This window comes from Gymnoscopelus microlampas (genome assembly GCF_963454915.1).
Source record: "Gymnoscopelus microlampas genome assembly, chromosome: 8".
Lineage (NCBI taxonomy): Eukaryota > Metazoa > Chordata > Actinopteri > Myctophiformes > Myctophidae > Gymnoscopelus > Gymnoscopelus microlampas.
Genome location: NC_139945.1, coordinates 50072592 through 50144680, shown reverse-complemented (window position 1 = coordinate 50144680; position 72089 = coordinate 50072592). Strand labels below are relative to the sequence as shown.

The window sequence follows — 72089 nt, the reverse complement described above, 5'->3', positions numbered from 1 at the left end:
TTGCCCCAGACTATCTACTGAAATTCATCAGCTGTGTTACGTTCCACGTAGTTTTGTCTGGGATTCTGTATTCCTTCCTTGTCTGTCTCTCCTTCCCTCTGTCACTCACTACAGGTCTCATCAGCTGTCAACCATCCTGTTACCTGGCCCCACCCTCATCCAATCACCACCATCTGCTGTCTATAAAATGCTGGGTCCCATTTTGGCTCATTCTCTCTCAACCATTTCCTGTTTGTAGTCCTGTCTGTGTAGCCTTGTTTGTAGCCCTCCATTTATGTTCCCAGAGCAAACTTTTGTCATTTAGTGTCTGTTCTCCTACCTGTAATCTACTTAGTATATGGCTGCCTTGGGACAGTGCTTAAGAGTAAAAGCACACAGCACCTTTTGCTCAAGACCTTGTGTAGTTTCCTTTATTTGCACCTCATGCTCAACAGCCCGAAAATTCCATCTTCACATTTTTATGTTGCAAACTCTACCCTAGACCTTTAAAAGGGTTTCGTAACAGCTGCAACTGTGAGGGAAACTGTAGTACACACAGGTGCTGCTGTAAAAAGCAGGGGGTCAAGTGTATACAGTATCTGCTTGTGGCAAGTGTAATGGAGAATGCAAGAACATCAACCAGGCAGATGAGAAAAGGAGTGAGGAAGATGAGGAGTTGGCTGAGTAAGACTAACACCAGGTTTCATCAATACTGCACATTTCTTACTTTACATTTTTCTTGCAATATGTAATAATAAAATGTTCTTATGGCAAATTAGTTGTTTTTGTATTCAAAACTAATGGTTGGAATAGATTCAGCACCCCTGAAAACCCCTAGTTAGACACCTCACAAGTTAATTTTAGACTTTTCCTTTTTTTTTTTTCACCCAAGGCTCCTTAGGTCCCCACATGCAGACAGTGTATCCCACTGAGCTTGTGCACAGTAGGTGTACACTCTTATCAAGTGTTTAGCAATATTTTCTTATTTTGTTTTTCAGAATAGAATCAATTCAACAACACCCCAATCCCCTGCCATTGATTAGCCTATACACTGTGCTGTACATTACAGCTTAAAAATAACCAATATACCAATATTAGATGGCCAGGAAGACATTTTTACTCAAAAAGAATGGTTGGAATGGATTCAGCACCCCTGAAAACCCCTAGTTAGACACCTCACAAGTTAATTTTTTAGACTTTTTTTTACATGTTTCACCCAAGCCCTCTGGGCTCCTTAACTTTGATTGGCTCTCCAGGATTTTCCACGGGGATTTGGGTTTAAATTAATTGAGAGGTGATTCTAGACACCTATAAGAACACATTGGTGAAGAAAGCTATTGGTAGTACATTTTTTCACACATGGTCTAAACATCTTGCTAAAATTCCCTAACTATCAGGCTTAACTGGCTTGTCTGTTTCCACCTCTGGGGCAGGCTTTTCACTGGAGATCATATCTGTGTGTGGGCTCACTAGAATTTAAGGATAGAGCCCCTTATCTCTCTCCTCCACACAGATCTTCCAGCTGCCTTTGTAGAGTAGTCCACACCTTCAAAAAAACACATTTTGAAAAACAAAAACAAAAATATATATTATGTATTATTTTTTTTAAACATACATGGGGTGAGTAGAGGTGAATAGTGTGGCATCAGAAACAGAAGGCAGCAGAAGGCAGTAGAAACAATGACCATTTTGCCACAGCTTGCCGTGATTTCTCTGAACTATAACTTTCCATCGAAGACCTAACTGCAAAAAAAGAGTAAAAACGCCAACATGTTTTCTACCTGGCCTATGCCCTGATGAATACTGTCTAGGTAGAAACATATGGGCATTTTTACTTGCCCCTTTTGCAGTTTGCTCTTTTTCCCAAAGTCTTCTAGTGCGTCACTGATCTTTGATGCCCTATTGTGCTCACTTGAGCACCAAACTGAATTCTGTGCTGCAAAATAAGGCCTCTTTATAAAAGGCCTGATTAGCCGTTTGATCACCAGAAGCACTGCCTTCAGCAGAGCCAGTGCCATCTTTGCTAGACAAAGTCTTAGAACATTTTGATCAGCCCTTGTGTGTGTATACCATAGTCATGTAAAATCCCATATGACAACAAAAACACTTCTCCCAGTGTGGTGATACTGCACGTCCACATGAAGCACTGACTGTACATTGATAATGTACATGCACATGTAGCACTATCACCGCAACCGCATTCTCATGCCATTCCATGCTGAACGGTCATGCAGTACGTGACCCGTGCTAAAAGCGACACTGACAACATGGCAGTGCATGGTACAATCCATCACACTTGAACCCTATTCTGTGTCCCTTATACGTACCTCACATCCTTCAAGCTGTGACCTGAGCTGATCTTGACTCTGACCTCTCCGTGGACATGATGCGGTGGTGAGTGTGTGGCTGTGCGTGCGTGTGTTCGTGCATGCGTGTGAGAGAGTGAAGAGTAAGGTTTAAGCTACACTTGTTAAGTCGTAAAACGTAATTAAGGAATGCGATGGAGTAGTTAAAGGAGAGGGGCCGCCAGGGACAAGCATGGAAAAGTGACAGAGAGAAGTAAGTGTGTGTGTGTGTGTGTGTGTGTGTGTGTGTGTGCGTGCGTGCGTGCGTGCGTGCGTGCGTGCGTGCGTGCGTGCGTGCGTGCGTGTGCGTGTGTGTGTGTGTGTGCGTGTGCCAGCCTGTGTGTACATGCCAGGTCTTGGAGGGTCTGCAGCTAGTTTGGACCTGCAGAACAAACACTACGGCTCCAGGGCCAATGACTCCAATCTCACCTTTCACTTACTGGCTGTCTCACTCTCTCTCTCTGTCTGTCTCTCTCTTTATCTCTCTTTCTCCATCTCTCTTGATTTCCCAGTCTTGCAATCCTTCTTGTTTCCTTCTGATTATTTTGTCCTCCTTCTCTCTTTTCCTTCAAAAACGCCCTAAAAGAGCACCTACAGATATCTGCAATTTGTAACTTGCCCCTGTAAAAAGTCTAAGCTGTCAAACTAAAAGTAATACCTCAACTCCTACAATTCCAAGTGCTTGTCAGGGTGGAGGGTCCCCTGTTCAAATATTATTATTTTGGGGGGTCGCGGCGTGAGAAGGTTGAGAATGAGAACCACTGCCTTATACGACACATGTGCACACACGCACATGCAAACACACACACACACACACACACACACACACACACACACACTTGCTATATACGATGAATAGAAAAAATACAGCTTGCCACATCTCCACCAAAATAGTCGACCCACTGTACAAGCTCACTTAAGGCCTTGCAACTGCAATGCATTGTGAGCTTATCTGCCATGTTTGGCGCATGTTCAAAATAGGTATGCTAGCGTTCAAGTGGTTAATGTGCAGGGTGATTTAAAGTCATGAAACGTCAATCTGTCCAGTTAGAGTTCAGTTTAAAGGCATTATAATAATGCCTTTGAAGGTTCATATTGGCAGATAATGTGAAAGATTGGAAATTCCCTTCCTTCATCAGAAGCCTTTCTGCAGATTAATGTTTACTCATGCTGACGTCAAATCTACAAATCATTTCTGGACCAAGGTTATTTTGTTTTGATCAAGGTTCTATTGTCACATGTTTGCTGTTGCAACATTGCAGGCAATGAAATCTGTGTGCTTACAGCTTCTTCAACATTGTGGATAAAGGAATATACAGTACAATGTATAATTATGATAAAATACAATAAGAATATTAACATGCATTCAGAATAACTTTAAATAGCAAATATTTAAATTAGGGATGGCCAAATGGAGACATTTTATTAACCGTTACCGTTAGGCCTTAACGGTTAATTAATCGATAACCGTTAAAAGAAAATAGTGTATATATTTTTTTTTATTATGGCCAAAATACATTTTATTTCAAAGGGCCAAGTCTACACAGTTTGTTTTGTGTCTCCAGCAGAGTTTCTAGTGTCTCTATCTCTCTCTGGAAGAGGTTGCACATGAACTCTGCAGCCGCGCTGAGGCGCTCCAACACAAACGAGGAAGAAGAAGAATAAAGTGGAAGTTACGTGTGGTTGCAGGTGTAGACTTGGCCAAAAAACAATTAGAAACATTTTTTACCCTTAAAAAAAAAACGGTTAACCATTAGCCGTTAGTGTTAACTGGTGGCCAATTTCTTAACGGTTAACGGTTTAAATATAAATAGCATACATCAACAATGACATACAAATAACATCCCCTGTAGGCCTATATCCATTTATAGCTATGTAGTAAAGCAAATTAAAAAAAAAAAGAATACCATTTGTAAAACCGGAGATTTCTGATATAAATCAGATCTTGTGTGTGTGTGTGTGTGTGTGTGTGTGTGTGTGTGTGTGTGTGTGTGTGTGTGTGTGTGTGTGTGTGTGTGTGTGTGTGTGTGTGTGTGTGTGTGTGTGTGTGTGTGCGTGTGCGTGTGCGTGCTACAACTATAGTTAGTTACTTACTATTGTAACAAAACACATACTGTAAGTCGTGCAAGTGTGAAGACATACTGTAATTCAGAATGACAATCTTATTCAGGAACTTATGACACTTCCTCATTTTGTAGCTGAACTTTAACATTGATAACAGTGCCAGGTGCATTCATTACAGTTCATCTTAGTTCAAGTCTCTCCTGGTTGGTTATAGGTGAGTGGGGCAGACAGACAGACAGACAGACAGACAGACAGACAGACAGACAGACAGACAGACAGACAGACAGACAAGACAAGACAAGACAAGACAAGACAAGACAAGACAAGAGAACTCTTCCTACTGTATGAAACCAATGCTGGCCCTTCATGCAACCCACAGTTGTGAGCCAGTAGGCCTACCAGAACCAGCACCAGTATCACAATAAAGGTAAAGAATGCAGGGAAACTCTTTGAAATAGAAAATTGCCACACTGTGATAACTCAGTGCTAAAGTCGATGTTTAACAGGCCACCCAGGATGCAGCATAGTTTAGAGATGACGAGCAGCTAATCAGAAATGGATCAGGATACGGCCAGTTGGATCCAGTTCCCATGCACAACATACTCATCATGACCTGCAGGCAATTTCGACTGAGTCAAGTCGAGTTAAATAGATAGATAGATCTTCATTGATCTCGCGAGGGGAATTCAGTTGCCAGAGGCAGCACAGCAGTTAAGTTACAGATACAGAGTTCGAAAATGTACTGTAAGATACAGCAGATCCAGGAATAACATCACAAAATCAATATTGAAGCAACAGTATACAGTAGTATATCATGAACATGGTGGTATATCAGTAGTATAACAGTATGTCTGTTAGTAAATGGGTGGCGAGGTCAGGGAATACAGATAGATATCGATTTAGATTCATATTAAACAGACTGTCTACTCACAGTTTGAGCTTTAATATGACTCAATGCAACAAAAACATATTGTTTAACAGGAGATCTAGATGCCATCATCAGAAGGCACTTTTCTTTTCATTCTTTTGTTGTAGAGAAAAAGAAAACCCAGGCTTGAACATTTTGGATTAAAATCAAAGAAACCAGAGAGTAATACTAATACGAGTTAAGAATAAGCATAAGCCAACAAATGGCATCAAAGAAAGCAGATCATTGTGGCTTCACTTAGGATTCAGGCTGAGTGAAAGTATGCACATGCTACAGTATACTGAAACTCTTAATGGGTATTCTACTCCCTCACGGCTGACACAAGTGGGGGCATGCACAGTTTCAGTGTGTGAGCATTGAGCAATGAGCATCAGCGTAAAAACCATGAATTGATACACATACGCTGTGCCCTGCAGTACTGTATGTATCATTTGAGTCAACAATGATTCATGGGCCGTGTTAGCAATGAAAGTGGTTCACAGCTATAATCCACACGCTCTATCATTGTGGTTTGGATTAATAGCACGTTGTTAAATTTGACTTAATGCCAGGGCAGCTCAAGCTGTCGGTCAGTGCAGTGGTGTAAAGTAACTAAGTACTTGTACTCAAGTACTGTACTTAAGTAAAATGTTGAGGTATTTTTTACTTTACTGGAGTATTTCCAGTTTTCAGTACTTTTACTTACACCACTACAATTATTGGAAAACTTTAGTTACTAGATACTTTGTAGATATAAATGATTACATTATAAAACATATACATTAACCACTTCAGCACTGTTTTATACCTAGGCTATTTGAAAATAGCCGATCTACAAGCTCACAACGCGTCGCATCGCGACGCGCTGTGAGCTTGTAGATCTGCTATTTTCAAACATTTAGTACTTACTTTTAGTACTTTAAGTACTTTTTGATACCAATACTTTTGTACTTTTACTCAAGTACATTTTCCTGACTACATTGCAGTATCGTACAACATTTGAGTACTTTTTCCACCACTGGGTCAGCGTATTCTGTACAGGGACTGTCTAATCACCACACACGGGTAACATAGAGGGTGATTGTAATGTACTGTGCTGTCAGGGGCCCTCATATAGGTACCAGGATTTATGGATCCTATTGATTAGATATGTTATCATCAAAGGAAGACTGACACGGTCAGCATTTTGGTAATCACAGACAGTTACTGGAACATGGATTAATATAATGCTAAATGCATGCACTGATGGGACATGAACCACACAATCAAGGGGAAGAGAAGAAGAGAGAATCAAGATGGACAGGAGAAGGAGATGGGGGGAGAGAGGGTGGAAAGCGGCGACTCCCTCTTCCTTTGGTGTGTCACTGCAGGTGGCGCCTAAACCCTAACCTTTAACTTCACAAAAACTAAGCCTAAACCTAATCTTAACCCTAACATCACAAACGCAGTAAACACTATAGCCTCACAGAAGCTATGCCTAAACCAATCACATTCACCTGGGCAAAACACAGGGAAAAGAGAAAGGGGGGGGGGGGGGGGGGCTGAGCCCTAGATAGTCCCCAGGGGGGGGGGGGGGGGGGGGGGCTGAGCCCTAGATAGTCCCCAGCAATATATACGTAAAGCTATTGTAGCCCTAACTGTTGGCTTTATCAAAAAGAATGTTTTTTTTTTATTATAGTCTTAATTATTGAAAGTGGGTCTACCTCATGGACCAAAACTGGGAGAAGGTTCCACAGTTGAGGTGCCTGATACAGAGTAGTACTTAAATGCTCTACCTCCTGTTCTTAGATTATTGTTGTGAGGTGTTGTGAGCTTGTAGATCGGCTATTTTCACAATATTTATCTGTTGAACCGAGTCAAACTAATTGTATGCCTCAACTCCTACAATTCCAAGTGCTAAATTGTCAGGGTGGGGGGGGGACCAGTTCAAATATGATTATTTTGGGGGGTCGCGGCCTAAAAAGGTTGAGAACCACTGTTCTAGCAGGCTTATAAGGCACAATGAGCTCTTTAAGATACAGCACAGTGGTGCCTGACCATTGAGAGCTGTGTAGGCGAATGATAAGCATTTTGGAGCCACTGACTCCCCCATGAGTGCTAGAATGCGTTTGTGATACACTACAGCCACCTAGTGGTGAAGTTTTAGATCTACAGTAGGCTACACTGTAATCCTCCACTACCCAATCCCATTATAATTCCCCCAATCCCTTATATTACGCACGCACACCATGAAAACAAAATGCAAATAGCAAGCACTAAAATCTATGTAGCCTATATGGATCAGGTAGGTCCATACAGTATATGTAGATACCAATATGTCCTTTTTATTCCATGGTACCAGAGGAGTAGGCCTACAGTTGAGCTACGCCATAGAGCCTCCTGGTGGGTTCATTTAGTACCACATAAATACTGACCTTGCTCCACTGTGATAAAAAAAAAAGAGAAGCAGAAATGCATTAAAATGTATAACTTTGGTTGTATGAACATAGTTTCATATTTTTGTATTTTTGGAGCGTGGATGTGGAAACTCTGTGGTCTGTCTGGCTCATAACTGTTTTCATCTGGAGCCAAATAATCCAAGTGAGTTGGCTCAGAGCTGTTTAGCTAATTTGAGTTGATTGGCTGAAAGACAGGTGGGCACTAGGGACATCTGAGCACCACATTTTTGGGATGACAGGGCACCTGGACGAGTGGAGAGGTGGAGCACGGATAACTGGGCACTAGGGACATGTGGGCACCTGGACGAGTGGGCACTTAATTAGGGGTGGAAATACTGGGCCTGGACGAGTGGGCACCTGAATTGGGATTCTGTCCATGAGTGTTTTTTAACTTTACATAGCATGCTGCTTTGTTGTTGCTAAGCGATATGAAACCCATTGTTCTTTAAACCCCCAAACACAACACAGCAAGAGGTCAAAAGTACAACATAAGAGTTTATTTGCCAAAATAGTACTGAGGTCAAAAAAAGAGTTTCAAAGTAGGCCTACAATATAAGAGCGCAACAACTGGACTGATGGCCGGTGGATTATGGCATCTATTCGCTTCCAGGTGGAAGCCAGAGCATTGGAGCATTTGCAAACGTACCATCAGGACCAACAACGATGTTGAAGTTTGACATAACCGTCTGAACCGAAAGGCACAGCATGGAAACGTGCAGCTGTATCTCCTGGTGCAACTGCTGAAAAATGATGCAAGCCTAATCCCCATCCAGCTCCAGTTTACTTTTTCAGGGCAAACTGGCCAATTTGAGGTCTGTCTATGAGACGGAACAGCTGACTGTCTGGCAGGTGCTTAAATTGACTGGCCCTGTGCACACATAGTGATGGGGGGGGGGGTTCCTATATCATTGTGTACTGTTTAGCTATGTTTTCTCTATCCTAGCATTCAGTTAAGCAAATATTTTAGTTCAGCTATTTCCCTGTGTTTTTTAACAGAATATGCTACTATTTATCTCCATTTTTCTATAATTTTATAGTGTACTGTTCTATTTTAGTAGCAGTAGGCTACTATTTTTTTTCTATAATTTTATAATGTACTGCCACGTGAGGCCTTTAAAGAGGGCCATTCAAGCAAGCCGCAAGTGGAGCTTGGCCGTGGTGGTACTGCAAGCCTTGCAGTACCACCACGGCCCAAGAAAACATCACACCAGAATGAAGTGTTTGGAGCGGGGGAGTCTGGTGCAACGCTCAGGTCACCAGGACCTGGTGAGACGGAGGAGGAGCCCGGCCAGGAGGACATCCACAGAGCCTAGTCCCTCCACGTGCCAGAGCCTCTCCTCTCCCCCAGTCCTGGCAGAGTAGTTCCGGAGAAGCGGATTGAGTGGCCCTGTCTTACCCTAAGAGGACTGACCGTGGGTAGCTACTAGAGCGTAAGTCAGGGCTTGATCAACCCCGGCTGGGTCACCTGGGCGAGGGTGTATGTTGCAAGACCCGAAACACCCGTTGACCCCAGGCTACATCACTGATGATACGACCCGGTCGACGCAGCCGTGGGGGGATATGCGCACATGATCTGGCAACCCGGGAGGCGACATTGTTTCACTGTTTGACACATAAACGCTAATAAGAAGCTGAGATTGGATGAAATTGAAAAACAGGCTTCACAGTTGCGTTCAGATGGTAATGGTCAATGGCTGTGTGCAAAATCAGAGCAATTGCTCCAGCCAGTGAGGAGAACCGGGTTGTGACACCACTTGTTTGACACATAAACGCTAATAAGAAGCTGAGATTTGATGAAATTGAAAAACGGGTGGTAATGGTCAATGGCTGTGTGCAAAATCAGAGCAATTGCTCCAGCCAGTGAGGAGAACCGGGTTGTGACACCACTTGTTTGACACATAAACGCTAATAAGAAGCTGAGATTTGATGAAATTGAAAAACGGGCTTCACAGTTGCGTTCAGATGGTAATGGTCAATGGCTGTGTGCAAAATCAGAGCAATTGGTCCAGCCAGTGAGGAGAACCGGGTAGCTTCACCTACCACTACAGAGGTTACTAGAATTATAGTAGGATAGTAGGATAGTAGGATGGGGAAATTACACTAGGTGGGAGGGAGAGAAGGAGGGCTGGAGGAACAGGGAGAGACACACCAACAGGTGTCGCCACCCAGCCAATCATGTGAGCCAAGTCAACAGCAGGTCAACATCCAACGATTCAAACCTTCAACATCAGCCACAACACCAAAATCACAGTGACTGAACATGGTTCATTGGAGCAATACATCACCTAGCCTGGTTCCAAACCATAGATCCTGCCCACTCTCTGAGTGAAGCTCCACGCAGCTTCAGGCTGATAATCAGGCTAATACATCACCGCCAATGCAGCAGCACATAGAAACAACAATTACTATACTGTGGCAACCACACTCATAAACTCTCTTAATGTATGATGACCGTGGTGATCTTAAATCTTAAGGCATCTGACATTGTGGAGCAGTATAGTATCAAGCACTTGGAATGTAGGAGTTTAGGCATTACATTTAGTTTGACGCGGTTCCACAGATAAATATTGTGACAATCTACAAGCTCACAACGCCTCGCGTGAGCTTGTAGATTGATTATTTTCACAATATTTGCCTCTTTCTTTGCCTCCTTCTTATTGATTCGATTGTAAAGCAAATGCTTGCAATCGATTCAGAATCATGAAAAACCCCTAGTCTGACCTCTCACAGGCAACATTAAATATTTTCACATTTTCCCAGATACGGTTGTGGGTACCCCAACTTTCAGCTGCTGTCATGCTGTCACACTGTCACAGCAGTGACAGCAGTCTCAGCTGTCAACCCCCTATATGGGAGTTGACTTTCAACTTTTTGAAATGTGTTTGTGTAGACACCTTTAAAAACACATTGGTGAAGAAATGTCTTGGTATGGAATTTGTTCCCAGATTTGCCAGATATCTGATAATATTCCCTGACTATGTCAATGTTGCTGTGTTTCAATATAGCGGTTACCAGAGAGAGTATTTTTCAAGAACACAAGCTATTGATTGAGGGCATTACGTACTGAGGATGGAACAAACTGAGTGTTTGGGGGGTTTCAGACATTCTGCAGCACTATTTAAGAGAAAGGAAATGAGATAAGATGTACTGAAGCAGGTGTGGGGAAGATGGCCGTAGCCAAAAGACGTATAAGTTAAGGAAGGAGAAAGTGCTTTCAATGTGGTGGAGCTCATGAGGCAGATTCTATATGCGAACGTTCAAATAATAAACGAGGAGGTGAAAAGATTCAAGTGAAAACAATCGAGACAGTTATGTTTGAGGAAGTAGGACATAGTAGGGGGACAGACTCCAGGAGAGATAGAGTTGACAGAGATAGAGTTGACACATGTCATGGTCAGATGATGGCAGTGAACTGTGTGATAGGCTCAGATATATCAAAGAAAATCAGATAGGGGGGTCCCTATTGATGTAGGTACACAGTAAAATTAGTCAGGGGGCCAAAGCTGCTATTGACACCTAAGATAACACCTCTGGGTAAAAGCAGACAACGTATCCAGTATTAATCTTTAACCCCATGATGTGTTCTAGCCTGGTTGTCATTTAGTTCATTTTATCATTATATACTTAAAGTGGTCAAATCTAACTTTTTCCATAATACTGACAAGTTATTTTAACTTTGCTGCTATAATGTTGAGCAAATTGGTCAAAACTGCTTATGTGGTAATGTAGCAAGTAGCAAAGCTAATATTAGTTGCTGCTGGCTAGAGTGATGATGCATATTATTTCAAGAGCATGATGCCCTGGTTTGCTGCTTATGATCACACCCATTATACAAGATGGGGTGCTGTATTCATAGCAGACATGGAACATCTGGCACAGACAGCACCAGAGGTCTATCAGCTGGGCTTCCTATAAGGTGATTTTGTAGCCAAGGAGAGTAAACACAGCTTCAATTAAGTTCCCTTTGACCTTCGCCTTGAGCATATCAACAAAACTGGAAAGGTTGCTGCACTTGCTGGAGGGCTGATAGGCATCACTAGAAATGAGACGGCTTGAAACTGTTCACCTACAATGAACGTGCAACCTTGGCAGAGGATACCAGATCATTGTTTAGACTGACACATGAGAATGATGAAGACACCCACAAAGACTGTCTTCCATCAAGAATTAAAAGAGATCATACTGATGTCATTCAACTTGTTGAACAGTTCCAGAGATACCACGTCTTCCAACAGGAGAATGTGTATGATCTAGTGTCTCTGACAACTAGTGAAATTGCTTCAGAACTTATCAGATGATATATTGAAGAACCTTGGATATACTGCAGAGCAAAGGATCACTGAGTTAAAAACCGACGAGTATCACAAAGAACACAAAACCAAAAACGTTCTCAAGGCTCTACAGTGCAGAGCTTGAAAAACTCAGAACCAAGTGTGTGAAGCCAGACAGGGATATTTTGCGTCATCGTCTCCATGGAGAGTGGCAGAGAGGTCAACATGGATGAGCTTCTACAAAAGGAACTGTGTCTAGTCCCCCTGTCACTTGCCACAACTGATGCAATGATCAGACCTACCAACAAACCTGACTTAGCTATACCATACTACAAGAAGGTTCAAAGGAAACAGAGCTTAGTTCTGCAACAAGTGATGCCTTGACTCTGCTCATCATGAGGACCCACTATCAAACAACGTTTTGGAAACTGTCACGAGACCCATCCACAGCTACCCTCACCAATCAATTGTGGTTGGTTTCATGTATGAGAAGCAGAAGTCATTAGAGCAGGGGTGGGCAACTTTGATGATGGAGAGGGCCACTATATTTCCACACTCACTCCAGAGGGCCACATTGCATATACTGTCAGGCCATTCTATGTCACACAAAAGTAGCAAAAATAGCCGATCTACAAGCTCAAAACGCATCGCTTTGCGACGCGTTTTGAGCTTGTAGATCTGCTATTTTTGCTATTTTTGAATTGGAATCCTGATATGTTTTTGCTATTTTTGAATTGGAATCCTTAAAAGTATTTTTTTTATTTAAATCAAATGCATTTAGTTATACTTATGTTAACTTTAAGAACTTAAATACAAATTTGGACATAAAAAAGAAAATTGAATTTTAATAGTCATTACGCTGCTAATATAGACTGAAGTAATTAAAGAGGGTCATGTTTGGAATTCTAACAGCTGAAATTAAAAAGATATCAATATTCCGATATTAACCTGCGGGCCGCATAAAGTGAAGGTGGGGGCCGCATGTGGCCCCCGGGCCGCCAGTTGCCCATGTATGCATTAGAGAATGTGTTATGAATGCATAATGTTATGTAATTATAGAAACAAAGATATTACATGTTTGAATGAATGTCTTATAGGCTTAGAGGCCAGAGGAATGATGTGTTGTGTAAAAACTAATTTACAGTACACCTCTTCAGACTCCACCTTAGACTTGACGACATTGCAGGCTTATGAAAAGGTTGCAATGTAATTTAGATAGCATGTTATGTAGACAGATACCAGGTTCTTTTGTTTACCTGGCATCCTGTTTGTCAGAGCCAGCACATGGCGTCATGGTCGACAGCAGCGATGGAAAAAGTACAACATTCTTTTTACTTAAGTAAAAATGTACTAAAACCTAGCTCTTGCTATAGCCTCGCAAGCCTTGGTTAAAAAAAATATTTTTCGTTTATTGAACTTTATTATTTACTGTGTTCAGATCATTCTGGATTTTAACATTTGTTTATATCTATTCTATTCTACTATTTTGTAGAAATAGTCTGTTACAAGTACAAGTTCGGTATTCATAATTTACTTGAGTAAAAGTACAAAAGTATTGGCATCGAAATACACCAAAAAGTAAAAGTACTCATTATGCAAGTTTTCAAAATGTATAAAATTCCTTTGAAAATAGCAGATCTACAAGCTCAGACATGTCCTATAACAATAGGAGCCATACCGTACGTACAGCCATTGTGCAGCTATGCGCCTTGGGCCAGTGTTGGAATTAAGTCCCTAACATGCACGTGTTTTGGGTGGGGGACTTGGGAGGAAACCCACGTGAACACGCAGAAGAACATGCAACCGGCACACAGAAAGGCCCCGGGGTGGTTTTGAACCCAGGGCCGCCTTTTTGTGAGGTGACATTGCTAACCTCTGACTGACAGTACTAGCTCCAAATAACCAGCCTAAATCCTGCACACTCAGTATTCGACATCAGCAAAGAAGTGGCTACCACTGTGCCACCCTGCCCCTGAAAGTGTCTGTGCTAGTGCCACTGTCTCTGCATTGTGAATAGAGTGGAATAGGCTCTATGCACAGCAGCCATATTGGAAAGAAATTGGGCCTCTTCCTTACTTCCTTCACAGGTGTTACCAATGATACTAATGAAGGCTCTGTTCCATTTAGTGTAGCACAGTGGTTCTCAAACATTTTAATTTCAAGGACCCCCATAACTCTGAGAGTGTACAATAACTCTGAGAGTGTACAAATGGAACCAAATGGACCCTTACGGGTCCATTTGGTTCCATTTGTACACTCTCAGAGTTTTTGGATTTGGATCCCCTCAAGGGACCATGAGGGTCCCTGGACCACACTTTGAAACCCACTGGTGCAGCAGAGTGTTTCCAGTGAGTCAACATGCACAATATCAGCACCCTGATTGTCTGACCAGAATGGAACAGTGCCTTCATTAGTATCATTGGTAACACCTGTGAAGGAAGTAAGAAGAGGCCCAATTTCTTTCCAATATGGCTGCTGTGCATAGAGCCTATAGCACCACCAGTAACGATCGTCTAATCCAGTGGTTCTCAACCTGTGGGCGGGGATCCCCAGGTGGGTCCCCACATGATTTTGGGCAGGGTCCCCAGATGACAGTGAAGTGACAATTTAAGGTCTTTCAAGACTTTTTTAATACCTCAACAAAAAAAGAAAGAAAAGAAAAAGACCATTACTGCATCAAAAGTAATCAACACACTGTACTATACAAACTGGCCAAACATTGGCCAAATTGTTAAATATAGTATAAGAAAGAGGCAAACATTTTGAAAATACCTGATCTACAAGCTCACAACGTGTCGCAACACGAAGCGTTGTGAACTTGTAGATCGGCTATTTTCACAATATTTATCTGTGGAACCGAGTCAAACTAAATACTGCCTCAACTCCTACTGTACAAGTGCGTATCAGGGTCCCCAGTTCAAATATGATTCTTTTGGGGGGTCAAGTCTGAAAAGGTTGAGAACCACTGGTCTAGTCTATATGTTTTCCCATCACAAAGAACTTGAAAGAGGATTGATAGGTAGGCAGACATACAAACATAGTATGTTTGTATGTCTGTCTGCCTATCAATCCTCTTTCTTTTTTCTCTATGGTATGTTCACTACATGCATGCACCATGTCTACATATTGTCAGTGACAATATGATGACATGGTGACATGTGACTATTATTTTGTCACATGTCACCATGTCACATATCAACTGCACTTGAGGCAATTGCAGTTGGGGTAGGGTTTGGGGCTTGGGTTTCGGGTTAGAGTTAGCCACCTGAACCCTAGCATCCCTATTCTGGGGTGAGGGGAAGCAGGGGGGTCAAAAAAATATGTTTGGGCTTGTAGATCTGCTGTTTTCAGAGATCTGGTGTAGAGTGGACCAAGTAGCCTAGCCCAGTGGTTCTCAACCTTTTCAGGCCGTGACCCCCCAAAATAATCATACGTGAACTGGGTACCCCCCACCCTGACAAACACTTGTACAGTGGGAGTTGAGGCATTACATTTAGTTTGACACGGTTCCACAGATAAATATTGTGAAAATAGCAGATCTACAAGCTCACAACATTGTGAGCTTGATCGTCTATTTTCACAATTTTTGCCTCTTTCTTATTTTGACTATTTGGCCAATGTTTGACCAGTTTGTATAGTATAGTTTGTTGATTACTTTTGATATAGTAGTATAGTTTGTTGATTACTTTTGGTATAGTAATGGTCTTTTTCTTTTGTTGTTGAGGTATTAAAAGAAATAAGTCTTAAAAGTCCTTGAATTTTCACTTCACTGTCATCTGGGGACTCCCCTCAAAAAATCATGTGGGGGAGAGACCCCTGTGACCGAACAAACGCTCTGTAGCAATGATTACTATCGGAATACAGTTTGAAGCTTTTTAACAAAAAATATATCTACCAAAATATATCACTTATCCTACGTTTAAGTAGTACTGTAAGGTTGGGGGTTAGGGTAGGAGCGTCTATAAATGCAGTTCTAGCAGTCTTATCTCCCGCTCTGCAAGAAACCCCTCTGGGCATGGAAGACAGCCTGCCGCCCACTGAGCATTTTTTGGGCTATTAGACATCTAAAATATGTCTAACGGAGGGGCTAAAACCGGGTTAAAACTGGTCTAACAGTGAAAACAATTTCAATGTCTATTCTTAGGCTAGGCTTTTAAGTGTCTATATATAGACCGTCTATATTATAGCCGTTGAAATTACGTTTATATATAGACGCTTAAAGGGATTTTTTTAAAAAGGTTATTTTATCGTCTACTCAGGCTTTTGTGAGCACCCCGGACAGTTTTTAAGTTTCTTGATTGAGTATTTAGATATTTGATATTAATTTTATCAGACACTTCCTATACAAACCCATTGTAACTTCAAACTCCTTTTTAACCATGTTAGATTAATCGGAAACACCCATCCTTGGTTCTGGTGACTGATATTGTCCTTCTAATACATGAGGAGACCGTGTTTTTTCAATTACTTGTTTCATTTATTTTTTATATTTTTTGGGGAAAATGAAATACAACTAGAAAAAGTGCTCCTCGGAGCACAACTCTCCGCCAGAAGACTTGTGTTGGTTCGAAGGTCACGAAGGTCGCTATCCCTCTTGTATATGTAAGTGTCCTATCCATCCTGTCTGGGTAAGTGTCCTCTTCCGTCCTGTCTGTGTAAGTGTCCTATCCCTCCTGTCCTATCCGTCCTGTCTATGTAAGTGTCATATCCCTCCTGTCTATATAAGTGTCCTATCTGTCCAATAAGACAGATAGGAACAATTGGACCGCGACTACCTGACTACTTCCGGTTCGAAGGTCTGGGAGTGAGCTAGTGGCCGGATTTTCGGTATTGGAATCTGGCTTATCACAGTGACACATGTATTTATAGGTCGCTATCCCTCTTGTATATGTAAGTGTCCTATCCAACCTGTCTGGGTAAGTGTCCTCTTCCGTTCTGTCTGTGTGAGTGTCCTATGCTATCCCTCCTGTCTGTATAAGTGTCCTATGTCATATCCCTCCTGTCTATATAAATGTCCTATCTGTCCTATCTGCCAATTATGTATCAGCCATGCAGCCATTTCATGGTTCCCGTCTTACCTCACTCTGACAGTGTCAGTGGCGGAGACACTGTCAGAGTGATGCCATGTATATATAGGCCCGGTGGCGTCACTAGCCAATCAGATCACAGTATTTCACGTGTCACGTGAGGCTTGACCAATCGGTGTGTCATGTTTAGAAAGTGAAAACGCAGTGATAACAATACTCTCCTGGCGGAGAGTAATAAATACAATTAAAAATCACACCCAGTGTGAAGTGGGCGGTGTGTGGTCATCACAACATGACTCACTTTTAAAAAAGGATAAATGACTTTCCACTTTCCATACTGCTATTCATAGGGCTGCACATGTGTCATGTGTTTCGCTAGCCAATCACAGTCCTGAATTTGCAAAGTCAGCCAATCACATTACAGTTAGTGGTGATGACACTAGCTGTAATGTGATTGGCTGATATGAAAAAAGTATCGATTTGCATTAACAATGGAAGGGTTAGGGGGTACACAAATTATTTGGTCGGTGTCCAAAACTCACTTATAGGGGGCGGCTACACCGCCCCAAAAAATATATATAATAAATGAAAAATTAATCAAAAAAACATGGCCCCTCACGTAGTAGGGGGGCAGGATGAGTCACCAGAACCAAGGATGGGTGTTTATGATGAATCTAACATGTTAAAAAGGGAGTTTGAAGTTACAATGGGTTTGTATAGGAAGGGGGCGTGTCTAATAAAATTAATATCAAATATCGAAATACTTTTTCAAGCAACTTAAAAACTGTGCTCACAAAAGCCTGAGTAGACGATAAAATTACCAAAAGTTGTTTTGATAGTGAAAAATCCCTTTAAAAAACAGCTAATTCATGTCTAGGATAAGAATTGACGTTTGATTGATTGATTGATGTACTTTATTTAGTAAGACATGAGAACAACAGTACATGGAAGTACAAATTCACAACACAAGGTCCACTAAACTGGAAGACTCATAAAGCACTAAGCTTGTTTAAAATGAGATCCCCATGCACACAATATATGAGACAGACAGATCATTTGTCTGAGACTTAGACAGCCTCCTGAAGGTGTATCTTTAGGGCAGTTTTGAAAGTGAGTAGGGTTTTACACTCCTTTACTTCTTTTGGTAGGGCATTCCATTGTTGAATAGCATGAGAACGAGTTAATTCCCTTTGTTGAGACAAATCTGGGTTGAACATGATTCGTGGAGCTGCCTCTGGTGTTATGATCGTGGACTTCATTAACGTTTTGGAAGTATTTTGACAAATACAGGGGGATCCCTCAGGCGCTGATATCGAAAGAGAGGAAAGATGGAGGCTCCTCGCCACTGCGCGTTCACGGGATGTGATTTCCTGTTCGCAGCGGAGGACGAGCACAGCCTCTGCATCTTGTGCCTGGGCTTCAGCCACGCGGGCCCGAACTGCGGCTGCGGACCATGCGAGGTGCTCTCCGAGGCCCAACTGGAGCGGCGCTTGGAAAGGGCCGCGGACCTGGCGGCCTCGTCGAGCGGCGGTGCTAGCCCTGTCGCTCCCCCAGCTAAGGCGCCGAGGAGGCCGCAAGCTGGCACCAGCCTGGGGGCCATGGGCCCTCCACTCGGCCCCACGCGCCAGTGGAGCCATCAGCAAGGTCCGGGATGAGCGGGCGAATGGAACCGCCGCTTCATCCTCCGACCAGGAGGTCGCTGCAGGGGCTGTCGGGCCCTCTCAGGTTAGCGGCCTTCCGGACCTCTCCTGCATCACCCCCACCGCCGCTGACGACACTGCTACCGACCGCAGCGACTCAGACGGCGAGGAAGTGGAGTTCATCGTGGTGCAGGACGAGGAGGACAAGTTGGGCCCAACATCCTACCGACGGCCTCGATCGGTACCGAAGTCCAACCCGGGCCATCGATCAAGACCTATTCCGGTTCCAGCTGCGGCTCCAGCGGTTGCCCAACGGACGTCGGAACCGCTGGAGCCCGTGGCTGCCGTGCTCAGGCGAGCCATCGCCAGATGCAAGCTCGAGCAGCCGGCGGAGCAGGCAAGGTCATCCGTCGTAAACCCCATTGAAGGCTTCCAAGGCCTGACCCCCCTCCCCCCTTGTTCCATGGAATCCAGGCTCGTCCCGGAGGCTAATGGTGTGCGGAACGCCATTCAGTTCTCCTGGGCCGAGCGGAAGGAGCCAGGGGGCCTTAGATTCCCGATCGACATCACGACCGGGGCCGCGGCGGGAGTCCTGGGTATCCCTCCGATGGACAGACGGCTCGCCTCAACCATCGCGGGGGCCAACGCTGGTGCGGTGGATCTCGGCCACAGGGGCGGGCCCATCTTCACCGACCACGCCAGAAGGCCCAGAGCGGCGGCGCATACTGCGCTCTACAAAGCCTCCGCGAAGGCGGCCAAGGCGCTGAACGTGGGGTCAATCTTCCAGGGCTCCGTGGCCGAGAATTGATTGATTGATGTACTTTATTTAGTAAGACATGAGAACAACAGTACATGGAAGTACAAATTCACAATACAAGGTCTACTAAACTGGAAGACTCATAAAAGCACTGAGCTTGTTTCAAATGAGTTCCCCATGCACACAAATCATGATGACATATAAGAGACAGACAGATATACACAACTACTATAGAATGTCATACAATCAGTTTACAGGTTACTGGTATGAAGAGTGAGAAATATGTACAAAAGCTGTTTTGAAAGAGAGTAGGGTTTTACACTCCTTTACTCCTTTTGGTAGGGCGTTCCACATTTTTGATGAATAGCATGAGAACGAGTTACTTCCCTTTGTTGAGCCAAAAAAGGGTTGGACAAGGTTTGTGGAGCTGCCTCTGGTATTGTGATCGTGGACATCATTAACATTTTGGAAGTATTTTGACAAATACAGGGGGATCCCAATGTTGTGATATATCTTGAAGACCAGGCCCATAGCAAGTTGCTGTACTCTGTCCGCAACCCTAAGCCATCCAATCCTATCAAAATGATCAGGGGTTAGATGGATTTTGTAGTTGAGGCCAAGAAGTAGCCTTACAAGTTTGTTTTGGGATGTTTGGAGCCTTGTTTTTAAGGCCTTGGTGGTGTTGTGATACCATGAAGTACATGCATAATCGTAATGACCTTGTATGAGGGCCACTGCAAGAGTCTTCAGAGTCTTCTTACTGACTTTACGATCAATACTCCGCAAATAGCGTGTTTTTTTGTGGACCGTTTTGATCGTTTTTTCAGCATTTTTGTCACCAGAGAGGTCAGCCTCCAAGATAGAGCCCAGGTAGGTAATTTCGTTTTTTCTTTTGATGATATCATCACCCGCTTTGATCGTGAAGCTCTCTGCCTTTCTGAGGTTAGGAGTGGACCCAAAGAGGATGCATTCCGTTTTGCCCAGGTGTAATGAGAGCTTGTTGTCGGAGAGCCAGATGCAGATCTTGTTGAGTTCAGAGCTGAGAGTTTTCTCAACCTGCAGCCTGTCTCTGTCCGAGACTAGCAGGGCCGAGTCATCTGCGAACAGGAACAGGTTGCAGTCACAGGCTGACGACATGTCATTCACATATATCAGGAACAGTAAGGGTCCTAGTATACTTCCTTGGGGAACACCACAAGTCACTGGGAGGGGGGGGGACTGGGTGCCGTTTACTTCCACCACTTGCTCCCTCCCTTCCAGGTAGGATCTCATCCAGTTCACTGACGTGTCATCAAAACCTATTGCTTTGAGCTTATTGATCATAATCGGGTGATTAACGGTGTCAAAAGCCTTCTGGAGGTCCAGCATGACCATGCCGCAATATTTGCCCTTTTCAATCTCTTGTTTGATAGAGTCGTTCAAATAGAGAAGGCATGTGTCAGTGGAGTGGTTTGTTCTGAAGCCAGATTGGAATTTGTAGATTAGATTTTTCTCGGCAAGATACTTGTCGACCTGTTCATAGACTATTTTTTCCATGACTTTCGAGATGGAGCTTAGAATAGAAATAGGGCGGTAGTTGCCAGGGTCTAATTGGTTTCCTTTTTTGAACAGAGGGGTCACCCTTGCTTTTTTGAAGTCGTTGGGGACCTGTCCCTGTGTGGTGGAGAGGTTGAATATGTGGGTAATGATTGGAGCAATGGAGGCGGCTGAGTCTTTTAGAAATTTGGGGGGGATATTGTCGAGGCCTGTGGCTCTGTGTTGATGAAGAGCACTCAATTTTTTAAACACCTCTTCTGTTTTCACAGGGGAGAGTTTAAAGTCATCTTTGTAAACACCCTGTTTTTCGTAAAATGAGACAACATACTCCTCACCATATCTCCCAGAGTGTGGAGGAAGTTTTTCAACCAAATCTGAGGCTACGGTCGTGAAGAATATGTTGAGGATTTTACTCACTTCGTGTTTGGATGAAATGAGAGTGTCATTCACCTTGAGGCTTAAGTTTGAAAGCCTGGTTTTCAATTTTTTGCTGCAGCCTAGGAGGTTCTTGAGTAGCCTCCAAAGCTCTCGTGTTTTTTTTTGATTTTCCTCAATCTTGTCATCGAGGTAGCTTTTTTCTGCTAACAGGAGCATGCTATTTACCTTGTTTCTTAGCTTGTTTTTTTCCTTTTCAAGTTTAGCTACGTGGGATTCGAGACCTTTGTTAAAACATTTGGCTAGTTTGATCCTACTTTTATGAAGCTCAGAACACTTTTTGTCTCTGACTTTCATGGCAGTAAGGATGTCCGAATTCATCCATGGTACCGAGCGGGTTTTGACCCTGATGGTTTTCATGGGAGCCACACTGTCCAAAATTTGAATGAATTTTGTTTTGAAACTAAGCCAGGATTCGTCTACCTGTGTGCTGTTTAGAACGTCGGACCAATCCTGTTCCTCCAGTCTGTGATCTAAGTCCTCACTCTTATAATTTTTGAGGTCTCTGATTGTGACTGTTTTGTGGTAACCGGTCTTAGGTTTACGTTTCTTTCTGGTGCAGAAGATCATGTTGTGATCAGATATGCCACAGGTGGAAACACCACTATTTAGGATTTTTTCCTTGTCCGTTGTTAGAATGAGATCTATGGTAGTTTGAGAGGAAACACACAGCCTTGTGGGCTGAGTGATCAGCTGGTGGAGTGAATGCCGATCACAACACGCCTTGAATGACTTATACACTGACGCTTCCTTGCGGAGTATGTCAGTGTTAAAATCACCAAGAAGAATCGTCTCCGCATGGTCCACTTTAGCTAAGCATTCATCAAGTCTATCATAGAAATCAGTCTGGTTAGGAGGTCTGTATATGGTACCGACTAGCACAGGTTTGGCATGTTTAAAAATGATCTCGACCCACACAGCTTCAATGTTTTCATCCATCAGGTCTTCCCGAAGGATGCAGACATTGTCAGTATGAACATACATGCAAACACCACCCCCGTTTCTGTTCCTATCTTTCCTGAAGAGTTTGTAGTTTTCAATCTCAATCACAGAATCAGTTATCGCTTGATCAAGTTTTGTTTCAGAGAAAGTTAAAATGTCAACCTTACCATCATAAAACATCTGCTTGATTTGTGTTAGCTTGTCTCCTGCTAGAGAATTCACATTAAGATGTATCATGTGCAAGCCAACGCCAAACGATTTGATCATTTTTTCAATGGATAGGTGTTTATCCACTGAGAGATGTTTAGGAGCAGTCTCGGGGGGGGAGGGGGGTGTAGTGTCCATCAAAGCCATTGTTCCGTCGTGGGCAGCCAGCAGTGGGGGTTGGGGGGGGTTGGGGGATTGGGGAGGGTTGGGGGGTTGTGGGGGGATGGGGCGCGGAGGTCCCAGCACGGCCTCTGCTAATGGTCCCATCACGGTCTCTGCTGGTACCCTGGCCGTGGAACGAACCGTAGGTTTGTAGCGGTGCATCAAGGTCTCTGCTCCGGTGAAAACAGCTAGGTGACTCCTTGGTTCCACGTTCTCGGCTACGCTGCATCTCCCGGTTGATCGCCGTTGTGCGTCGGTGCAAGCGTCCTCGTCGACGGCTGCGGTGGATACGACGTCGGTGTTTAGGTTGATCATTTGGGTTGATTCGCCTAGTCGAGTTGGTGGGAAGCCATTGGTGTTGTCGTCGAGGCTAGCTTCGGTAGCAACGTTGGCTAGGCTAGCTCCGGTGCTCCGGAAGTTCTTTGTTCCAGCATGGCTTTGTTGTTGTTTTGCCCCGTTGCTTGTGGCAACGTTTGCCGCTAGCCTGTTGGATTCAGCTGTGAGCCGAGCAGCTTGCCTTGTGGTTACAGGGCCAGGGTTAACTTCAACGTCTCCGGAAAGTAGTAGAATTAAACAGAAGTACGTCTTCCGATTACATCTACCATTCAGGGGTTTGTTTCTTCGCTTCGGGTTGGCTGTGAGAGTCGAGTGGATCGCCGTGGTTCCATAACCTGGGTGTTTTTTCTCGGTTCCAGTAGTTAGGTAGAAGTCATTGTGTGATTCTACCTTTTCTGTCTCGTATAATTCCATATCCTTCTGGTGTATGATCCATGCGGAGTTGAGGTGTAAATCCATAATCCACAGGATGAGGATAAGGAAAGGTATGCGAGGACGCAGGACGCGAGAGCGATCATCGATGCGACCACCCATGTCGACTGCCGGAAGCAAGGAGCTACTGTACTTTATCCAACTGGAAATGTTGTCAGCAGCTGAATACAAGAAGCTCGCGGAGATGCAGGCACGGCGGCTCAGGTACACGAGACCTTCGTCGCGGACGCGGCAGAGCTGGCGAGGCTGACACAGCTCGCCATACTCTGCTCATGCTCCGCCCTGATGTGGACGGGCCGAGCCATGGCTCTCACAGCCGATCTGGAGAGACAGCAGTGGCTCGAGCTTGCCTCCAGCTGCAGGGCTGTCTTGGCCTCGGGCCTAAAGGGCCTCCCGCTTACGCCGGACAACCTGTTCGACAACGCTGCCGGATGGATCGTCGGGGCCAGCGCAGCAGAGGATCGAGAGGATGACCTCCTCTCAAATCCTGCAACCCTGGCCTCAGCTAGGCCTCAACAGGTGGCGAGTGGCAGACGCTCCACTGGACGACGGCACGGCGCATCCGGGGCATCCTCCACGAGAGCCAACTCCTGGGAGCGGCACGACAGCTCTCTTGGTGCCCAGGACGTGCGACGTAAGGACAACAAGACAGCTCCCCAACGCCCCCCCCCCCCCCCCCCCCCCGTCACCTCGGTCCCGGAACAAGAAAAGCGAGCCTTGGTACGGGGAGTGGGAGGGTGAATGACCCAAACTTCAGCGCCTGAGGGCGCTGATATCCCATAGGGCATTGGTAAAACCACCAATTTTTTTACTAGTTTCTTTGTAGATTTTGATTATTATTACAAAACGTACCCACTTCATACACATTCGGCCATTTGAAAATAGCAGATCTACCCCCCCCCCCCCCCCAACAACAACACTACACTGACTACAAAACTGAAAAACGTTAATAAAAACAATATGCAAGTATAATCAATCAATCAATCAATTATTCAGCGTGGTCTCTTCATGTTGTAGTTTAATGGCTCAAGCTGCTCTCAGACTCAGAGCCCCTTTTTATGCCAGGTGAGTACAGAGGTGATGGCCCAGACCCCCACACCTGGCACTCCTGGCACCCCATGAAGATAAAAGCACATTTGCATCACTATAGGCGACGTCGCTCTGCTGAATAGATACGGTAGTGATTGGCAGCCTGCCTGCGTGAATGGACGAGGAGGTCCTACGGCCACCACTCTTTGGATTTTTTTCACTGCCTGTTTTTCAGTCTTTCACTTTATTTTCTAGAGGAGGCTAGATTTTAGTTGGATGGTGGGCACGCTACTGATACCATTAGGCTACTTTTGTATTTTTACTCAAGTACATTTTGAATTCCAGACTTTTACTTGTACTTGTTACTTGTCATTTCTACATTGCAGTATTGATACTGAAAGTCTTAAAGTCTAATATAACCTGGAAAAACAGGTGTTGCGAGTTATAGCAAATGAGCTCTGAGCCTCTGCCTTGAGCGGAGATTCGTTTACGCCCAGTTGAAAATAACTGGCGTTGCACGACATAGCTTTAATATAACTGATTGTTTGCAGGTTTATGGACTCCCAGGTTTGCCTCTAGAGAGCATATACGTTTTCACCTTCAACTTCTTGTTTTTTTTCCACTACAAAGCGTGGGTGCACTAAGTCTAAGATGAGGGGACGTTATGAACCGAGAGACGTTAAACCTGGTGAAATTGCGGAGAGTGGAACGGAGTGGAGCGGAGTGTCTTCCAACGGCTGCTCGCCTCTTCCAGGGGAACCTGACTCACCTGTACCGACCAGCCTGATGGGCATGGATGTGGACGTGGACGTGGAGCGCGCCTTAGGTTAGTTCAGTGCTTCTCAAACCTTTTCACGTCAAGGACCCCCAAATTGACACGTGTTAGCCCGCGGCCCCCCTTTTGAAAAGATATGCCAAGGACCCCCATTTGAAAAGATTTGTATGGCTCTAGCAGTGCTTTTCAACCATTTGAATTTCAAGGACCCCCAGTTTGACATGCATTAGGCTACGGACGGACCCCCATTTAAAGGCATTTTTTATCTCTGGGACCCCAATTTATATTGTAAAATCAACGTTAATTTAACTCTGAGAGTGTACAAGTGGAACCAAATGGACCCTAACGGGTCCATTTGGTTTCATTTGTACACTCTCAGAGTTATAGACCCATAAGGGTCCATTTGGTTCCTAACTAGCTATCATAGCTGGGGACCCCCTGGAACTCCCTCAAGGACCCCTGGGGGTCCCCGGACCCCACTTTGAGAACCAATTGTTGCACAGTGTAACCAGCAGTGGTGGAAAAAGTACTCAATTGCTTTACGTAAGTAAAATGATAGGCTACTGCAATGTACAAATACTCTGTTACAAGTAAAAGTCCGGAGTTAAACATTTACTTGAGTAAAAGTACAAAAGTATTGGTATCAAAATGTACTTAGAGTACCAAAAGTAAAATAGCCCCATTTCACAAGTTCAAAATGTATACAAATCTTTTGAAAATACGGCTGAAGTGGTTACTGTATGTTTTTTTTTAAAGTTATAATCAAAATCTACAAAGTTACTAGTAACTAACGTTTTCAAATAATTGTAGTAGGGTAAAGTACATTTGCCTCTGAGATGTAGTGGAGTAGAAGTAAAAGTACTGAAATTGGAAATACTCCAGTACAGTACTTATACAGTACTTGAGTGAATGTGCTTGCTATAGTTTCTTAACACTACACCACTGACTGTTGACTGATGGCTAATCAAATGGTGGTGCTGAGATTATAGGCTAGATTGTCATATTTAATCAGTGGTGGTAAAAGTACTCAATTTGATCAATTAATACTATCAATATGTATCAATACTGCGATGTAGAAATACTCATAAGTCCGGAATTTCAAAATTGACTTGAGTAAAAGTACAAAAGTATTTGGTACCAAAATGTACTTAAAGTACCAAAAGTAGAAAGTACTCTTTATGCAGAATGTCCCATTTCGCTTTCGCATGTTTTAAAATGTATACAAATCTTTTGAAAATATCAGATCGCGACACATTGTGAGCTTGTAGATCTGCTTTTTTCAAATGGCCAAAATGTGTATAGGGCTGAAGTGGTTAATGTATGTTTTCATGAAAATTGTAAATGCTCCAGTAAAGTAAAAGTACCTCAAAATTGTACTTACTTGAGTACATCCTACTTAGTTACTTTCCACCACTGTATTTAATCTGTGTCGTTGTTCACTGTCTGTCTGTCTGTCTTTCTGTCGAGCAGTTGGGTCTATCAACTTCTCCTTTTGTGTCGGGGTACGTAGCTCAGTCGGTAAAGCTCTTGCCTTTAAACCATAAGGTCATGGGTTCGATCCCGGGCACCGTCATCTCAGCGTATGAGTAGCATGGCTTTGGTGCGGTAAGTACTGGGAGCTATAGCATTAGGCTCTATTCACAGCAGCAATATTATGAAGACATTCACAGGTGTTACCAATGATACTAATGAAGGCTCTGTTCCATTCTGGTCAAACAGAGTCAGGGTGCTGATGTTGTGCATGTTGGCCCACTGGAAACACTCTGTTACACCAGTGGAACCAAATGGACCCGTAAGGGTCCATTTGCTTCCATTTGTACACTCAGAGTTATGGGGGTCGTGGAAACCACTATGCTACACTACAAATGGAACAGAGCCTTCATTAGTATCATTGGTAACACCTGTGAAGGAAGTGATAATATGGCTGCTGAGCATAGAGCCAATCCTTCTCCCAGGGGTCGCATTGTAACGGGGACAGACTCCCGCGTGTCACCGGCTGAGCCACTCCCCACCTATACTTATATATAGCTAAAGATCTAAAGCTAAGACTCCTAGTTGTCTAAAAGACACCCGTCTTTAACCTTCTCCTTCTGCGAACACGTATTCAGTGTTACTTTAGTATCAAAATGTACACCAGGTGATTTCACTAAATAGTTTAACCTGAAAAGGAAAATAAATAAATAATTGGTGAAGTAACCTGATGCAATGTTGGATTGGAAAATATAAATCAGCACATCATGCACCCATCTGGCCATCATTGGCACACACATTGTTTATTATATTTGTATTAACCACTTTCAATCTGGTGTGCAACCTATTTTGTGTGTATTTCATTAAAGCCTAATTAAAATAATTTCAAAAATGTTTCACATTTCCCCCAAATTCCCCAAAGTTTTCGAAAATGGTACATGGCAAGTCAAGTTCACAACACATGGCAATGTGAGTCGTGACGCATTGTGAGCCTGTTGATTAGCTATTTTCACTACTTATAGTAGGACAATGAAGTACAGAGCTGCTAATCGTAACCTACATAATTTTTCTTCAAGATGCAAAAGGCTCCATGCACAATGATGGGAAGAGGTACCTGGGAGTCCGTGTCAAAATGCCTGTAAAGGACATGCTGAGAAACATCCGACTGGCTAAAGGATGGGACCTTCAGGACTTGAAGGTAAAGAAGAAACCCTACGCCTAATCCTGTCTTTGCATGAATATCACTGTTAATCTTAATCAGAAGTGATATACAGTAGTGGACTGATATATCATACGTATGATGCCCAGTATGCTTTTATTTTCTTTCAAAGAAGTTGCTGATGACTTCAAAACATCAATTTGATGTAGAGCAAGACACTTAACCCTAGTACTGTATCTTGGTGGTCAGCAACTGTGTGTGTGTGTGTGTGTGTGTGTGTGTGTGTGTGTGTGTGTGTGTGTGTGTGTGTGTGTGTGTGTGTGTGTGTGTGTGTGTGTGTGTGTGTGTGTGTGTGTGTGTGTGTGTGTGTGTGCGTGTGTGCGCGCGCGTGCGTGTGAGTGTGTTTCTATTATATATTTTTTATTTTCAAAATGAAGCAACGAAAAAAGAAACAAAGACAAATAAAAAAAACAATTAAAAACAACCCCCCCCAAAGAAAACCCCTTCCAAAACAAACACAACCCTGTTAACAGTTACCACCCTCCCCACCCCAGAGCGCTACTATATTCAATTGCAAAAGATCAGGAGACCCACTCCCGTTCCAGGAAGGAAATCAGTGGTCGCCAGATCTTTTAAAATGTTCAGGTTTGTCCTTTATGGTATAGGGTGAAGAGTGACTGTCAACTCAGAATCAGAATCAGCTTTATTGTCACATCACAGGTTTACAGAAGTAAAGCAGTGGGTGAAATTCGTTTTCGTTCACAGTTCTCATCGTATCGTTATTTCATAGAAGAAAGAAAGGGAAGAAGAAAAAAGGGGGGGGGGGCACGGGGGGAAAGGAGGGCAAACAAGAAATAAAAACAAATAACAAATGATCTACAGTACATATTTACACATGATGCCTGAGAAGAGATAAGATAAAGGTGCGTGAGCATAGCAGCAGATGTACAGTATACTGTGCATGATATACTTGGACGTTAGTTAAGATGCTAGAAAAAAACAAAACAGACACGTCAGTGCGTTGTACATGGGATTAAGGTGCAAAATGTCAGTGCGTGTCGACCGCATAATCCACATAAAGTATACTGACACTGGTATAATCCGCAAGTAGGTCCATGAGGAAGAGCAAAGAAAAAAGTCAAGTCACTTGTCGGTATAATCCAGTTAGGTCCAAGGAAAAGCTAAATCCATCCAAATCACTTGTCCCTGTCTCTGTCAGCCATCTTTTCATTGTGGGCACCACTTCAGTCCATATGACAAGAGATGTTGCTGCATCACTCTTAAAGATCTCATTACATCCGATATTACCAAGATTATTAAGACTGGCTCAGGTTGTATCTGTACTTCAAATACTCTTGAAAAGAAAATATCACCCAGAAATCTTGTAGTTTAGTACACAGTGCAAAGCTGTGCAGCAGGTCAGCTTCAACCGGCTCACATTTTTACATATGGGAGAGATTTCAGGGAAGATACTATGTATGTAACCTCACTTTCGTATAGGGGATCCTATGTATGACTTTAAATTGAATTAGACAATGTCTAGCATTTAAAGAGCAAGTAGATGCTCCAGAGGTTAGAAACACCAGAGGTTATCAGGAATGTGTAGCCCTAATTCACTCTCCCATTTAGAATTTATCCTAGACATACTTGGGTGACATAGACCTTGCAGTCTATCATACAATAGGGATAATATATGGTCTGAACCTGCACACAGCTTTAAACACCCATGTATGTGTGTGTGTGTGTGTGTGTGTGTGTGTGTGTGTGTGTGTGTGTGTGTGTGTGTGTGTGTGTGTGTGTGTGTGTGTGTGTGTGTGTGTGTGTGTGTGTGTGTGTGTGTGTGTGTGTGTGTGTGTGTGTGATAAATAAAGGCAGACATAAAATATCTACCCAGAAATAACGTTATGTTATTTTCCTTTCATGACATCATCAACTCTGAACACAGGAGAACTCTGGTAAAAGCTCCAAAGGTAGGTGAAACCAAAACATACCAAATTCACTCATTGATAACACTGTACTGTATAGAGTTATCAATGCTGAAATGCTGGTGCTTCAGACTTGTCTAGATCAGTAATTCTCAGCCTTTTTCATTTCAAGGACCTTGATTGAGTTTGACCCCAATCTGTAAAATCCCCAGTGTTATTACCAGCTTGTGGAGCAAGCTGGTCTAAATTCAGTCCCTGCGCTAGTAGTGACTTTTTTTATGACTTTCTCCTCATTGGCTGTCCTTTAAGCCAATGGGGAGTCTGCAATCCCTTCCCAAACTCTGAACGGGCGCAAATGCTCCGGAATTGTATGCGTCGTCACCTATGGTCGTCACTGACTGAGTGACTGACTGAATCAGCCAGCGCAACACGTGTCGTTCACCCTTACGTCCTCTCAGGCTATGGGATCATAACTGCCGACGCTACAAGAGAGAAATGTGCATCAGTTGGTTTAATAATCTACCTACCATGTTTTATTTGATTGATGAATGGTCCAAACAACACAGTGTACCGAGAGCACCCCTCCCCCATCTGACGACGCTTGGGTCAGGTCACTATGTCTCTGAAACAGCTCAGGAGTTGAATATGTTATTTAATATACTGCAGTTTTTATAAGAAGACTAGTTGTTGTAAGTGATTTTTGTTTATGTTTCCATTTAGATGTTGGATTGTTTGTGCCTGTAGGAGTATATGAATAAATCCACTTAATTTAACTTAATTTAACCTGAGTTTAATGTATATATATTTTTTTGGTAATGTTTAGTAAGATGCAAGAGTCACAGTAGCCTATACCTTTCAAGGGTTTTAGCTTGGCACAAGCTGATATAATATGACTGTGTCATTCTTGTTTTAACTCTGAGAGTGTACACATTTGTACACTCTGAGTTACAGCCCCTTAACTCGTCAAGGACCCCTGAGGGTCCCAGGACACCACGTTGAGAACCTGCTCTAGAATGCAGTCTAGGGAAGACGATTAAAACAGAACACAAAGTAGAAACCTAATTTTCCATTTGTCTTTCACTTCATGCTAGCCTTGAAAAGAGACTAGATAAATTATGAATCTATAGACCGCAATACACAAAAATAGACAGTACAACAGCCCTTCCTGTACATATTCCAGTTCATGAAAGCTCTTTTGCTATAGTGTTAGTTGGCTTATTGGTTGGTAGTCTTTATCCAGAATTATAAATTAATGCAAGCACAACTCCAACTGATCATTTGGACTGTTTTTATTTATGTTTATTGTTTTATGTAATTGTATGTTTTTCTATGGACCATAAGTCTGCAATAGAGACATTCATTCATTCATTCAATACCAGAATGTCCATCAGGCACTTTTATTCAGTTGATATAGGTAAACATACAGTACATAACACTGCAAGCGTTTTGACTCTAAGCCTTCATCAGCGCTACTCTTTATCCAGGGCTAATGTCTCTCTCTCACAGGTGAGAAGAAACGAGTGAAAACATGTGGGGAACGCCGAACCAACAAGGTGAGTTTCCAAAACCACATCAGTAATGTCACAATTTTAACACATTGATTGCCAAGATCGCATATATGCGTTCTTTCAAATCCATCGCTTGATTGCCGCAATTCTAAAGATCGCATATATGCGTTCTTTGGAATTTTCATTGTTTAATCTGTGATCGCTGTGTTCTGTGAATTTTTCATCATCAGTTTCGTTTTCTGTTTACATCACACTCACCGGGTTCCGGATTCATGACGCAGATTCCGTTTCCGGTTCTCGGAAGGCCTTTTTTAGGCATTTTAGGCGAGAATAGGGAAAAACACGTTTTTTTCACACGGTATAAAAAACGAACGGAGAGCTCTAGTTCTATTTTCTTTAGTCTGGATGACGAACAGCCGTCGTCGTGTATCACATCGAACTGAAGCCCGATCGCCGATCTGCGAAAACGTCACATGACGTCAGGTTATGACGTATGGACTGTTTGAGCCTGTTTGGGGGGGGTCGAGCGAGTGAGCGAGTGATCAAGGTGTCGATTTGCCGCTCTCTGCTGGTCAATCTGTCGCATGTGTTTAAAACCGCAGCCAGACAAACTATTTGAATGAAAAATTACAAATTAACAACAACAAAAAACACGCAAATTCCTGGCACAGGGGTGAGTACATTATGAATAAACTCTGGCAGTCAATGTGTTAATAAACTGTGGTTGTGGTAATACATTTGATGGACTTTTATGGATTTAGATACTTAATGTGACGCACCCCATGCAACAATCTCACCCCCAGGTCGTTTTGCTAAACACTGTAAATCACGTGTCAGCAAATTAATCATCAACAAAACAAGAACTAACACTATGCTTTTTGGGACTAATCAGAATCTTGCATCTAAAACCAACCAACTGCATAGAGTTGATCACATAAAATATCTTGGCCTATGGCTTGATTTAGAACTCTCATTAAGATAGCATTGTTAGGAAAATAAACTTTAGTACTGGTGTTCTCTACTTTGTTCTTGGCAGTCCATATATGACTCATCATTGCACCATGTATGAAAACCTTAACTTGCCACCTCCAACAGTTAGCATAGCAGCACTGGTTACAGTTCATTTTTAAATGTAGTCATTTTAATTATCCACAGTATCTCAAACAGTATATGGATAATTTCACTTCTAAACATCAACTGAGACATTGCGCACAGGTTTTCTTTGATGTTCCAACATCTAAATCAGTTTCCAAAAAATCTTTTAGGTTTAAAGCTCCTTCTGACTGGAATCTAACTTTTCATATTCGGTCAATAACATCTCTTCAATTGTTTAAAACTGCACTGTCCTCTCACCTTGAGATAACCTGTTACCTATTACTTTACTAAGCTAAAGAAAGCATGTTCCAATTTCATCTGGGGCAATAGACGACACAAGTTACGTTTGATTTTTTTACCATATGATATAGGGGGACTTCCAAACTTTCAGTGGTATTACTGGGCTGCGCAATTGCGTACTATAATGTACTATTTATCCACAGAGCCAACTCCAGCATGGGTAGACATTGAAACCGAAAATGGCTCACATCGAGTGCCAGAGGCTTTTTAAAACGGGGTACATCCAGTGCCATCATTTCTTACCGTTTACGCCGATCGTTTTAGAGCTGTAGAAGTCACCACGAGGACCCAGATGTAAACAAAGGGTGTCTGGGCGATGGCAGAGGGTCCCGTCTAACGACTGGAACAATAATATTTCTAGAGCGATCCGCCATTGCAGAGTGATGGCGCCCGTCGAAAATGGCTTATTTTGGCCACTGTAAAAAAGTATGGAGATATGGACCTTTTTCTCCAAATCCTGTCTGTTGCGAACGTTCAGGGCATACTTGCCAGCACTGGCCTATATATGGAGATCCCCATAAATGGAGACGATTGACCTACAAAGTCGTCATATAGACCTAAGACGTGTCATAGATACGGAGTCTGACATCAGCGAATCCCTCCTGGAAACTCCATATGTGGAGATAACGAAACATCCAGGACTGACATCATAGTCCCAGCTTTGGGCATACAGCCCACTCCGTATATGGATATGCCTGACACCACCTGACATCACCGTAGTGACATCAGGGGGCACAGCTAGCCGTATGAAGGACCCTGGATGCCATGGTTAATCCAGTGTCCTCAGCGACGCTCGAAGATCATCTTAACTCTCTCCAGAGTACCAGGACGACTAGCTGGCCGTACAACCCAGCTAGGCCTCACAGTGGCTCTTGAGTCCGGTTCTAAACAACCAGCCGATTATCAGTCTTACACTATCATTGGAGCGGACGGAATTGAATTGATGTTTTTTGGACTGACGTCACATCCGTCCATTTCATTTTAAAGGGTCCTAGGATCATTCCTAAGTTGCGTTAGAGCGTCCCCAGTGGAAAAAAATAAATTTGAAAAAACGAAGATTCTCGTTTATGGCACTGACTCAACGGGTGTATTTGCAAACACGAAGATTCTTGTGTTTGGCACTCAATGTGTTAATATATATTTATACTCAAATAGAAAAAAGCTCAGGAAACAAACAAATAACCCATGTGTATTAAATATGATGAATGTGGGGCACACACAGGAATGGTGAAAGAAACCAATGTGTCATTGTCACATTTTAGCCAAATCTGGGGAAATGACCTATTTAAACCAGGAGTATACTGTAAGACCAGGGTTCCCATCTCTGGGCTTTTAAAGGTCTAACTAAAATAGGAGATATTTTCCAAGTACACACTAAATTTGATCTCCCAAATAGCCACTTCTTCAAATATTTACAGATAAGAAGCTTTATAACAGCATCTGGTAATCAATCATTGACTACTCCGTCTTTTTCTGAAATGGAGAAACATTTTTCTTTTTTAAACAAAAACGTCGGAATAACGTGTTCCTTCCACGCGCTACGTCCAACCAGGGAAACTCTCCCCTGTCAGGTGACAAGAAGGTCAGTTGGCTCTCATGCATTGAAGGAGGCATGAGCTCGGCCATGGCCTCCCTAGGTTGGCAGAGGGAAGGTAGTGCCCAGGATTACATAGACAGTTGGCACTGGGTGTAAAAAATAGGGTTACAAAATCGTACGATAAAATAAAAAATAAAAAAAGAAATGGAGAAACTCATTATGTGCTGAAATACTAGAACTGCAAATACTAGATTAAGATTGCTACAATATAACTGGTTGATGCGAACTTATATAACACCAGCTAAATTACATCAGTTTAATAAAGATATTCCAGACATTTGCGTTAAATGTGAGACTCCCACACAACCCACAGACACTTTTTCACTGTCTGTGGGAATGGAGAGAGATTGTGACATTTTGGAGTGAGATCTCAGAAATCATTTATAAAATGCTGGCTGTTAGGGTACCGTTCGATCCAAAACTTTTCATTTTGGGCTTATACCCTGAAACCCTAGTCATACCAAGGTATAAACAAATACTTTTGGACATGTCGTTACTCCAAGCAAAGAATTTCTTTATCATGGAAGAACATTCAAACACCATGGGCGAGCCTATGGCTCAGGGAAATGAGCAGTTGCTGTGCTATGGAAAGGATAACTTATATTCTGAAGAGGAAAAGTGAAATATATGATAGGGTTTGGGGGCCTTTTACCCAACTCTTAAGGGCTGTTGACGTGTCGGACATGCTTCGAAAGGATGATAATGGAAATACCTCATAAACTGTTGTGACTTTATGCACTTTAAGGGTCGCTGTTGCATTTGCCCTCTGTGTTGATCTGATTTATTTGCATTTTTATTTTATTGATTTCTGTTAGGTGTCTGGTCTTTTTTTTCCTTTTATTTATTTCTGCTTCTGTGTAAAATATGTCTAAAGATTGTGTAAAGTTTGTCTTGTCATGTAAAGTTTGTCTTTCCATTTCTTATCATTTTGTTTAAAAACAATAAACATATATATTTTTAAATAGAAACAAGGGGTAATTCCCAATAAAGAATTTCAACACACACACATTCCATAGCTGTCTTTTTTATGCTTTTTTTTTTTTTTTTCCAGAGGAAACAGCCCCCAAAAAGCTTGGAGGAGTTGGCCATCATCGTTGAGGTTCTGGAGGAGGATCTCAGAACCAGCAGTATCAGCCCTCAGCCCCACAACTCTCCCGACCTGCCCGTCTCCCCCAGCTGCTCCCTTGAGCCTGCTGACAATCCTTGGGGGCCTGAACCTCATTTATACACCTACTCCATCAAGTATGAGGCTGAGATGCCCAGAACGACAAGCTACAACCTCACTGATGTCAACAGTCCGTCCGATGAATATAACAGCTGCTACTCAGACCTGCAGGTGACGTCTTTGTCACACCAAGGGTCAGGGTGCAGCAGTGATGAATCTGAAGACATGGTTCCCAGCCCCCAGTCCTTCATCTGCTGCTCACCAGAGTCCTACCAGGTAGGGCTGCAACTAACCATTCATTATGAAATCATTTGTTAGATAATTCTTTAGAGTATTCAATTAATCCAGGGGATTAATTTTAAACCCCATCGCACAGTTAAGAAGTCATGGACATTTGAATTCTGATGTAAACCTTTTTTCCAGGGCGAATTTTCAGTTAGACTTTTCAAGTCAATCTGCGCTTTAAATGCATTAACAAAAGATGGCCTTTATTAAAGCGCAAAAATATGGTAACTTGGACAAACAAGATAATAGCATCTAATAATGCATGGCCTCCCTCCCCTCCCCAATCTTTAGCTATGTGTAGCAATTTATCATGTGGGGTTTAGAAATACACAAATCACAATGCGGTGATCAGTGGCAAAGCCACACTATACAGAAAGAAGCACAGAATTTTGCAATAAGCTTCAACCAGCTGTCAGTTTGCACATGAACATTTTGGCTTCTACTAGCTGCATGATCTGTAGAGTCCATTCTCCTATGGCTGTTAATACTGGACCCTGAATCTGCCCTACAGAAGTCCATGGATGGGTGCTACATAGGGGTGTGCCGACTAATTTCACGATACGATATGGCACTTTTTTATTATGAAAATATATGGGGGGGGGGGAAGCTTATGAAAATATATGGGGGTGAAAAGAATCAAATGCAAACAAATACTTCTGTTTTTGCACTATTATTATTATTATAAAAAAAAAAAAAACGTTTTCAAATACACCAAAACGATACCAATCGTCACGAAAACGTATCGCGATATATCGCGGGACGATATATCGGCACACCCCTAGTGCTACACCAGAACTACATGCAGTACTAAACATCAGCATTGACAAACTAGCTGCTTACAGTATGGGCAGCAGAATCTGTCGGCGCTACAGCCTTAAACATGTAATGTTATTGTTTGTAGGAATAAACACAGGAGCACATGTATAGAGCGGACTGAAAAGGGGAGGAGCCAAACCTTTTTATTTTTCATTTTTTACCGAAGGGGTTCCCATATTGGGAACAAAGTACCAAAAAAAACAAACACGGGACATTTAGGGTTTTGCTTGGCCCTCTGCACTTGACTGCCTGGGATTTGCATGTTGCATGAGCTATTAACAGGTGTAAATATAAAAGTTGTCAAAGTGCAATGACAGTATATCAATATTAACAATAGTATTAACATGTATAAATATAAATAGTAGTCAAAGTGTACAATCTGGTATATTAGAAACAGTAGCTACTGTAGCTTTTGAATTATAATTTTTCTGTTGATATATTATTCTATTAATCCTTTCACCCCTACTATCAGGCCTTGTCTCCTTGTGAACTGCTGTACGCCAGCTGTGACCTGCAGCAAGACGGACATGTGGAAAGAGACAACAGGAAAAGGGAAAACCTGAAGGAGGAGTGGTTGGATCCCCAGAGTCCCAAGTGGAATCAGGACAGCACTGTGTTCTTCTGGACCCAACTGCAACGAGAGGAGAGGCAGCTGAGAGACTTCCCTGACTCAATGCTGCTGTCCACGGACGTCAATGGGAGAACGTAAGTGTGTTTGGTCTGAATTACTTTTACTGGCCAGCAAAATGATAAAACCTTGTTTTCTTTTAAGTAAAAGAAAGAAATGATGTAGAATTGGTGGGTAAAAGAATCACAAAATAATGCATAATTGGTGCATATACTGTAAAACAACTAAATAGATGGGTGATTATAAATGTATGTTTGCCAATGTATGTACGCAATACAAGGTTCATACAATTGCATGGTCACTCTCATGCCACACAGGCTTGATATCATAACCTGTTCAGCAGGAACACAATGGCAGTAGACAGGAAGGAAGAGGGTAATGCATTCAGGGAAATTCAGGAAGATACCCTTGTTCTTCATTTACTGTATTGTGAAAGGCTCATTCAGCTCATTTCATCACTCTGCAGTGGGGTTTAATTTCATTGCCATTTTCATGAGCATCTTTGACGTTTTAAACCATTCATGGTAACACCTGAATGACTGACAACGCAGCAGATATGTTGCAGTTAATATTGCACATCCATCATCACTAGCTGTGGTACTTTAAGAAGCATGGTGAGAAAATCACCCATTGAACAAACAAGAGCATACAGTATAGTACGTGACAAACTTGTCATGTTTGCCTACTCCAACGTGTTGTTTGCTTTATAAACATACCATAAGGAGGACACTATACATTTACGTGGATATTCCTTTTCTTGTTTGATAATGCAGCCTTTCAACCTAATTGTTTATAATGATTATAATAACATTTCAAATTCATGTGTTTTGTTTTCCAGTAATCTCCAACTAATATTTATTGGACTTTCTGTTCATGAGAATATGAGCAGAGGATGTATATGACATGCTAAGTTCTTTCTCTCTCACAGTGGCTCTTCAGCTTGCGCTGATTTGTCAGCTACAGTTATATCAGTTATGACCCCCCCCTCTATATTTTCATCATTCCCCTCACTCAAGATAAATAAAAGCTGGGGATGTGACCAATAACGATTTAGAGACCAGAAACTCTTACTTGATTTTGGTTTTGAATTATTTATATACAGTATAACAGAAATAAGTGCAGGTGAGAAAGGGAACCCATATAGGGCTTATACAAGGTTCTCACCTAAAATAATAAACAAGTAGTAAGTTAAACATTGACTTTTAACATTTACTTAGTTTAGGTTAAAATAATGCAACTGCATGCCTCTTCTTTGTGCCAAGAGGTGAGGTCATTATCATGTTGAATTATTGTCATCCTCTTTGGTTTCTGCTTCAATGTCCAGAGCTCTTCATAGGGTGGTGTGTCTGGGGAAGAGAGCTCAGGGTTATGTCCTCGCTAAGAGGATGGCAGCACTCAACAGCCTGGACCTCAAAGACGGAGAGGGAATGGTAAGGATCTACTCACAAATGTATGACTATTTTCCTGTTTAGAGTATTAAAGTACAGGAAGTTAGCTAATGTAGCTTGCTGAAATCCTACTGTATACCTACAAGCTCACAACATGTCGCAAGGCTTGTAGATCTGCTAGTTTCGCCGACCCAGAGAAGCAACGCTAGTGTTTAACCCATAAGAGCCTTGTATTCCGTGTTCATTTCTTCCTTGGCCTAGTGGGGATGTGCGTACAAAGTTTCACGGAAATCGGAGGCTGCGTTCATGACTATTTACCAATGGATCGAATGCCCCCGCCCCCCAGTTAAAAATCACTAAATCATTAAAAAGCGATAGAAAGCAATACATGATTTTTTTTAACAGTCATCTTTAAATTAGTATCATTACAAACTAATAAAATAACCCTTGTTGTAAAAAAACAAAGTTGTCCTTTAAAGGGATATTTCACTTTCAAAAAAACTTTTGGTCATTGTATCATCTACTCAGGCCTTTGTGAGCCCCCCAGACAGTTTCTAAGTTGCTCGATTCAGTATTTAGATATTTGATATTCATTTTATCAGACACGCCCCCATCCTATACAAACCCATTGTAACTTCAAACTCTATTTTAACCATGTTAGAATCATCAAAAACACCCGTCCTTGGTTCTGGTGACTCATACCGCCACCCTAATACGCGAGGGGGCTGTGTTTTTTCAATTACTTTTTTCATTTATTTTTTATATATTTTTTTGGGGAAAAAAATCAATAAAAAAATACAATAAAATAAATGAAAAATGTAATCGAAAAAACACGGCCCCCTCACGCATTAGGAGGGCAGGGTGAGTCACCAGAACAAACGATGGGTGTTTTCGATGATTCTACCATGGTTAAAATGGAGTTTGAAGTTACAATGGGTTTGTATAGGAAGGGGGCGTGTCTGATAAAATGAATATCAAATGTCTAAATATTGAATCGAGCAACTTAGAAACTGTCTGGGGGGCTCACAAAGGCCTGAGTAGACGACAAAAATACCAAAAGTTTTTTTGAAAGTGAAATATCCCTTAAGGCTAAAGACGGTGAACAGACAAACATTTCTGTTAAAAACCCGCTGGACTGGTTTTGTCTCCTGACTGAGGTGGTGTTTTGCACTATATCATTTTGTACTGGGTCCTTTTTGTCATTTTCAAATATTTCATGCATGCATCATGCACAATACTCAAACATACTCAAACATTTTCATGGCAAGGATCCCAACATTTTCATGGCAAGGATCCCAAAATTAATATGTATTTATCCGTACACCAAGCTCACAACGCGACGCGGTGTGAACCTGTAGATCGCCTATTTTCAAATAGCTGTAGCCTAGTCGCTTCTTTTGGGCTTGTTTCATAGACCTGGTTGTTTATTCCTCTCACAAAATCTGGCAATGCTGCTTGTGTTCCCAGACTGCCTTGCACCTGGCAGCTAAACAGAATCAGCATCTGATGGTGGAGGACCTCATCCACCTGGGTGCCAGCATCAACAAGAGAGATGACTCAGGAAAGACCTGCCTCCACCTGAGCGCTGAGAATGGCTACATCCGTGTCTTGGAGGTAAGCGTAAACCTCTGCTCAACCACGTGTCTACCCGTGTTGAGTAAGCACCCTCTCAATCCAGGCGGCCTCCACCACTTATAGAGCGAGTTTACACGTGTTTTCATTCTACTGGTGACTTGTTTCTGCATGCTGCACTGAGGAATGATATCAGATGAAATGTCATACCATTCTACACCGAGGAATGACATCATATCAAATGTCATACTTTGGTTTGGACATCATTTAGGCTGTTTTGTCTGTATTCTTTGGCACTTAGACTTCAAGTGCAGACAGGTTAGAGCGAAAGTGAAGTTTAATGAATTTGACTAGGTTCATTAAATTAAACTAGCAAAATTTGCCTTCATTGTGTTGGATTTAGATCAGTCAAGGTACAGCTCCACAAGAAGTTAGGACAACCAAATCTATGAATATAGTTTTCCTTCCATATTCCAGTTGATTCAAAGGAGAGTAGAAGTAACGTAACGTTACTGGTGCAGAAAATGTTAAATATTAAAAATGAATCATATGGTGAGTGGCATTTCAGATATAAGCCACAAAGGTTTAAAGGACAACTACGTTTTTTTTTACAGCAAGGTTTATTTTATTAGTTTGTAATGATAATAATTAAAAGATGAGTGTTTAAAAAAAATCATGAATTGCATTCTATCGCTTTCTTTTTATAATTTAGCCTTTTTAACAGGCAGATTCCAAAACGTGAATCTGCCTGTTACAGCGTCAGGCTGAATTGAAAAATGTAGGGTGGCATTTCCTCCTAGTGGGGATGTGCGTACAAAATTTCACAGAAATTGGAGGCTGCGTTCATGACTATTATTTACCAATGGATCGAATGCCCCCGTCCCCCAGTTAAAAATCACTAAAACGATAGAAAGCAATACATGATTTTTGTCTCCGCCAGGCATGGCGAGAGAGTATGTTTTACCCTCCGTCCGTCCGTCCGTCTGTCCGTCCTGTCCGTCTGTTAGCAGCTAATCTCTGGCACTGTTGGCCCGGCCGCTGCGAAACTGTGCACGCACACTCCCTGGATGCCAATTCAGAACCTCTAGCCCAAATTTTTCAGATTGGCCTGTTATAGCGCCACCAGGAGGCCGATATGTGCAAAACACATTTATTGATTCTACTCCTACAGATTTTGTCCAAACATCACACAAATCGGTAAACAGTATATCTATAGTCATGTGATCAACACGGATTTATCCGATTTCCCATATTCCATCCTGATTGCCTAAGATTGGCTTCCAAAGTTTGCAGGATTGGTCCGTTTTGAACAAAATGCCTCAAATCATGAACGCAGCATGCAATTTCCGTGAAATTAAGCATGCACATTCCCATTAGGCCGAGGAAGAAATGGCATTTGAAAATGTTCAAATCAGCCTCATGGTGGCGCTATTACAGGCCGATTTGTGTTTTTAACTATAACTGCACCGATCTGTGTAAAACTTTGTATGGGCACTCCTTAGAGGTCAAGGAAAAACCTTTGCCCTGCATTTTTCACATCTGCCTTTTTTAGCGCCACCAGGAGGCTGACTTATGTAAAACACATTTTTTATACTACTCCTTCCCATTTTATCCAAATTTCACGCGAATTGGTACACATGATCTCTATAGTCATGTGATGAAGACGGATGTGTTTGATTTTTCATATTCCATCCTGATTGGCTAAGATTGACATCTAAAGTTTGCATTAGTGGCATGTTTTGAACAAAATTCCGCAAATCATAAACGCACCGTCCGATTGCGGTCAAACTGTCGTGTCCACGCACATTCACACTATGTTGAGGAACAAATGCCACCCTTTTGACATTGGCCTGTTAAAGCGCCACCAGCAGGTCTAATTTAGCAAAACAAATGTTTTTAACAAAATGCTTCAAATCATGAATGCAGTCAGTGTCCGATTGCCGTGCAAGGCCTAAGAAGAAATGGCACCCTTTTCACATTGGCCTATTATAGCGCCACCAGGAGGCCACTATAACCTACCTGACCTGGCGGAGACCTGTGCTCCGAGGAGCACTTTTTCTAGTTTTTAACACATCTTTTAATTATTATCATTACAAACTAATAAAATAACCCTTGTTGTAAAAAAACAAAGTTGTCCTTTAAGGGTAAAGACGGTGAACAGACAAACATTTCTGTTAAAAACCCACTGGACTGATTTTGTCTCCTGAAGTGGTGTTTTGCACTATATAATTATGTATTGGGTCCTTTTTGTCATTTTCAAATATTTCATGCATGCATCATGCCCCTCATGATCACTTAGGACTAGTGGGATCACATTATGGAACTCGGTACATTGTATATTTTTCTCACAACATTGTCTGTGTGTTCTTCACTCTCACGTTACAACTCAATGACACCCAACCCATCCTATCTGAAATCAAGGGAATAAAGGACATGTACAGTTTACAATTTAGGCATTTAGCCTTATTGCCAGGTCATTGTTGACCTGGCAAAAAATAATAATTTAGATAGCATGTTATGTAGACTCTACATAACATGCTATCTAAATTACATTTTTGCCTTTGCACAAGCCTGCAGGGTCATCGAGGCTAGGGCAAGTGCTACGGGCTAAGGTGGAGTCTGAAGAGGTGAGTCTTCAGATTACGGCGGAAGATTGGAATGTACACTTCTGCTTTCTTTTTGCTTTTGTAAGTGATTGTTTTGTCAGGCCTGTTCAGTATGTACCACCTACTGTACACCGTAAGGAACACCTAACGTGTACAATGTTACTGCTTAAAGGACGACTTCACCGATTTTCAACCTATCTTCATATAATTGGTCCTCACTAATACTCATGATAAAATGGTACAAATTTTTTCTACTCGGTCTGTGTCTCAGAGGAGGGCTGTGGACAGTTCAGAGTCCCGTCTACCAGTGACATCATCAATGGGGAATCCAAGCTAATAGAAACTGCAGGCTTTCTATTCCTGGAAAGTTGCAATGCAATAAAAGAAGCCATTGTTCTCGTGTTAATAAAAATCTAAATAAAAAATGTGAAATCTTGTTGGAAAAAAAAATCATGCCTAACGATGATGTCAGTGGTAGACGGGTTTCTGGACTGTCCACAGCCCTCCTATGAGACACAGACCAAGTAGAAAAAAATGGTACCATTTTATCATGAGTATTAGTGAGGACCAATTATATGAAGATAGGTTGAAAATCGGTGAAGTCGTCCTTTAACATGCAGTCTGTGGCAGTGGCTCTCAAATGGATTGTACTGACCGTGAAGTCAGGTCACAAAGTCTAACAAGTAGATCAGATTACCCAATATACCTGGTGGTAAATAATCGTCCATAATCCCATCAGAATATCTTGAGACCCACTTTTAGTTCTGACCCTGTGGTGGAGACGAACGTGGCAACTGTTTGAAATATGAGTTATTGTTCAACCTGATGTTTATTTACTCTAGGTTCTGAAACGCATGATGGAAGATGGTGTCCATGTAGATGTGGAAGCTACGGATAACTCTGGTATGTACTGTACTGTAACCTTATTTTATGATTTGCTTGAACCTCAAGGCTTGTCAAAATCCTTATTCCAGACCTTAGTCCTATATACTGTAATTGAGGTATTTGTATTCTGTTGGTCTGTATTCAATGTATTTGTGTGTCTGAAGCCTTGGTTACAGTAAAGGTTTATTGTCTCCGCCAGGCCGAAAGGCGTGGCGAGAGAGTATGTTTTGCACCCCGTCCGTCCGTCCGTCCGTGTGTGTCCATCTGTCTGTGAGCGGCTAATCTCCGGCACCGTTGGCCCGGTCGCTGCGAAACTGTGCACACACACTCCCTGGATGCCAATTCAGAACCTCTGGCCCAAGTTTTTGACATGGGCCTGTTATAGCGCCACCAGGAGGCCGATTTGTGCAAAACCCATTTTTTAATATTACTCCTACAGATTTTATCCAAACATCACGCAAATCAGTACACAGTATCTCTATAGTCATGTGATCAACACGGATCTGTCTGATTTTCCATATTCCATCCTGATTGGCTAAGGTTGGCTTCCAAAGTTTGCAGAACTGGTCCATTTTGAACTAAATGCCTCAAATCATGAACGCGGCTTGTGATTTCCGTGAAATTTCACACGCATTTCCACTAGGCCGAGGAAGAAATGTCACTTGGAAATTTTCCAATCAGCCTCATGGTGGCGCTATAAAAGGCCAAATTGCGTTTTTAACTGTAACTGCACTGATCTTCAGATTTTATCCAAATTTCACGCAAATCGGTACACAATACACATGATCTCTATAGTCATGTGATCAAGATGGATCTGTTTGATTTTTCATATTCCATCCTGATTGGCTAACATTGACATCTAAGGTTTGCAGGAGTGGCCCGTTTTGAAATGGCGCAAATCATATACGCAGCGTCCGATTGCGGTGGAACTTTGCACGTACATTCGCACTACGTTGAAGAACAAACACCACCCTTTTAACATTGCCCTATTATAGCGCCACCAGGAGGCCGATTTTTCTTTTTTATATTACTCCTACAAATTTTGTCCAAACATCATGCAAATCAGTACACATTATCTCAAGTGATCAAGATGTTTTTTTTATATTCCATCCTGATTGGCAAATTCTGAACATTGCTGGCCCACAATAACCTACCTGACCTGGCGGAGACCTGTGCTCTGAGGAGCACTTTTTCTAGTTGTACCTATGTTGTGGGACATTGACTCTCTGCCATTTGGCATAACAAAACCTGAACCATAACACTTTTCATTTCAATGTGTTTTTTATGAGATTGTCCAGACTTCAGGTCGTCATGGGATGATAAAACTTCTCATGAAAATGACAGATGAAGATGTCTGCCTGCCTGCCTGCCGGCCTGTTTTCGTGTTTACATGTTTACAGTGTGTAAATGTGATTGCAGGGCTGAGCGTGTTGCAGTGTGCTGCGCTGGCTCAGAATGCGATTGTTCACGACCTGGAGAGGAGCTCATGTCCCAGCCAGTCCAGGCTCCTCCATCTCCGCAAAGAGCAGATGATGGAGACCCTAGAGTGTCTGCTGCACATGGGCAGCTACCTGCACACACTGGTCAGTGGTTATGATCATGTGATAATATAACCTCACTCGTTACCCAAGAACAACGTCAAAACATGCTACATTCTCTCTGTAAATGGGTTCATAATGTAATAAGCACTGAAAACTTACAGTCATTATAGCTTCTCCAGAAAATGTCCAGGGAAGGACAGGAGGCTATATACACTTAACTGTAAATAGCCTGTTTGATTATGCGAGGGCCATTGTCTGGGTAGGGGCACATGTTATCTACTCCCGCTTAACAACGTGAGGATCAAATGACAGACAGATTAATTGAACTGCATGACATAATAATAATACACTTTATTTATATAGCACCTTTTTAAACAAAGTGCTTAACAACATAAAATCAAACAGTAAATCATAAACAATTTGGATAAAAATAGGATGACAAGACAACAACACAATGGCAGTATCAATGAGAATAGATGCATCAATATCTGCCATTAGGGGGTTAAAAAGGCTTTTTTTCATATAAAATTTGTTTTTTAATTTAGATATAGAAATGGTTATGGGGCTAGCAAGCCTGAGGTCCAATGGGAGGCTGTTCCAGAGTCTAGGGGCCCTGATGGCAAAGGCCCGGTCCCCCTTTGTCACCAGCCTAGACGAATCAGACGACCTCAGGCTACGGACAGGCACATAGGGTTCCAGCAGCTCAGCTAGATATTGGGATGCCAGGCCGTTAAGAGCTTTAAGGGTTAACAATAAAATCTTAAAATCAATTCTAAAGGTGACTGGCAGTCAGTGCAGTGCAGCTAGTACATGCAGTTGACACACCCACACACAGCAAACCTTATAAGGACTGCAAAGTTCAATCAAACATTATTTAAGTTCACACACAAATTATATTGAGGGTGCAAAGGAAGGCTATACTGTAGGAATACAGAAGGGAGGATACATTAATAACAACACTGAAGTTCCATGAAGTCAGCAGCCACATATTTGACTGTAGCATCCAGTTTAATGTTTGGGTGTGATAGAATTCTGTCCTCTGCAGGGACTAGAAAAGCACATGTCAGTTTTTCTATTTTCGGCAAGGAGATTTGGTGTAGAGGAAAATACTAGCAGCCCTAGTATAGAGCCCCGGGGGACACGGTCAACTAAGTTTGGAGGGTTTAAGTGGTTGAAATCCCTCATCTTTGTTGGACTATACCTGTTTGCTGTTGTTGATTGCCAATGCACATTTGAAACAACTTCCAACTTACTGAATTGTCAACTCCAGGGATCAGCTCCTTAACATCAAACAAGAGAACTGCAAATACGACCTTGATTTAGGCAGTATAGCACCGGAGCTCAGTAAAGCATGGATCACATGCAGCCAATATGAGGATATCAATGCTGGCTAAACAGGACACTATAACAGCAGATCACACAAGCAAAGAGCCGTTATAAGGACCCAGCGGAGGCTATGTTCCACACAGGGAATTTAAAACAGGCCTCGAAAACCTCTCGGTCCTCACAGGCAAACACTGTTGTCAACAGCAGTACGGCTACTAAACCAGTCAAACTCCTGTTGTAACACACACACACAACTGAAATATTAGTTTTTCAGATGGCCTGTACAAAGCAAATTTCCACTTGTGGATGATGAAGATTTTCTGCTGCTTGAATGGTATAGACACAAACACTGCCAGCTGAGATTAATTGAGCTCAAACATTTTATAGAAAATCTTTTTTTCTTTTTTTGGGGGGAATTTATGCTTCATTTGAATAGGAGAGTGTAGAGAGACAGGAACTATTGTGTGGTAAATGGTGAATGGTGCATTTATATAGTGCCTTTATCCAAGGCGCTTTACAATGATTGTGCATTACATTCACCCATTCACACACACATTCATACACTGATGGCGGAGGAAACCATGCAAGGCACCAACCTGCTCATCGGGAGCAATTAGGGGTTCAGTGTCTTGCTCAAGGACACTTCGACACTGACTCTGGGGGAGCCCGGGATCAAAATGGGAACCTTCCGGTTCCCAAGCGGCCGCACTACCCTAGAGCGGGCCTATAGTCTAGAGCGGCCTAGCGGAACTATTGTGTGGGTGAGATGGGCTCATCAAATAGGCTCAAAGAGAGAGGAGAGACATCATGAGAGACATGAAGGTAGTCAGATTCAAACTCAGGTCCTTGCAACTCATAAGGAGCATAAATGCTCTGTGCTGGCTGAGCCACCAGGCAACCCAAGTTCAAACATTTGAATAACTCACACTCTACTAGACTATAATGTACATGCATTTTCCCCAACTTCAAAACATCGAAAACTTGATCAGATGTATGTGTTCTATTAGATCTGGTCATTGTTGAGAGATCTGTCATGAGCTTAAAGTTGTTCTGTGCAAATTTTCAAAAAACGACTTTTAGCAGCCTCTGCTGGTCATTACCGTCACTGCAGGCCGTTTCTTTATTACTGCGTTACCCAGAATTCCATTTGTTTTCACCGGAAGACGGAAGTGTTTCAAAAAGCGTTCTTTTAATTGTTTTATACGATCTGTGGATCGTTTCTCTTAGCCAGTGGAGCTTTAGTTACCGTGAGCTGTGTTTTCTTTTTCTGTTTTTTTTTTTCGTTCTTCAAATCATACAATCTCTTAAAATCAGCGTGAGTTTCCTTTTGTTATTAGCACGGTAGTTCCTGGCCAAACAGGGAACCGGTGCGGTAGTTCCTGGCCAAACAGGAACCCGGTGCATTTCCGCTTCCATTTTCCGGCCAGATGACGTCATTTTCGAGGGAAAGTCATGCTCGACAGCGTTCAATAGAAAATATATAAATAAAAGGCTTTCGGGGGTGAAATTCATGGAGTGGGTGTTGTGAAACATTTGCCACTCACAAAAGATATACAATTTAACTTTAGTTTTACTGAAAACGTTACCTAGTATTACTTTAAGAACAAAAACAAAGGCTCACTTCTTAACCACTTTAAGTAACCTGGCGTCCCAATTTTGGACATGTCATTATAGGCGAAAATAGATTGGTTGCTTGTAGATCGGCTGTTTCCTAAAATCATTTTGTGGTTAAATGTTTAAATAGTTAAGCAGCATTTATAGAATTGACTTGTTGTAATGCCATACTGCATTTTTGATACTGATGTGATGTGGCACTTAATCATTGATTTCTTTCCTCAGGGGAACTATGCAGCCTAACATAGAACTGGTGGATCCCTTGTCACATCAGTTCTTCATGAAGCTATGTGTTCATCTGTCCGGCAAGACAACCTGAAGATACGACGGTAATGTTTAGAGTTTGGTTCAAGCTTGAACTTGTCTTGGAGAGAAGCCTGCGTGCTTAGAAGGCCTTTAACTTAACCCAGTATTTTCCTGGAGGCTTTTTGTTTGCAAGGGCTGTGTTTTCCTCCAAGGATTCAAGCTTCTTATTTGATGCATCTGAAGTTTTTATGCCAGGTGAAAGTGCTTGATTTGCCATCAGGTATTTTCATTTTCCAACCTGCATAACAATATTTAGGTGCCCATCAGCTGGTTTCTATGAAACTTCTGTAGTTTGTTACATTGGAGTAGCAATATGTTCTTACAGTCACACAGTATGATAGAGGCCATCTGGAAACTATTGTTTTTGAAAAGATTATGATGACAATATTTATGACAGGCAGTTTTAAGCTGGCAACAATAAAGCCTGAAACATACTTAACATAAGTACGCAAACACAGACGCTTCAAGCTACGCAAAATTGATTTAAAGTTGCATTAAAAAATGCTAAATATTAAATTCTTAACATACTGTAACACAGTGTGTTGCAGTGAGGGTTCCTACAACAGGATGAAGATTTGTTCTTGGATTGGTGCTCTCTTTTGCTCTATGCTTCAAAACACAGCCGGCTATTCACTTTATTCCTGCCCATGCCCACCATGGGCGGTTGGTATCAGCGGGTTTCCTGTTTACCAGTGTTGCCATATCTGCTTATAATAAGCAAATTTGGACTTGTTTTTAAAGCGTAGTTGCTTAAAGTGTAGTTGCTTAGTTGGGTAATTTTTGTGTTGAAAATAGCAGATTTACATGACACGTTGTCAGCTTGTAGATCTGCTGTTTTCAAATAGTTGATGTAAAGTGATAAAAGAAAGCCTAATCGCTTATTTTGGGCTTGTTTTCATAGACCAGGCCGCTTGTTTTTCTTGTAAAATCTGGCAACAGTGCTGATTACCTGCATTACACCTGCAGTAGCCTACTAGGGAAAAAGTGTAGTATTGAATGAAGCAGCACAGCATATATACCAAGTCCCGCTGTGATTGGCCAGTAGTCACTTCGATTAGCAGTTGTGCCGAACGCTCACCCCAAAACATGATTTACGATTCTGTCCCTATCGGGACATAACTCGGACGGCGCTGAGTTGTCTCAGCGTGGACTCGCTCGCCTAAGCTCGCTCGTGGCTCAAGTCTGCTTCAGACGGCACGCCTCCGTCACAGACAAAAACTATTCTTTAGTCGTGAAAAGGGGGGCAGAAACAGGCAGTTCCTGTTCATTCATTTCAACCAATCAGAAGAAGGAATGGGCGGTCCTTGGCAAAAACACTGTCGTAAACGGTAGATATGCTGCTCACAGAGAAAAACTCAATGGCGCCGCCCGGGGGAGGAGCCAAGAATAAGGTGAATAGTTTATTTTAATTAGCTCCACAGCGACATAAGAATGCACATTGAGTACGTGAAACCAGGCCAGGTATTTGCAGCATTTGGGCTGACCACTGCCATTTGCGTTTGTGTACTTATACGCATGTGTATGCAAACATGTATCTTAAGTATGTTTCAACCCTAACAGTGAATGTACCAACTATAACCTATGAACATCTGTTCTGTTTCCTGGATACCAAATACATAAAGCCATGTAGGTCAGAATTAAGCAAAAATAAACAAGTACTAGGAGACATGATCTGGTGTCTCTTCCCTGACTAATGTTATGCTAAACTGGTTGAGATAACAAAAATATTTAGCATATGCTACAGTATCTATAATTATCCAACCAGCAGACACTTGACGATACAATAGCTTCCAGTTGGACTCTATAATATATTTTTGGAAGTGGATGGAATTTGTTTTATAAAGTGCTGTATGTGCAGGCATTATTATACCATTTAACAGATGTTAACTGTTAAACAACCGTTTTAATGTTTATCACGTTTGGGGTTAATGTTACTAACCCTTGTTTTGACATAAATGATATGTTTATATATACATGGATCTTTACAAGAGATGTTTTTAATTCCTCAATTGTTTAGGTAACTTTTGCCATGCTTTTATGTTAGTGTTAGTGTATTGTAAAAAAAAAAAAAAAAAGTTTTGGTTCAAGAATATTAGCACTTGTGTATTATTTGCATATCTACTCAAAAGTTTAAGCAATATCTGTCTCTGTGGCAGGCGGGCAGATAATGCCCAAATATGGACATGTCAGTTTGAATTCCAAATATGGACATGCCCGACGTCCGTGTTACACCAGGGCCCCGAAACCTGAACACACGGATCGACACGTTGTCACACAATAACCCTTGAAACCAAGCTGTTTTCTAACAATTCGAACATATGCAACATCAGTGCAAGACTGTTTCTGTTGTGTCTGATCTGATGTCACACAACCATGTATAGAGATCCCCAAGGTCAGCGCTGTTGTTGTTAGCCAATGGTTTCTGTTGTGGGTGACATCAGACCAGAGATCGATCGGGGAGAGAGGGGGAGAGAGAGTCTAGTTCACCCACGCAATAACCTGGAGAGGGAGAGAGGAGCCTATTTCTCCCACGCAATGATGTCAGACCAGAGAGAACAAGGGGGAGACAGAGAAAGAGAGGGTGTGGGAGAGAGTAGTTCACCGTGCAACCTAACCCGGGCAATGCTGGGTACCAAACCAAAACAAACTGAACAACAGTAGAGGGAGAGAAAGGGAGAGAGCCTATTTCACCCATGCAATAAACTGGATAGGGAGAGAAGAGCCTATTTCACCCACACAATAACCGGCCAATGCTGGGTACCGAAACCCTGAACACACAGATCAACGTGTCGCTTCACACGTGTATGTATACTGTATACTGTGTATATATATACAGTACTAGAGTTTCGGGGGGCTACGCCCCCCTCAACCCCAGCCGCGCACGGGGCTTTGCGTTTGTTGGTCCCTCCGTGTCCCTGTGTCTATATCCGTGTAGCTGCAGCACAGAGTGGGCAGTATAGATGGGGATTATGGCTGTTAGAGGCATGTACGCGCACGGGGCCCGCGTGGGCGTGTGTATATGGGGGTAGACAAATTGTGTAAGTAACATTTGCAAAAAGGGAAAAAAAAAAAAAAATTGTAAGAAAGTGTAATGTAAAAGTTACAAAATGATGAAAAATAAGTAGAAGAAATTATATTTTGTATGTTTCGCGGACCACCAGGGGGTCCGCGGACCCCCTGGTGGTCCGCGCGGAAATCGTGGGATGAAAATTATCAAAAGGAAAAAAAAAAAAAAAAAAAAAAAAATATGAAGGTGGTTGCTTGTTTTTCTGAAAGCTGGCGAATGGCAGCCCTTTCTGCAAGATGGCGGCCGCCTGGTGTTGTTGTGAGTACGTGTATTTGGGGGGGGGGGGGGGGGGCTGTGGAGCTACATAGTTCTCCAGAAGACACACACAAACATACACCATCTACAATGGACGAACTGAGCAGCAATATAGACATTCACCACACGAACGTGCATTGTTGACAAAGTGATTGCACAGCCGCTGCAGGCATGACAACCAGGTTAGCGTTAGCGACATGGCAGCTATCACAGCGCCCTGTCCGTCGTGCTGCAACTGCCTGTGATGGCTACAGCAGTAACAGCAAGCTGTCTGCGATGCCATTGTCTGGAGACTGCTCTTGGCGTGACACGACCAATGAGAGTGAGCGCTGTAGTTGTTGCTAAGATAGGGTGGCGTCTCTGCCCCATAGCTTGCAGATCTCTCACACATGATTGGCGTAGGCTGCGTTGCCAGGTCTGACTTTGTGTCTAAGCAATGGTCGGCTTATTTTTGCGCGCCTTTGGGCTCGTTTGCATTGTGCGCACGGCAGCGCTTGTTTAGCGTACGTCAGCGCGACGTGGCAACGGACGTGGCAACGTGAAAGGTGATTGGCTGGTGAAAAGAAACACCCGACGTTACACCAGAAATGGTGCCTGGAGAAAATGGTGACCAAAAAAAAAGTTTGGAAAAAAAGGAAAAAAACCCCGCAGCGGCTGCCTGCTGTTGTGGTGATGAGGTCGTGCGCACGGTAAACGGTACGAAGCTGCCTCCCCTTCCGTTTTGTCCGACATTTGGTGAGTAGAATTAATTATGTTGCGCGGTGGAAAAGGTGTAGTGAACAGTGAGATGTCCCCTACGCGAGGCGTAAATTCAGTGCGGCCGCCGTGGCGAGTCAGTAGGCGACATGTGGTCTGGCGGTGCGTTGTTTATCCGATAACAGAGCTGTGGGGTGTCGCCACCGAGGGTGCGGAAGTTGCTCGCCATTTATATAGTTAGATATATATATATATATATATATATATATGACATATGGATTCTGTTATTTTCTATAGTTTTTCTTTCCGTTCTCTTAAATGATTGTATTGTTTTATTTTACTTTACCATAACATTCTTACAGTTTATACACATTATTTTCTGGGTTATTGACTTGTTTAAGTATGAATGTGAATTTTACTTTTTAGAAATATTTTCATATATGTTCAATGCATTTAATTTTTGAACTATTCTTTAGGTGCATATATCTTGTATCATTTATAATCCCCCCATAACCAAGTTTATTACAAGCAATGTAATGTGGTGTTGGCATTCATTAAAAAGCTGAAATAAGATACCGTATACCAGTGCTTCTTAAATCAGCGGGTCGGTACCAAAAGTGGGTTGTGAAAGTTTTGACAGGGCCACAGACAAACGACAACTTTAATACAGGCCTAGATCAGGGGTCTTCAACCTTTTCAGGCCAAGGACCCCTTAGCTGAGAGAGAGATAAAGCACTCTATATTATATAAAATTGTGTTTCAGATGAGATATGTTTTTTTTTACTTAGTCTGCTCTTTTTCCCTCTACACCTATAGCCTCTTTGCCAAAAATAGCCGATCTACAAGCTCCCAACGCCTCGCAGCGCGAGGCATTGAGAGCTTGTAGATCTGCTATTTTTGGCTAAAGTTCTCAGAAAAAGGGATGCTAGGGTTCAAGTGGTTAAGGTAAAAAAAAAATCATATCACACAAAGATTTGGCGGACCCCCTGTAGTAACTCTGAGGACCCCCTAGGGGTCCCGGACCCCCTGTTGAAGACCCCTGGCCTAGATGGTAAAAGAATGACTGCTGGAGAGAATACTCACTAGTTGTGTAAGACATTTCGTGTTATTTTACAGTGTTATTTTTGCTAAAGTAGGTGAGTTCTCATCAAGGGAAGAAATCAAGTATTAACTTAATAATAATACCCAACTACTTTATTACTCCCAAACAAAGGCAAATAAAATGACCCAATTAATTTTTTTAAGTTAAATATCCCTTTAAGTTTTGTGAGTATCAACAGTAATATGGATCAATATACATAAGTGCATGTAGTTAGATAAATAAATATAGAGTGAGTATAAGTATTGTGAGTATCAACAGTAATATGGATCAATATACATAAGTGCATGTAGTTAGATAAATAACTATAGAGTGAGTATGATGTACAATCTATCACCAGGCTGTATATGCTGTATGTGTGTACAGTATATGTATAGAGAGGGAGAGGGAGAGAGAATCAGTCATGTGTATCAATATGTACAGTTAACCTTCAGTGAATGCAGTGAGCATAATATACTCTGACAGTGAAACATCAACAGCAGTTAGCCTGAGCAGGGCTTAGCAGGCCTCTGATTGTTGTGTACAGTACATCCCAGTAGTCCATTAGCTAGAGTGAGTGAGCAGTCAGTAATCATTAATCCAAGAACGGAGAAAAAAGTGTGTGGGATTTCTTATATAGGTTATTGGCTACCGGTAGGAAGCCTGCCCAAGTCTTAAGGCAGCTTTCCACCGCACCGATTTTGGGCCGGCGGGGGGGTCCGTCGGGGCCTTATCGGCCGACTCGGGGAAACCGAACATGTTCAGTTCTTGGGCCGACTGGTAGAACCATCGGGTAATGAAGAGGGGGGAGACAAAGGGGTGAAGGTTTGGTCCGAGCTGTCTTCGGCGTTGCCAGATTTTGTGAGTGAAACCAGTGACCAGGTCTATGGTCTAACCTACATTCACTTTTTCTCTCTCTGCCCGTCTCTCAAAGCAAGAGAGAGAGAGAGAGAGAGAGAGAGAGAGAATAAGCCTTCGTTTTCACTCACAATTGTTTGTCTGAAGATCCATTCTATATGTCCTGTTATGGTTTAAACTTTAAGGGCAGCTGGTTAGCTTTGTTCAGACCGGCTCTGACTTGCGCTAGAGTGACAGCCTAATTGATATGACCTACTTTTGCGCTGCGCACTGAAATGATCTAATTCATTATTTGGCCTTACAGATCGAAATAATCATTTCCGATTATTCGAAAATGTCGTATACACGTCAGTGAAAAAAGAAACGCTGGGAACATCCCTATTTACAAGCGACTTTACAGGGAAACAAGCCCAACGTCGCTTATAATAAACAGACCTGGCAACACTGGCAGGCCAGCCTGACAGCTATAATGCATTAGCACAACAATGGGCACATCGGCCGACAGTTTGTGCTGAACTAAATGCCATATTTTGCCAACAGATTACCAGACTGTTGCAGTCTGTTGTAGTCTGAAGTAGTCTGTTTGGTGGAGAGTCACCTTTAGTTAACTCAGGGTACTTCACATGCTGTCATGTTCTGGTTGAAGTCACCAGTCATAACGTGAAGTTACCCTACTATTGGGGTGTCGAGATATAAAAGGCCCTTGTTTGATATTCCATACTGTTTTGGCTGTAATTGCCTCCCAAGTTTAGTGGGAGGGGCCTATATCTTACAATAGCATATCTGTCATGAATACAAATTCCAATCGACCCCATTGGAATCACATAGGGAGGGGCCTCTATAAAGCACACATCAAAACACTTTCATTTCTGCCATAGGGGTCACCACAATGTGAAAAGTTGAATTGTATGTTGCATACACGTTATTTAACCCCGCAGCTTCCTCAGGTCCTGATTGCTGCCAGCAACCCATGACTTACACAGCCCTGGGTAGACTACCCAGCCTGCCAGAGACACAGTATGCACTCCACGAGAGCCCCTTTCTAGTTGTGTGTCTGAGGTTGCTAGCTCAGAACTCTTAATTATTCTGTAATAATTAAGAGTTTTATCATAGTTAGAGGTTGGCTAGCTGCAGTACTTAGAAGTATGTGACAATGTACATTATGTTAGTCTATACACTACTGTTGGGCTGCTGTATATTACATTCAATCCTATTTATCTGTAGTAAATGGATATTGACAGAAGTCCGTCCAGGTTGGCATCAAATCAATCAACATTGGCGTACTCATAAAACGTACTCACACGCGCGCGCGCGCGCACACACACACACACACACACACACACACACACACACACACACACACACGGTTAAAAGCTGAGCATAGCTTGCAAGTTGTTATGTGACACAACCAACCAGACAGATTTATAAATGTTACAGTAGGTGGGTTCCAAAGGTTGAAAGAAAGGCTATGCATCATAAAATGGTATTCAACTGAAAAGATTACAGTGGACTGAAAATACAAAGCAACCGCAGTGTAATTGAACTTCACAAGTGCTTTTAGAGGCATTACTAGTATCTGTCAGAGCTTGTCTGAGGCAGCATACTTTTACTTGCATGTACATACAAAACGCTCTTCTGAGGTTGACGATGGTATGTAGCACCTCTGAGCTGCATGGGGGAGGTGGGATTGAGCTTCTTAGAGTTCTGGGTTACGTGACCAGATTGATATCACACTCGACTTATTGCCTAATCACAGTTTTACAGGTGTAAAAAAAAAAATCAGGGTGAAATGATTTGTTGTACAAGCTCCGTCATTTTCAGCTTCAGAAAGGGGGAAGGAATAGAAAAACAGGTCAATTACTTCAGTGTGTCAATATGAGCAGTGTAAAATGTGTACATACGGTGCATGATATATAAGGTGCATGGTTAAAGGTAGCAAATTGGGATGAGGCGATTACAATATTTGCAGATATAATAGATATGTACAGCAATATATGGTAGGGTATATACATAAGTGGCAGTTCCAGTGCAGCAGTACTAGACCCCCATGGCATTTTTTGAGGGGCCCCTGTCAGCACAGAGTCCCTGGAAACGTCAAATCCCTGTTGTGCCCCATGCAGCCAGTTCTTGACATGACAGGTTGGGGAGGAAAGTTTTTATTTATTTATTCATTCATTGCCGTTTGTGATTTTATTATGCATTTTGTATCCTATATATTTTTAGGATGGCATTTTTAAGGATAGCAATGTCAGACGGTCCATCCATCCATCCGGCTTAAAGTACGGGACAACGTGCATTATGCTAGTCTCTAAACAGTACCGTTTGGCTGACGTATTTTAAATTGGATCCTGTTTGTCTGTATGCAGGAAAATAAATGGATGACAGCCTGGGGGGCTGATGGGAGGGGGTTGTGTGTGTGTGCGTGCGTGCGTGCGTGCGTGCGTGCGTGCGTGCGTGCATGCGCATATAGGGATGTTTTCCATCTGCTGGATGAACATAATGTATTGCCATTCATTTCCCATTGTGGTCATTTTAGACCAGGAACACCACAGGTGCAACAACGATGATGAAACTACTCAAAATGCATTGAAAGTGGTGATCCTCAATTGTATATGTTCAAAGGTCTATATAGAGGGGAGGAAAGCATGAAGGGTTTAGAATTGGACTAACTTAGCTGCTATTTAGAACTGTTCTACTGTATTAAACCGGTTTGGTGAGTTTAATGTACAGATGTGTGTTAACTTAAAGGTTGTTTAAGTGGCCATTTTGTTTAAATAAGTGTTAAATAGCTCTGTCTTATATACATTGCCAGGTCAGTACTGTAGGCCTATACCAATTTTATTCAGTTTTATCGAGCAGACCTAGTAACTTGTTATCCATAGGCAAGCCATGCCATTATTAGACCCTGTCTTAATAATTATGATAATAGCTCAGATTTATATTGCGCTTTTCTAAGTACCCAAAGTTGCTTTACATAAGGGAAAGAGACAGTGCTACATTAAAATAGATAAAATGTTAAGCATGATTTGGGGAGACATCCTAACTAGACCTCAACTGGGAAAGGCTATCCATGTCTTGTTATGATACAAGTATTGTTTTATGATTCTGTACATGTATTGTTTTTTTAATTTGTCATCATAAATCTATATATGATCGCAAATTTGGATACGCGTATGGTGTGTGCTTATAATTGTACTGTATATTATACTGTGTTTAGGCTACTGGGTTTAGGGCAGGGGTATTCAACTAGATTAGGCAGGGGGCCACAACTGTAAAATAATTTGTAGTTGGGGGCCACACAGTGCGCGCACACAATTTGCGCGCGTGCGCAAAGCGCACGCGCGCGAAATTTTTCGGGTCTAATTCGGGTCTAATTCGGTCTAATTCGGGTCCAACCTTTTTTCGGGTCTAATTCGGTTCTATTTAAGGTTCTAAGTTAAGTTCCAATGAAAGATGGCCTTTCAAGAACTAATGAAGGATAAATAATTTGTACTGTTTTAACTTTGATAACATAAAAACGAACATATATTTACATAAATAATAATTATGAAAATTAAAAAAAAAAAAAAAAAAAAAAAAAAAATTTGGGGGGGAATATGGCCAGGGGCCACAAGGAAGCTCCTCGCGGGCCGCACGTGGCCCGCGGGCCGCCAGTTGAATATCTATGGTTTAGGGTTAGGCTGAAGCCTATTTTTTACTTAGTTGTGCGCTGTTGTCACACGCAAAAATTGACAATCCACAAGCTCACAATACATTGTGCTGCGGCATAGTGTGAGCTTATAGATCAGCTATTTTTGCACCGAGGTAAAAAAAAAGGTTGACTGCATATGTTATAATAATGGTCATTATGTCATCATAAAATGGCTTTCAACTGACATTAGGCAACACGGGACTGAAAATACTTGACAAAACAACAGTGGAGTGTAATTGCAGACTGTAATTAGCTCTTGTCAGAGCTTGTCTGAGGTAGCATAGGCCTACTATAATTTACTTGCATGTATTGTACCATGGAATTTGGTACAATAACCCCCCTCTTTTGTTTGGCCGCTGGGTGCACCCATAGAGGTATAATATATCTGCTGTCCAGCAGCAATTTGCTAACTCCAAAAAGCTAATTTAATAATAAGAAATTAAAAAACAAAATATAAACTTTTCAGGAAATGAAGAAAACCGTATATTTTCAAAACAAAGCAATACTGCCTCATCAAAGTTGGTATAGCGTCCGAACAGAAATCCAGCTCAAATGGAGTTAGGAGTCCAAACAGCTGACAATAGCTCCAATCGCGTGGAGCGAGATTCCAAATGGATCTCCAAGCCCACAGCGCATCACAACGTGTGAATTAATGCCCTGATGCTTCATGACACTTATTATATAGGCCTACGATAATATACAGGACTTTAAATATTACAATAACTTCTCCAAAGAGGGGTTCACAGAGTTGGAGTTTCAGTAGAACAGAAATGCTATGAACTCCTTTCTTGTCACAATGCTCTCCTCATTAACACTTCATAGCTTTTAGAAATAGAATTACTTGTTTTCATAATATTTAGCGTCAGTGCTAAGTTTGATAAACAGGTACACTGCATAGTTTTAACAGACTACGGGGGAAAAAACGACATTGTTACTGTTTGTTTATGTGCTCCTCCTGTCTGTGTGCACTCACTGCGCAGTGCACTGTGCTTTGAGCTGTAGAACAGCAGCTGGAGAGGAGAGGGGGGGGTTGCGTGGTTTTGACGGACAGTTTGAGGATCCAATGGAGTTGGGAGGTTTTGTCAAAGGCCCCTTTTAATACTTTTCATTGGTGTTCAATAGAGCACAGAAGTCCTGACGTCACTGCCAGTGGAGGGCGCTTTCCGCAGGTTCATGGCTTTACTTTTTGTATTGATATCCTCATTGAGGAATCTTAGATCACTTCATATAAGAACTGTGTTCCAAAAATAAACACCACCCTGGCGTTTTTACTCATATGGATATGAAACATCGACTGAAGGTGTAAATGTACACATTTACCCAAAGAGTAACACAATGTAAACACTAGAAACGAGTCAAACAACCCAAAGACTACATTTCCCATGAACGCGGCTGCTGTGGGGACAGTGATTTCAGACCCGGAAGTAGTAGTTCTTAAGACTTTTAAGGCAGAATTAATTCCATGTTCGCCAGAAACAGGCTGTATCAAATATGAATGAATATCATAAACGATGCAGAGCCACCCCCTTGACAAAAACGCCAGGGTGGTGTGTTTATGTTTGTGTAGCAGGGCGAGGAAAAGCAATGACTACGCCACCCACACATATAGGAGTGAGGGATCCTTTAAACACATTAACCATATACTGTGTATATATAGATATATAGGACTGAACAAGGTAAGGTTCCCCAGTAAGGTACGGGTTCAGAATTAACAGAACCAGAGGCTGATGTATCAAATGTGTCAAGTTTATTCAACAGGTATAAAAACAATCAGGTTAAAATACAGAAGGGAAGAAAGCGGTTAGTATCAGAGTTCTGCAAAAGGGACTAAACTCAAGAGGCAAAGGGGCAATAAGGGTAAGGGCTTCGGGGCCTCTAAACTAAATATACAGAAATTAAACAAATCAAATGCAAATAACGCCAAACCAAAAGAAAATAAAGTAAATAAGTAACCAAAAGCAAATCAGCAAATCAAAACAAACTACAAATAAGCAAAACCAAAATCAAAATCATGCAATGCTAATTAGTGGCCCAGTATAGCTCTGTCCTCAGTAAACCCTATTGCACTCAGTCTAAATAGTATATATATATATATATATATATATATATATATATATATATATATATATATATTATATATTATATATATATATATATATATATATATGGCACGGTGGGAAAAACAGTGATGCGAGTTCAGCTCCTACAAAAATCAAATAATAAAACATTAGACCAACCCTCCAACAATTCATCAATTCATTAGGCTCCTATAGCAAGATGACAAAATACAGAAAAATAACAAACATACCCAAATAGTCAAAGTATGCTCATGGCTCCAATTGATAAAGGCCTGCACAGCCACAGAGTACTGCTACTCAAAGGACCTGGAGGCTTCTGGAAGTACAGATATATATTAGTATAATTAACAACAGGCCTAATATTGTCAGCCTATCTAAACTCTTATACATATACTATTGTTACAATGAGTTATAAAAACCTTGTCATTTGTTTCAGATTGTCTTACCGAGAATTAGTCTGTACCCCTCATGCCTCCAGGTCTCTCTCACAAACACTCAAACCAGGCTTCTGGCTAGACAGGAGGCCACAAACCTGGCCACCCCTCTTTATGCACTTTCCTTAAAGGGCCAGTGCTACATTTGGAACACAGTTCTTATATGACGTGATCTAAGATTCCCAAATGGGGATTTCAACACAAAAAATAAAGCCACGAACCCGTGGAACAGCGCCCTCTAGTGGCAGTGACTTCAGACTTCTGTGCTCTATAGCGTACGCCCCCCAAAAAAAGAAGCTGAAAATGGAGTTAGCTGGTTGGTCCTGGACACCGGCGATATAACTAGAGGGCGGATTGCCCCGCCCCCAGCTATTCATTTCAATGAAATTGCTCAGTGGCGTTTTGAAGCACCCCGAAGTCTGCCGGAAGTAGAAATATTGGGTCGATATTGAGTCGATTAGAGCGGCCATAGAGCAGCCATAGAGTTATGAGCATGCGCACAAACGGGAGATGCACGCGCAGTAGCATTTTAAGTGCATTCTCAGATTTGACCACCAGGCTTGGCTGCTTCACTGTTCTACCGTGGTTCTGGGGGCTTGGGTGCACCACCTCCTTTTTTGTGTAGAAACAGGAACTCAGTTTGTCTCCTCCCCTTTCTTAGTCCACTTCCTCCCGGGTGCTTCTGTGTTTATTCCTACTAACAACAATGCATATTTCGTTACAACACTGTCTCACTCCCGAAAAGGCATATTATGACTTAGCTCTGGTCCATAGCGTTAGTAGGAGTTAAGGAGTTCTCCTTAACGCTATAGTACTTTCGAGCCGTTGCACGCAGCACAGCACAGGCTGCGCAGCCTCTCGTCTTTGGTAAAAAATAAAAAATACGCTTTTGCTAAAGACAGTTTTAAGATGTTGAAAGCCTACTTTCCTTAGTGGGAACACTCGGAGCCCCCCACCTCACGTCTAAAACACACTTTTTGTCCAGAAAAAAAAAAAATCACCGGAAGGAAAACATTGTTTAGTTACTCCACTGCGTGTGTAAAAAAAAGTGTATTTTAGGTGTGAGGTGGGGGGCTCCAAGTGTTCCCACTAAGGAAAGTAGGCTTACAACATCCTAAACCTTATTTTTACATTGATGTTTGGTCAAAATTGTCCCAAAAGGTCAAAATATGAATTGTGAATATGAATTTAAGGTGGTGGTGCTGACATATTCTGCTGTTTGCAGAATCTGTCTTGAGAGATTACATGACAGGTGTATTTTATTGTCATTATGGGGACAGAAAGTTTGTGTGTGTGTGCGTGTGCATGTGCGTGTGTGCGCGCGCGTGTGTGTGTGTGTGTGCGTGTGTGTGTGTGTGTGTGTGTGTGTGTGTGTGTGTGTGTGTGTGTGTGTGTGTGTGTGTGTGTGTGTGTGTGTGTGTGTGTGTGTGTGTGTGTGTGCGTGCGTGTGTGCTTGCGTGCGTGCTCGCGTGCGTGCGCGTGCTCGCGCTGGGGAAGGGGGGCCTGCCAAATGTCTCACTCTTGCTAAATTTCATGTGCACGCTGTCAGTAGGTCACAGATGTACCTCCACTATTGTTTTTTCACATAATGTTTGATACTTTTTGAAATATTGAAATAGTGATTAGGCTTCTAACGTCACAGAATGGCCACATGAAGTTGGAGATCCACGTTGGAGCCACACCTTTCCCATGTGGATCCTGAGATCCATATGTTTTGATTAGAAAAAAAATCACTGCCCTCAAGTTAAAATATTGCATCCTGCTGGTATTACGTATGCTTGCAATTAGAAAATCGTTAGGCCAGTCAGCAGCACATCACAGGTCATAGAATACAGCTACAGAGTTATAAACCATATAATTGTAGTTGACAGCCTTATACTCTAAACTAAAGAGTATTTAAGTTTTGCACACCATTTTACCAATACTCCAAGATTAAATTGGATATATTTATTTTCACTCTTCATGACTTGATCAGGCCTTGGAATAGTCTAAAATCAATGCTTGATTTTACAAGGTAAAACAAGGAGGATAACTGTGATTTGAACTGACTTTATCTTTGTGTGCTTTATAACCATATTATTGAGCCATGCAGAACAGAGCATGGCCTGGATCGATCTATAATATTGAATTTGGAAATGGTGGAGACTACATCTTTTCACTACGGTTAATGGCCAAGAGTTTATTTGAAATCGTCTGTGTTAAATTGTACTTGACTAGATTGTACTACAGTAATTTCAATAGTAAGAGTAGTATAGTAGCTTAAGTGACACTAACAGTAGTTGTAGTATAGTAGCAGTAGTAAGTATAGTGACAGTAACAGTAGTAGTAGTAGTAACAGTAGTAGCAGTAGTAGTAACTAGTAGTAGAGCCGTCAAAAATACGACAAAATCTTCACACCTGAGGTGAAACTATGACTTAACGAGTCCTACTGTTTTATCTTTCACTCGGAGTGAGTCACCGCTGTCCACATATTTAACAGGGAAGTTGGGATGAAACTGCAATGGATATAGATGGGACTTTTTCAGAGGTGTCTCTGTGAATCAGCTATAGTCGATTTGAGTCCGGCTCATGACTCACCGGGGGGTGAGTCATGACGAGCTGCCCTTTCTACCTTTCTGCCCTCCCTTTACTGTCTCTTTCTTTCTATAATACTGTCTAATAAAAGAGAAAGGCAACAGAAATAAGTTACTTGGGTGTCTGGGTGGAATACAGTAAGGGTTAAAGCGGTCACCCGTACCACCACAGAGACCCGGGCTCAATTCTTAACAGCTTGGATTGCACTCTCAAAAACCTGTCAGTGATCGCAGGTGGGAAGCCAACAGGGTGCTTGCACTAGTGACCCCTGCTGGTTGGTCAGAGTGACTGTTCAGCAGAGAGGGATGTGGGTGAGATAGCCGAGATACTGTAGTGAACCTCTGTGTGCATATGCTCTCTCAGTGAAACTGCTCACCGTCAGGTGGAAAGAAGTAGCTGGTGACCCCATGAGTATCAGAGGCATATGGTTGTCTACACACTCCACAGGACCACAATAATAGGGACCGCATTACAACGACTAGCTTATAGCACAGTGGTTCTCAAACTTTTTCATGTCAAGGACCCCCAAATTGACACTTATTAGCCCGCGGACCCCCATTTGAAAAGATAAGCCAGGGACCCCAATAATAGAAGGTTTTTACGGCTCTCTAGCAGTGATTCTCAACCATTTTAATTTCAAGGACCCCCAGTTTGACATGCATTAGAGGCTACGGACCACCATTTAATGGCATATATATCCCAATTTATATTGTAAACTCTGAGAGTGTCCAAATGGAACCAAATGGACCCGTTAGGGTCCATTTGGTTCCATTTTTTACACTCTCAGAGTTACAGACCCATAAGGGTCCATTTGGTTCCTATCCATCATTTAGCTGGGGACCCCCTGGAACCCCCTCAAGTACCCCTGGGGGTCCCCGGACCCCACTTTGAGAACCAATGTTATAGCAAAATGGGGGGAGGAGAACTGACTCAGACAAAAGGTCTAATGGTGAAAAGCATGAGTAGAATGTGTCTTATGTTAAAATACTGTAAGTAGCTAAACCCAGGAACAGTCAGTCCTTATGGTCCTTCAGAAAGACAGCAGAACATTGATTATGAAAGCATTGATCTCATGTCAGGTCAAGCTATGTGCTCTGCCGCCAAACCTGATAGCTCTATTTCGAGATCAATCCATGATAAATGACTGATTAAATCCCTCCTACTGAATAGATGAGAGCTTTTTGTTGAGCAGATATTGACTTGACATCAAGTGCAGTTCAATGTGCTTCACAGAATAAATAGGTTAAAATAAAGATATAAAAAAAACCTGAGGATAACAACAAAATAGAAAAGAAAAACATTGAAAAATAATAAGACTAGGAAAAACAACAATATATGACCTCTCAACATATGGGGATCTAAGTTCACTGTGTGCATGTACTTTGTCTGCTTCAACTTTCAACAGCCTAAACCAAATCCCAATCCCAAACCAAAAACGGATCAGATCATGGAATTGGGACATCCTGTATTTCTGTGTTCATGTACAATATTTTTCATAAATATTATGGAGGCAGTCAAAGAATAGTAGGATTATTTAGGAGTGAAGTAAATGCTACATCACCAAACTTACCCTTCAAGGCACTTAACGGACACATTAAGTGTAAATGAATCAATTATGTCAATCAATTAGGAGTGTTTACAAATAGTCTCTTGCATGAAATACCTGTAGTGCTTGGAGAATTAGCTCCAGAGATTCAGGTGTCTGTAGAAGCATGCAAGCTCTTGTTTCTATAAAATCTCCAAACAGGGTATGTCAAAATCCATTCACAAATGTTCACAATCTGATTCATATGACCTTTCATGATAGATTACACCACCAGTTCAGTTCGTGCTGCAGCAAAGAAAATAGTTCTGTGAGGTCCTAATTAGTGAAAGTGTGGGTGATGACAGAACTGTCATGAGATTACAGCTTTTATATTTATATACTTTACAACTTCTTCTGAACTCCCCTGTGGATCCTACAAATGTTTTCTTTTTACATACTTTAACCCTCTAAGACCCAGCGATGCTTTTTGGCAACACTTAAATTTTATAAAGAAATGAGTTTAAATCATTTTTCTTTTCTGTTATTTTTTTATTTTTCTCACCTCTAAATCCTCATTGGGTCCTATTGTTTAGTCTTACAATGCCATTGGCCAGGATATTTGCATATAAATACCCCCCACAGAGCCAGGAATCATCACAACTTGAAAAGAATCTGGGTCTTAGATAGATAACCCTAACCTAAAAGCCAAGTATTCGCCGGAGGAAATACATTAAAAAGGTTGGACAGAATGCATGGCTACACTATTCTCCCTTAGCTAGAGTGAGTTTGCGCAAACACCGAAATGCAACATAAAGTTCCTGCACTACACACACCTATATTCAGAGAACCCACCATCAACAATTTGCCCGCTCCAATAGGACACCTCTTTGTCCCCTCACAAGTCATATCAAAGAATGTAAAAATCCCCCAAATAATCAGACTGTGAAACTTAAATCTGGCCATGTGCCTCCAAAGGGGTATAATTGATGCCATAAAATGCCCCTGTCCCAAACTGCACATTGCAAACACTCCCATACTCCCAGAACATGTACGATGGAATGTACTTCTGCATTGAAGTGGCTTCCCAACTTTGCTTATATTGATCTATTTTGACATACCCTGTTAAAATTCTCTGCAGGTCCAAATGAACAGGTAAGGAGCACACTATATGTACTGTAAGTCTAAAACTGCCAAGCTCGCCCTTTAAAGGAAAACAGCTACTTCTTTTGTTGAACATATCTAAGATTTGTGCCATTGAGGTGACGATGTACTAGCTACAGTAAGCCATGTGTTTTGGAATGGCAAACAATTATTCATTTATGAGTCAAAAGAATGACATTTGAACACTAGAGCTGTGATCTTGAGCTGATTATGTGTTATACATTGTTTAACCACTTAAGCCCTATTTTATACTTCAGCTTATGACAGTGTTGCTCGGCGAAAATAGCCTATCTGCTACTAGTTAGTAGATCTGTTATTATTTATTTGATTGGATTTTTTTAAGAACATAAAGTGGAAAAATTCACATGCTAGAAATAGACATGCCATGTTGACAGTGGTACAGTACTAAAGTGGTTAAAATGAGTCATTGATTCAGCAAATTCCAAGCTCTATGAGAATCCTCCAGGGCCACAAGTTTAACCGTGATGCTGCATACTTGGCATAATATCACAGACAAAATAATCATATTTGTTATTTTTCTGTGGTTTTGATGTGATTTTATTGGAAGATATGGCACACAAAAACAAGCTGGCACGCCTTTTAGGACTATGACTCAAATAATCAGCTTTCTCCTCCTGGCCATTTCTGTCTTGGCAAAATGTTAACTTGTGGTGTGATTCATTCCATTCAGAGGCTTAATCAACATCAAAAAGCATCTGTGGGCCAGGATGATGATTCGAAAAATAATCTAATCACATTCTAATTCTTCTGCGTGCCCCGCCCATGTTCATATTAAGATTATTGTGTGTGCATTACTATCATGTTGATTGACTAATTGGTTATTTACTGTAGTGTATACAGTTGAAGAGATTAAAAACAAAATTATGTAGGCTATTGTCAAACATCTCACAACAATACAGTTTTGCCTTAACTGCAATAAGGGCCTATATTTGGTTATTTGCTGGGTACTGAATATGGAAAGGAACTGCTTGAAAATCTGGGCCCCAGGGTAGGCTACTGTGTACCACCATTATTTATTAAAGAATACAGGCTATACATGGCATTTCTGAGACATAGAGACATACAGTAGAGCCCAGACATAGAGCCTTTGATTATTCTTAACATTTCACTTCTGTTTGGCACCTGTGTAGGTAGGCAGGACATTGTGTGAGAACCACCATACAGCACAGATTCAGAGCGCCCTCCTCAGGTATAAAGGTGGAATGCTGATCTTACAGTGAGAATATTAATTAACGGTTTAGGCCTGTGTTATACTATCTGTTTATCATGTGTGGTGTGATGTGATGCAGGAAGGTTTGTAACGCAGAATACAAGTGGTTTGTATGTTTGTTTACAGGAATTACAGAATTTCTTCTTTATTTGTATAACAGTGGGTTGAGACAGCAAAGTGAGGCTAAAGAGTAAGACTGATAATCAGCAGAGATCCAGGATGTTGTAGTAGGCGACTTCCTACGTGTGTGTGTGTGTGTGTGTGTGTGTGTGTGTGTGTGTGTGTGTGTGTGTGTGTGTGTACATTTTACACAATGTACACAAAAACGTGTATGTACCTGCTGAGCCACCAGGATGCCCAATCCTGTAATTCTTCAGTGTAGGCCTACTGTTAAATAAAATGCTTAAATTCCTTCAAAAATAATAATAAGCTACTTGCCGACTTTATTGAACACAGACAAGAGGGGGAAAATCTGATAATAGTATAATTTTATTGTTTTATACCTTTCCACTTTTCCTATTAAAAAACATTTTCTTTCGCAACTACTAGAACCAGCCACAAGGAACTTCCAGAGAGCCACTTTCCACCGAATCAATTAAGACAATTCAAAACCATCAAAACTGTACAAAAAAAAATTACGATACAGACTGTCAAGCAAACGTTACAGCATCTTTTAATCATTTTCTCTAAGTAAGTAGTTCACGTCATCTATCCTCCTCTCTCTCTCTCTCTCTCTCTCTCTCTCTCTCTCTCTCTCTCTCTCTCTCTCTCTCTCTCTCTCTCTCTCTCTCTCTCTCTCTCTCTCTCTCTCTCTCTCTCTCTCTCTCTCTCTCTCTCTCTCTCTCTCTCTCTCTCTCTCTCTCTCTCTCTCTCGCTCTCTCTCTGCCTCCCTCTCACTTTGCAAGTATTGTGTGATATTGCCTCATGCACTTGAAAGGATGGCAACTGTTAGAAGAGATACAGAGAGGTTTCAACCCCCCTCCTCCTCATCCACCACTGGCTGAGGAGATAGAGCTTGGCTTTTCTGTTGACTGCAAGAACCTGATAGCACCTTCATTCAACTGTATCACAATGTGATACTGTACACTGCAGCCACACAGACATACACCCCAAATATTGGACGAGGCACAAGTTCACACAAACTCATAACGTAATGCATAAAAAATCTTCAGAGATAATGAATAGTAAAATCATACGTGAACAGAGACTTACCACCGTTAAGATGTAAGCGTCTGTATTAACTACTTTAGCCCTATTTTATACTTTGGCCATTAGAAAGTTGCCAATCTACAACATCGCAGTGTGTTGCATCGTGACGTGTTATAAGCTTGTAGATCTGCTATTTTTTAATGAATTGTGCATGAAAAGGTTTTTTTTAAATATTTAATTGTTTTGTTTTTGAAAAAATATATATAAATAGGTACACCAGGGTTAATGTGGATCAAAACCAAAATACATTCTACCACAGTTTTTATACCAATAAAAAACACCGAATTTACCTATTACATCCTTCAGTGTGAATGGGTGCAGGCAGGAAGGTTTATAGTGTGGCATAGGGTTGGGTGATACTGACAAAATAAAATATCACCAAATTGATCAAATACCTTGATATCCATTTTGTGATAATATCGCATTGTAATATTGTTTACTGCACAAATAGCCTGTACAGGGGTGAAAATAGCTTATATATCTACAATCTCAAAATGCATTGCATTGTGAGCTATTTTTGAACATTTCAGAAAGTATGAAATAGGGTTTAATTAATTTAAATCAGGCAGAAAATAGGGCTTAAAGGGACAGTTCACCCCAAAATGACTTTCTTTCTATCGCTTACACACCCCATGAAGCATTGAATTCATGGAGATTTTTTTGTTTCTGTCGCATTCCTAAGCCAATAATTTGATTATCGCCGGCGGCTCCGGTAGGTGTCAACTTTGAGTCTCCTACCGGAGACATTAGCATCTTTCCGCCGGTCATCAAATTACTGGCTCATCTCCATGAATTCATGGGGTGTGTAATTGATAGAAAATACGTTTTTTTTTTTGTGAATTATCCCTTTAACTTATTAAAACCAGGAGAAGACAACAAATATGTTATATCACAATATTACGATATCCAAAATCCCAGACCATATCCATTCAGGTGATATAATATCGATATATTGCTCAGCCCTAATATGGCAGTGAAAGAGATATAGGAACATCATTATTTCTCTATATATTCATCTTTGATTCAAGTTTCTACATGTGAAACCTTTTGACTTTTAAACTATGTCCATAGGGTTTTTATTCATTTATTCCAGGTAAGTGAAGAACAATTGCTTATTTACAATAACAGCCTATTAGAGCTGTTTATAAGTGTCAGATGTGTAACCGTTAATATACTCTCTTAGTTCTTTGAAGTCTGTTTATGTATGTTGTTACCGTATGTTTTATCTACAGTAAGCAGATCAAGTCGTAAACTAGTTTTGTCGTAAAGGTGAGCTTACAAGGAGAATATACCTGATTCTAAGTCTCCCTGCGTGCATCATCCCCCCAAGCTACTGTGATGTCCATACCAAATAAAAATAAGCATGACATGTCAGTACTGTCATCTTCTATTTGCATAAACTATCAGTTTTTCCTCCCAACAATCTACACAATCTAATAGAAGGGGTACACAGCTAGCTCACCTGTCCGTCAAAACTGTGCTAGCCTTGATGTGCTGCCTTCCGGTGGTGACAACTCAGAAATGATTTTGACTGCAATGCAGCCAAACAAGAGTGGAGAAGGCAATCAAGGGGCAGGGCATCAGAGTATAAGGGAGGGGTAGAACGTGTTTTCTTACAGATCTCGCTATTCATCTGTCTGCTTAATTCCAAGCACGTTTCCTGTTCTACATTTGGTTGTGAATCGATACAAAACAATCAACATCGGTGGGGAAGATGCCGATTGAATTTATGATGAACCATGTGTGCTGAAGAACAGTCAATAGACAGAAATGAATGATACTACATAACTGGTTTTATTTGGCTGCAATTTTACCTGATCATTTCCTGACATTGACATCTCCCATTCCAGAGGACCTGAATTTTCGGACACATTGATCAATTGAAAAATAAGAATTCCCATTAAGTCGAACCGTTACCCAACAAATATTTATTGTTGCGTCAACAGGTGATTGTTTTTTCGCAAATACAGCCGAGAAGAATCCAAAGAAAAAGCCAGTGAATGTAGCGTGTTTTATCAGAGCGGAAACCCAAACCAAACCTGAGTGGAGGATGCTGGAAGTAAAACTCATGTACATGTCGGCAGTGGATGGGACTAAAAAAATTAACTCAGTAACTGGAACGCAGTGGAGAGCTTGAAGCCATGCAGGTAACAGAATATAGCCTTCATCAAATAACAATCACACATGCTTTTTCCAAAATCAAACATGCATCAGAGGGGTAGAGAAGTGTAAATACTAAACATTTTAGCAATACAAATTCCTTCGATGTTTTGCGGCGTTAGATAATATTTCTAGAGCATTTTAAATACTTTTTCCAGCGATTCCTTTTTATTTAAATTGATTGTTAGAAGCAAACGACGCATAATAAATGAATAGAAATAAAATTATTTTTAAAATAAAATCCAATATCGTAGCATGGATCTGCCTTGATGCTGCCAATGCGAGTCACGAAAAAACCACAAGCAAATTTCAGTCACTACTACTAATCTGAAAAGCGTTTCGTAAACGGTCAATCCTTGCAAGCGCAAACTGGGTTGTCACAAGGCTGTGTGCAGTGCAGCTGGTTCACAGTGGTCACGGAAGTTCAACCTCTCATCTCCATTACAAGCCACCTCGCTAAAGGCCTGACATACTTTTTTCGCTGTTACCCATTTGGAGATATTTGTGGAAAGGTAACTTTTTTGTTGACTATCCTCTCAGAACAATTATAAAGCAATTCTCTTTTTTAATTAGTTCCATTTTTTTCTTTTTAGAAAATAAACTAACAAAATCATGCAACTAACATTTCTTTTTTTCTTTCTGAAACAAAAAGAATGGTGCTCTTGGATTTAATCAGTAGTGCTGGTTGGGATCGGCTGGGTCGGATCTGGGTGGTGGGACAGTGGTTTGTGATCGATGGTGGTGAGTTCAGCTCAAGGGTGTTTTTCTCCTTAGGCACTGCCGTCCTGTTTGAGGCGCTGACTACGCGCCTTGTACACCTCGATCAGTAAATCTTTGACGTACTGGATCTCCCTCTCCACTGACTCAGCCTTGTCGCGTAGCTCTCTGTTCTGTCCCTCCAGCCCGTGAAGCTCCTCCTCCAGAGTGTCAAGCTCCGCCCTCTTACGCAGTCTGTACCTGCATGGGACAAAATGCAGGGGTTGGTGGGTTGGTTTTACATTGTGTTGCCGTGCAACTATATTACTGTTGTGAGTGCAATATACATGTTTACGTTATTTTTCAGCACTTTTTATGATTTCGTCAGAATTTTCAGAATGGAGAGTGCAGAGTGACAGGAAACAAAGGGCTAAATGAGGAGGGACATGCAAGATAAGACGGGAGTCGGATTTGAACTTGGGTCCTCGTAGATCACACAGAGCATAGTGGTCTGTGCATTTAAGCTACGAATGTGCCAAGTTGAGCACTCATACAATTAAGTAGAGCCTTCTAGATAATGATAATAATAATATTAATAATAATAATAATAAGCTTTATTCATATAGCACTTTTTAAACAAAGTTACAAAGCTCTTAAAACAGCATTTGCTATCTGAAAATAGATATCTTTACCTTGAACATGTCTAATAGATATACCATATTGCAAAGAAATACTGTAGATATTACATGATTTTTTTTAAAACTCTACCGCAGACCCTAGAAAGATATTTTCACAAATATGTATAAATTAATCCAAAATAAATTTCTACCATACAGCAGTGTCCAAATTTAATTTTAATGTATACATTTTATATATATATATATATATATATATATATATATATATAT

The 72089-nt window shown here is 41.8% G+C and overlaps 2 protein-coding genes across 2 annotated transcripts in view; one reads left to right on the top strand and one right to left on the bottom strand.

Annotated features, from left to right (window-relative positions):
• The first annotated feature begins 25075 nt into the window (after positions 1–25075).
• On the top strand, positions 25076–48509 carry LOC311050621 (uncharacterized protein). The gene is made up of 11 exons (XM_084064707.1): positions 25076–25333; positions 27829–27950; positions 29857–29881; positions 31343–31389; positions 35388–35777; positions 37075–37307; positions 38555–38660; positions 40086–40232; positions 43639–43699; positions 45101–45264; positions 48388–48509. The coding sequence occupies exons 1-11, from the start codon at positions 25159–25161 to the stop codon at positions 48403–48405; spliced, it is 1488 nt and encodes a 495-aa protein (XP_083920833.1). The 5' UTR covers positions 25076–25158; the 3' UTR covers positions 48406–48509.
• Positions 48510–70096: 21587 nt separating this feature from the next.
• Positions 70097–72089, bottom strand: part of atf5b (activating transcription factor 5b) — a 5855-nt gene continuing 3862 nt past the window's right edge. The window contains exon 4 of the mRNA XM_084064188.1: positions 70097–71442. Coding sequence (XP_083920314.1) covers positions 71256–71442 — 187 coding nt within the window. The 3' untranslated portion in view covers positions 70097–71255. The remainder of the gene's footprint in view (positions 71443–72089) is intronic.

Coding starts and splice junctions, on each gene's coding strand:
- LOC311050621 (XM_084064707.1), top strand. CDS start 25,159: ATGAGGGGACGTTATGAACCGAGAGACGTTAAACCTGGTGAAATTGCG. Junction 35,778..37,074: donor GCTCACCAGAGTCCTACCAG/GTAGGGCTGCAA, acceptor CCCTACTATCAG/GCCTTGTCTCCTTGTGAACT. Junction 37,308..38,554: donor ACGGACGTCAATGGGAGAAC/GTAAGTGTGTTT, acceptor TTCAATGTCCAG/AGCTCTTCATAGGGTGGTGT.